We start from the raw sequence: 62,496 nt of genomic DNA on the forward strand, positions 1-62,496 counted from the left end.
AGTCTTAAACAATTTAAGTAGAGAAATATGTGAAATATTTAAGTGATTTAGGTGGCAAAAGGAGGATCACACAAAATTCTAGTAGAAGGTGGACAAAGGAGATTTTATGCAATTGAAGTCTTATCACCCCAAATGCGCTAGCACTTGTGCGGCACAGCACGTCCACCCTGCCTACTGCCCAACGCCCAGTTGCCTACCACGGTCCAAATAACCTTTAATGAGGATAATTTTGGGATTTTGACTAAATTGGAGTAGGGTAAGCTGATATTTTCATTATATAATGGTATTTTGGCTAAGTTTGACATTATTTATTGATATAACAAGTATTAATTGAGGAATTTCCATTGATATGGAGGAATTCTCAGGAAGATATTCTCAAGGTGATTTTAGTGGAAAAACTTGATTGCGGTGAGTGTTTACTTAGTTTTATGCGTTGATATATGGATAAATGCATATGTAAGTGCCAAATGCATGCTTATGATGTTGCCATGATATTGTTTGTGAAATTTCTATGGAAACTGAGATTATACCTGGACTACATAAGTTAGCATGCTTAATAAAAAGTGTTTGGCGGGAAAATATAGTCAACCTCAGTCGGCGAAAAAATAATAGTCAGTGACAACCGGCGGGAAATATAGTCAAGTTACCTAAGCATGGCTAGCGGGAAAAGAATTGTCGATGTACACATTGGCAGGAAAAGTGGAATATAGGAAAGTTTCCATAAAAAGTTGTTATGATTGATAATATGTCCATGATATAAACATGCCAAGTATAGCATGGAAATGGAGGATGATAATTGAATGAATGTACACATGATCATGCATAGATTACACTGGAATTGTGATTATGTGATTGATTTCCCAAAAATATGTTTTTCAAAGTGATTATTATTCTAAAAAGAACCACTCACTGGGCTTAGTAGCTCACACTCTTCCAAATGTTTTCTTATATTCCCCCTCCCCCCGCCTCCTCCCCCAGGTAGCAAAGCGGAGCGTTCAGGAAGGAGTCTACTAACCACCAACACACCAGGACTTGGTAAATTCTCAGGGCACAACTCGGATCATGTAATAAAGAATATAGGAAATTGAACTATGTGTATGAAAGTTAGATAGATTATTGTAAACATGTTAAAATCTTAATAGATATGGGGGGAAATGTAAATTGAAATACTGTCTTGAAATACTACTTGTGTACCCTCACACTCCCTTCCAGGTCTTAGGGACTAAGGCTAGGGAGGGGGTGTGACAATTTGTGTCTGTCCTTTAAAGAAGATTTGCACGTATTTTCCGCTCTAACCATAGCATTAAAAGGATACCAATAAGTTTTTGACGTTATTGTCGAGGAAGAACAAATCAACACGAGTTTTATTTAGAGAAATTTGTATAGATAGGAAAAATGTCAAACTATTTACAGAAATAATAATAATAATAAAAAAAAATACTGATAGACACTGATAGACTTCTATCAACCTCTATCAATAATAGACTTGTATCAGTTTCTATCAATAATATAAATAATAGATTTCTATCAGTTTCTATCACTGATAGACACAGATAAACTTCTATCAACGTCTATTAGTGATAGACCTGTATCAATTTCTATCACTAATAGACGCTAATAGACTTCTATTAGTGTCTATCTATGATAGACATTGATATCACAACTACAATTAATTTTTTTTGTTTGTGTAAATATTATCCCTTATTTTTTTATTTTTGAAAATCTCCCTTTTATTTACTTTCAATTTGTGATAGTATCTAATTTGAAAATAGACACTTTCAATTTATGGGGTTCGAGTAATAATAAATGATTCTTGAGTTTTTGTTTTCTTCACTATTAGATAACTGTTAGATGTAACAATAAATTTTATTTGATCCCATGCTGAAAAAATTGGTAAATTACCTTTTTAGTCCCAAAGTTTTGAAGAATAAGTGTGTTTGATCCTAAATTTCCAAAACATAGTTTTTTAGTTCCTGAATTTTTTAGAATAGATACATTTGGTTCTTGGATTTTTTAAAAGGTGTCTTCTTATATCTCAAGTTTTTAAGAATATGTTTAAAAGGTATCACCTATTTTTCTTTTTATTTTATATAATTATATGAACCTTTGAATTACAAAAATATGTTTAAAACTAGTCGAACATCACTAGCTCATTGTATGAACTTGTAAATTTAAATGACACACAAAAGTTCTCTGTCGGGATTGTGTAGCATCTTTACCAATATTTTTATACTTTTATACTGGACGGGATGTTAATTAATAATTAGTCATTGGGATAAATTTGGGCACAAAGCATTCAAAATTTGATGCTTCGAGGTCTCGTCATTTGGGCCCATAACAATTTTGTTTCCAATGTTTGTTTTTTCAAAATGTATATTTATTTCCTCTCCATTTCTCTGCTATGAAATTTATCTTTATTAAATAAACACTTAAATCAGCAGTCAAATTCTAAGAAAGAAATAAATAAATAAACAATCTTTTGAAATCTATTTGTTTTTTTTATAATTTTTAAAATTTGACTTGATTTGTAAAATTATAACTACAGAGTTGATATAATAAAATATAGAAAATTATGAGTAAAAAATATTACTTACAAGCTTAGGTTCCGTTTTGTAATAATTTAGTATTTTATTTTTTGTTTTTGAAAATTATGTCTAAAGACACAAATTCCGCCTTTAAATTTCTTTCTTTGTTATCTACTTTTATTTTGAAACTAAAAAAATTGTTTTAATTAAATTTTTTTTAAAAAAAAAGAAAATTTAGCTAAGAATTCTACTATTATACTTAAAAAATATGCAAATCATCGTAAAAAAACAAAGAGAAACCAAAAGTAAAAAACAAAGAGGGTCCTTAATTATTAGTTTTTTTTTTTAGCTTTAGTAGTTTAAAATAAAGTTTTGTTTCCTTGTGATTTCTATAAAATGGGTTTTTGTTTTAACCAATGAATGGTTTGAATCCAAAAACAAAAATAATCTCTTAAAACTTCTAATTAGTTTATAAATTTAACATTTCTCAAATATATTATACAAATCAACAAGAACCTGATGGACGGAAAGCTTAAATTTATCAAATATACAACCAGAAACCATATCTTATAAACCGGGCGAGAATTATTCACTCGTCTAAATTAATCATCTAGAATCTATCCCGTTAAAGAATAAAATAATTTGCAACTTTAAGGCAAGATCCAGTTTAGTAAAATATAGTTTGCACGCGTTTTCGACTCAGGATATTATGGAGAGTCAACCTCTAATTTAAGTAAATATTTGGTTGGTGGCCATTATTTTTAGGGGAATATGCAAGGCGAGAAAAAGTAAATTAGAGAAAAAGTAGCAGTTTGAATGGTTGGGAAGTTAACCCTGAACGTGTATATAAATGAAGGAATCGAAGGGTTAAGCATTGGGGAACGGGATAACAACCTATCTTCTTGAAATATAGGGGAGATTTTGAGGGTAAAAGCCTGCTCGAGAAAAAAGAGCAGTGACTTGACAAAAAGATCAAAAGAGAAGGGGGAGAGATACAGATGGCTAGGTTAAGGTTTAACTTGTTGCTATGCATCCTCTCAGTTGCAGCAATGTCAACCGTTCAGGGTGAAGATCCTTATTTCTTCTTCACGTGGAATGTCACTTATGGCACCATCTCTCCCTTGGGTGTTCCCCAACAAGGCATTCTTATCAACGGTCAATTTCCCGGACCTAATATCAACTCCACATCCAACAATAACCTAGTCATCAATGTCTTCAATAATCTCGATGAACCCTTCCTTCTACATTGGAGCGGTGTTCAACATAGAAAGAACTCGTGGCAGGATGGACTACTTGGAACCAATTGCCCAATCCCACCAGGGACAAACTTTACCTATCATTTTCAAGTTAAGGACCAAATTGGAAGCTTCTTCTACTACCCATCAACTGCCATGCACAGAGCTGGAGGAGCTTTTGGCGGCCTTCGAATAAATAGTCGTTTACTCATTCCTGTTCCTTATGCTGATCCTGAAGATGATTACACTGTACTTATTGGTGACTGGTACACCAAGAGCCATTCCACTCTTAAGAAGTTCTTGGACAGTGGTCGCTCCATTGCTAGACCTGATGGGGTCCTAATTAACGGAAAGGCTGCAAAGGGTGATGGAACTGATGAGCCACTCTTCACCATGAAACCTGGAAAGACTTACAAGTATCGAATTTGCAATGTTGGACTAAAAACATCTCTTAACTTTAGGATCCAAGGCCACACCATGAAGTTGGTAGAGATGGAAGGCTCTCATACTGTCCAAAATGTTTACCAATCACTTGATGTCCATGTGGGACAATGTTTTTCAGTGCTTGTCACAGCCGACCAAGACCCTAAAGACTATTATATGGTTGCATCTACTCGATTCACTAAGAACATTCTTGTCGGCAAAGGCATTGTTCGATACACCAATGGAAAGGGCCCTGCCTCTCATGAAATTCCTGAGGCACCGATCGGTTGGGCTTGGTCCCTTAATCAATTTCGTACTTTCCGTTGGAACCTTACTGCCAGCGCTGCTAGGCCTAATCCTCAAGGCTCGTATCACTATGGTTCCATCAACATTACTCGCACCATTAAGATAGTCAATTCTGCCACTACGCTTGATGGTAAGCTACGATATGCCATCAATGGAGTCTCTCATGTTGACCCTGAAACTCCATTGAAGCTTGCAGAATACTTCGAAATCACCGATAAGGTCTTCAAGTATGATACAATATCTGATGAAGGAGTGGCAAAAGATGCAAACACGGTAACTATTGCTCCTAATGTTGTTAATGCAACCTTCCGCAACTTCGTAGAGATTATATTTGAGAACCACGAGAAGAGCCTCCAGTCATGGCATTTGGATGGCTACTCCTTCTTTGCTGTTGCGTAAGTATCAATGACCATAATTAATTAAAACATATAAATGCATATGTTCTACACATGGCTAATGAATTCTTTATCGATGTTTCACAGGATTGAGCCTGGGAGATGGACTCCAGAGAAACGAAAGGATTATAATCTTCTAGACGCTGTGAGCAGGCATACAATTCAAGTTTTTCCTAAATCATGGGCAGCTATTCTTCTTACTTTAGATAATGCCGGAATGTGGAACTTGAGGTCTGAGTTGACAGAAAATCGCTACTTGGGACAACAGCTATACTTCAGTGTTCTTTCACCTGCTCGCTCCCTCAGAGATGAATACAACATCCCAGATAACACTTTGCTTTGCGGTTTGGTCAAAGACATGCCATTACCCAAGCCATATACCATCTGAGACCAGTATTCATCACCCCTCCCCATTCTAATTGTGAGACTATGATATTTATAAGGTTATCCTAAATGAGGAATAGGAATTATGTTATCCTATATTGCAACTAAGGAAAACTAATAACAAAAAGACTTTTTCTCCAAAGGAACAACTAGGGCAAGCTGCAAAAATTAAAAGTCTTTGAAGAACTCTTAAACCAAATTGCTTTCTGGCATATAAAGATCATTTTCTCCATGATATAGAAGGATAAATTTAAACAATTTAATCGCATGATTATTTTTTATAAGCTAATTCTAAAAGTGCTTTATTTGTTCCTAAGCTGAGTTGCAAGCTAATTAACTTCTTAAGCCTTTTCATATTCAACTTTTAAAGTACTTAGGTGACTTTACAATTATCAAGATTTCTAATTGATTATTGTAAGAAATTAAATATTCATAATGAAAAAAAGATAATAAATAATAATAATAATAATTTAGAAAGAAAAAAAAAACCCAAGGCAAACCAAACCAGCCCAGCCTTTTAACATACTATATAAAAATGGGAAAAAATCAAAATTTATCCTCTTAAACTTGACTAAGTTATAAAAATATTTACTCAAAATGTACAAATATTTACTTAAATGTTAATTTTCATCAATTCGAGGGACTTAATAATTATTTATTATGGCAATTTTTATCTTCTATTCAAATTTGCCGCTAAACCGACCAATTTTAGAAAATAGTGGTAAAAAAATCTCTAAATACTCACAATTTTTTTTTACATAATTCAACTTTTGTATTTAATTTAATTGACAGAAAATAGGTCTAATTTTAAAAAGCCAATAACATAGAATAAAATGGCTATAGCTTATATAAATTTGAGGTGCACAATGTGTTTCACGTAATTGTGTAATATATTTGTTTAATAAATTAATAGAATTTTTGTGTTTCACATAGTTGTCTATATATCTGTTTTATAAATTAATAGAATTTTCAAGTTTTTTTTTTTGTTTGACAATGATATAATTTAATTATACCAGAGTGAAACAACACTCTGAATGTAAGATTAATTACTAAAATAATCCTATGAAAATATAAAAAAGTGAGGAAAGTCTTACGAACTTTATAAAATGAAATAAATTGGAAATGTCCTTAATATGGCGTTGATGTGAGATTGCAATTCATTTTAGAGACCAAAAATTTGAAAATGAAAAGATGTCTGAGGATAACACGTGAACAGATGGAAATCAAAAGCATGAAATGTTCTCCTTTCTCTTATTCATCCTAACAAATAAGAATTATCATCTTGACTTGTTATGTTAGATAAAAAATTTTCATCTCAAAATTAATGGATAATATGAAAAGAATTGAAATGAAAATTCTTATTTGTTGGATAACCATGTTCCATCTGGAAGAGAAGGAGAAGATACCGTACTTTTTTCACATGTTATCGTTAAGAACTTCCATTGTTGCAATAAGTAGCTTCTTGTAGATTTGGCAAAATAAGTTTAAAAAATTGGATTCATAGTCCAAACTTATTACTTTTGAAAAAATAGCAACTCATGTGATACCCTTGAACACTAATTGATATTGATACCCTCGATACAAATAGATCTACACTATGCTACTACGGTTGAACCAAATTGTCAAAATGTTGGGTAATAACTAATATTGCTACAAACAAAAGATACAAAAAGTATACAAATCAATGGAAAACATACACAACTAATATATTTTAAATATGATATATTTGTTGACTGATATACCAAAAAATGTGGGTTTGTGTCACACCCCTACCCAGGCTACTCTCTGAACCTAGGAAAGGACATGATTGCAGTTATCAACCCTTTTGCTAACACTTACTTTGCCTAATAACTCTAGCGGAAATACCAACATGCAATCTCATATACAGTGGATGCCTCTATGGCTAACAACATTAAGTTTAAATACAACATTTACAGAGATTACATTACTAGTTTCATAAGTCCTGATACCCAAAACCTTAGTCCATATATGAATAACTATAACATGTGTACAATATTTACAGTAACCACCTAATAAACGGGTTACAATATTTTTTGTCCTTGAGTGGTAGAGCAGATATAGGGTTACCTCCTATGGATTTGACCACTACCTGGGGGAAAGAAAAACATTTGAAAACGGGGTGAGCTTGCTACTAACTTAAGAAAGAAAACTAATTCTCATGCATAAGTCTCAATAAATAGATCATACTGACACTATAAATTCTACATTAACCTTGTACTGCAATATAAACATTTTCCAAGTATAAAGCATATAAAGTTGTTTTCATCATAAAACGTTAACTATTCTTTACTTGAGAATAACCCTGTTGTGGTTAAATCCCAACGTCAACTACTTAGTCAAGAGAGAACCATTTTACTCAATCTCTGACTTTAACTACCTACGTGCACACGACTATAACTAAGTACCGTCATACTTTAGGTACTTATGCTCGGATACCTTCTCAAATGTCCCTCGGTATCGAGTTTCAAGTAAAACTAGTCATGTTATGATTTTCTCTTTAAAGCATGTAAATCATAATGCATAGAAAACGTGTCTTTAATATGTAAATCATAATGCATAGAAAACATGTCTTTAAAGATGCTAACTCATGTTTTGTGTAATCAAACACACATAAATAGTTTTTCAATAAACTTTCATACATGGCATGCATTTAAAACATAACTCGTGGTTTGCTTAGAAATTACTTTGTAAAACTAGCTAGCATGAGAATAATCTTTCTTTAAAACATGGTTTCTTTAAAACATTGTAAATATTTAGTCACTCACAACTTTTAGAACTACTCCTCAAGGACCGATATGCTTCTATCACTGGTGTCAAACCTTGTTGTATGTTTTAACACTTAGGATTTCTTTGAGACTGACTCATGCACAGCTTCCAACTGCTCTTCATAAATGTATCACCACTTATGCAGCACATGGTCATCCTCAAGGCTGCTTATGCATGCAAGACTTCACTGCAAGCTTTCCTCGGCCTACACAGTGGGTCTAACGCACAGAATAGCTTAGCCCTTGGTCTTTCCAAGCGTTTCACCTCGAGCTGTCAGCTTACTCAACTCAAGCAGCTACCTGCTTGTTCATGAAATTTTAAATTTAACTTTCAAAATTAATAACTCGAATTCTAGAGCACATCTCAAGAAATTTTCTTCTACAAACTTGTTAAGAATTTTCGTAGGAATCTTAGGTTCAAATTTCAGCTTCAAACTCTTTGTGATTTGTCCTGGAGACTCAATTCTTTAACGATGGCCCGAATTCACCTAAGAACAGAACCTCTGGTCTTTTTTCCTTCTCTGACCTTATTCCGATGATAACTTCTTCCGGTAGTGTCACCTCTATAAGTAGACTCTTAGAGCTTTCCAAAAACACCGAGATCTCTCAATTTTCATGGAGGAAATGATCAAACTAATCATTTGAAGTTCGGGCTCCCCCTTTTTATACTACTTTCCACCGCTTCTCATTAAAGCATAGCACGACACATTCAGCTTTCATGGAGTTAAACCCGATGCTTAAGACAGCTTGTGCTTTTAATCAGTGATTAATAATGATCAACATAAGTTCAATCGTTTAGCTCACTGTCCCATCGTTTAGCTCATCGTTCAGTGACCTCACGCTAATGCTTGTCACCCAACGATCTCGCTCTCGCCCATCACGCAGCATACAGCCTATCTCACAGCTCTCGCGCATCGTGTAGATCTAGCCGATGCTCATCGTGTAGTGCTAACGCCCATTATCTAACGCGTCATGGATATCGTCTAGTGCCACGCCCATCACGTAGCGCCATCGTCCAGCGTCATAGCCTAGCACTGATGCCGATTGTGTAGTGCCAACGCCCGATCGTTTTAACACTTAGGTAAAGTGGTCCAGTGGCCAGCATAGGCTGTCGCCAACAGCCTTGTCACGCGTTTCTACCAACCCAGTGCGCGCACTCTACGGGATGCACGCTGCATCGACCACGCGGTCAGCAAGACACGCCCCCAGGCGCCCACTGCTGTCTATGTAGGAACGATCGCCCAGTGTGTCCCTCTGCCCATCTATCTGCACTAATGCATTCCTCTGCTTCCCAACGCCTCCCAAAAGTGTCAAAATAACCTTTAAGAAGCTATTTTGGAATAACTCAGCCTATCCTTGGGTTACTTTAAGTGGATAAGCTAGTTGTTAAGATTTTTTATGTTATTTGTGAATAATTTGAGATTATTGAATAAATAATGGATTAATTTGAAATTCTGGGAAAAAGGAGGAATCTAAGGAGCAAGACAAGGAGTTGCCTCAAAAAATATTTACAGAAGAACTGTGAGTGGTTACTCTGTTTTTGTATGATTGATTTCTATATATATATATACATATGAATGATATATATATAGTTTATATTTAAAATGTTGGCATGATCAGGAAATGTATTTTGTCTGGATTTGTTATTGTTGTGTTGTTATAATGCATGAGTAGTTATATTGGGAACTAGACTTGTACCCGGGATATTGTTAGCATGCTTTATGGTTGCTTGGCTGGGATTACCAGGGTATCTGGATAAGATTATCAGCGTACTTAAACATGTCTAGCAGGAAATGTCGACATGTGCACATTCGGCGAGTTATCGGGTGTTGAGACTGTTTCCACATCGGTCATTGCGGGTTATTCCTAGAAAATACCCAGGGATTGGAAGTACATGATTATGCCAGAAATATCCAGCTGGCAGGCTAGGGAAGTTACATCTATTATTATGTGATCTGTATTCGTTTCTGGAATTGTATTCCCCAATAATGAATTTCTAAAGTTAAGTTTGATTTCTTACAAAGGAAACACTCACTGGCTTATAGCTCACATTTTCCATGTTTTGTTTTATTTCCCTTCCCCAGGTTGCGGAAGCGAATCGATTGGGAGAACCACCAGAGGTCTGAATTAATTTTATCTCACAAGGCGGGACTTGGATCATGTTAATTGGAAGTCATTAGTTAAAAACATATAAAACAACAAGTTTAGTTATTTATATTCATTGTTGAGTTATAGCAACCTAGCTTTCAAGCTGTCGGGGTCGGGCAGTTGATGCCACAAAAGGGTGATGTTGGTTGTCTTCACATCCTTTTCCAGTCTGGTTGATAAGGCTCAGGAGGGGGTAATGACAGTTTGTTAAAAGGGTAAAATTGGAATATGAAATAAACAAAATTTTAAATTTGAGAATTTTGCCATATCTACAATTTTTGATATATTGAAAGCATGTCCCTAATCATACATTTTGGAATTACTACCCATTGAAAATTCCCTATTATTTATTAGTATTTAAAAAAAAAAAAAAAACTGATTATTTATTAGGCTAAAATATTATTTTTGGTGCTTTGAGCCTTGTTCAATTTTAGCTTCTATATTTTCAAATGTCTAATTTTAGTTCTTGTAAGTTTGATATGAGACTTGTTCAATTTTATTGTTCCTAGTTTATTTTAGTAACATATTTACATATTCTATATTCTTACATGATATTTAATGTTACTATTTAACTAATTTCTATAAATAATAATAATAGTAATAATAATAACAATAATATTATTATTTCGAGGGACTATATTCAAAATTTATTGAAAGTATATGGACTGAAATTGAACAAACTCTTAAATATAAAGATGAAGATGGTATTTTAACTTATTTCTTATTAGGCATATTTTTCAAACATTACAATTTGAATATAATTCCCTCTTGTTGACCCATGAGTTTAATAGAGCTTATTTGCTCGTCAAAATAAAGAAAAACAAAACAAAAATGGTGCTTTATTTGATCTTGGACTCAATTTTCTATATGCCCAATTTAACAAGATATTACTTTTTTCGAGTACTACAGTTTGAACCGTTGGATCCTGCTGAAATTTGATCAGTCTGTTCAGAACATATAGGGTCTCATTTTGAACGGTTGGATCGTTGTTTAGAGCACTAATTTGTTTGTAATCGCTACTGAATATAATCTGTGAAATTGGGTGATTTTTCATTCTTTTTATCTCTCAAGTGTTGATCTCTTATGTACGAAACTATTGGTGGGTAATGATTCTTTGTATAACTGATTTGGGTTTTTTTTCCTCAATTTTATCATAATAAGATAAGTTGGCAAGGGTGGACTCCTCACAAGTCTCGTAGTTTTTACTCTTTAATCGATGGGGTTTTCTCGTGTGTGCTCGTTGGTTTTAGTCTTCCAAAATTGTATAGTTTATTGTTATTCATTATTGGTTTATTGCTTGGTAATTATTTGATAATTGATTTGTGGTGTTTTAGAATATAATTGTTTGGTTGATTGTCTTGGAGAAGATCTTAATGGCCTGTTGATATATTATTTGGGTTCTATCATTTGGTATCAGAGCGGATTTTAATTTAATCATCGTTATAGAATCTACTAGTAATGGTGAAGGTAGTTCAATGATTAAATTGACATCAACCAATTATTTCATCTAGAGACTGATGGTAAAGGATTTTTTGTGTTGCAAAGAATTGTTTGATCCAATTGAAACAAAAGTTGATGGCACAATTTCTAAACCGGCAAAACGAGAGAAAATGGAAAAAAAGTGTTGGGGAAAGTTAAAGAGCAAAACTTTGGAGACTATTCAGCAATGAATTGATATTAGTATTTTCAACCATATTTCTAAGGAGTCCGACCCATATGAGTTTTGGAAAGACTTGGAAGGTCTTTATGAAAGGAAGATAGCACATAACAAAGCTTCATTAATCAAGCGACTTGTTAATTTAAAATTGAAGGGTGGGAAGTCTATTTCTGAGCATTTGAGTGACTTTCAAGATATTGTTAATAACTTTACTGCTATGAAAATTGATATTAATGATGAATTATGGGCTTTGTTCTTGTTGAGTTCTTTGCTAAATACTTAGGAAACCTTGGTGATGACTATTAGTAACTCTATTCCAAAAGGTGTTTTGCCTTTGGATGTTATCAAACAAAGCATGTTCAATGAAGGGATAAGAATGAATGAGATGGGAGTATATGATTCACATGCTCTTGTTCTTGGGAATCGTGGAAGAAACAAGAATAGAGGACCCAAAGGTCATGGTAACTTTAAGGGAAGATCCAAGTCTAGAGATAAAAGACTAAGATATGTCATTATTGAAACAAGCATTGTCATATCAAAAAGTTTTGCTATCATTGAAAGAAAGAACAAGATAAGAAGCAAGACTCACAAAAAGATGAAAATGATAAAAATACTGCAGCAATTATTTCTCAGAGTGATAATGTTGTCACCTTGGTTTGTGTAAACTAGTGAGTTTCATCATGCAGAGAGTTCAAACACAGAGTGGCTGGTAGATTCAGGTGCTTCATACCATTGTGTTCCCAAAAAGGAGTATTTCATGAACTATCAATCTGATGATTTTGGTAGTGTGGAGATAGAAAATAAGAGCTCAGCTAGCATAGTTGGGTTAAGTGATATTCGTATGAAGTTAAGTGTTGGGTGCATGCTTACATTAAAGAATGTGCGCCATATTCCAGATTTACGCCTTAACTTATTGTCTGCAAATGTATTTGATCAAGAAGGATTTCGACATACTATCAGTGATGATAAGTGAAAATTGTCTAATGGTTCAATAATAGTTGCTCGAGGTGAGGTGTGTTGCTCTTTGTATAAAACAAACTTAGGTATATTTCTTTTGAGTTGAATGCAATCGAACAAAATAATTCTCCAAATCTGTGGCATTGAAGGCTAAGGCATAAGAGTTATAAAGAGATTAAATTATTGGTAGGTAAATCTCTCATCCCAATTGATAAAATAGTTTCTCTTGACCCTTGTGATCATTGTTTGACAGGTAAGCAGCGTAGAGTTTCCTTTTTTGGGAAGTCCACTAGAAGGCAAGGAAAACTGGAGTTAATACATTATGATATTTGTCGTTTTATTGAGGTGGAGTCTCTTGGTGGTGATAAATAGTTTTCACTTTTATTGATAATGCTACTTGATAAACTTGGGCATATATGTTGAAGATAAAAAGCCAAGTGTTCGAGATTTTCATAAAGTTTCATGTCATGGTAGAAAGGGAGGCAGAAAGAAAATGGAAGTGTCTTCAATCTGACAATGGTGGTGAGTATACTTTGAATGAGTTCAAGTATTAATGTCCAAAACATGGCATTAGACATGACAAGACAAAGTCCAAAATATAACACATTGGACAAGATGCAGATACAATTAAAAATTTGAAGAAAGATTTGTCTAAGTCTTTCGACATGAAAGATTTGGGTCCTACAAAAAATTATATTAGGTATGGAAATTTCACGTGATAGGAAAGTTGGGAAATTTTGTTTATCCCAGGAGAAATAGATTTAACGAGTGCTGGAAAGGTTCAATATGAAGCATGCTAAACCTACTAGTACACTGCTAGCAACTCACTTCAAGCTAAGTAAGAGAGCTTATCTTACAATCAAGAAAGAGAAAGAAGTTATCATCCATTTTTTAGTCTTTTGTTGTTGGTTCTTTGATGTATGTTATGGTGTATACTAACGCTGATATTACACATGCAGTTAGTCTGGTGAGTCATTTTCTATCCAATACATGCAAGACTCACTAGGAAGCAGTGAAGTGGATCTTCAGATACTTCCGGGGCACCTCTAAATTGAGTGTGTGTTACAGAGGTGGCAAACCTATACTTGAAGGCTATACTGATGCAGACATGGCAGTTGATCTTGATAACAAAAATTCTACCTCTGGTTATATGTTTACATTTTCAGGGGGAGCCATCTCATGGCAATCCAAGCTACAAAAATGTGTAGCATTATCCACAACTAAGGCAGTATATATTGCAATAGTGGAAGCAAGCAAGGAGATGTTATGGCTTAAAAGGTTCCATCAAGAGTTAAGTTTGAAGCAAGGTGAATATGTAATATTCTATATGAAGGAACTCGTTTTGAGGGAGATCCTTGAGCGGAAGCGGATCGTCCAAATTCCATTAAATATTGAAAACTAAACATACAGTAAACATACAAGATGTACATTCAAAATAAATTATAGCATGCCGGATACAAGAAAAGGGATCAAGATACATTACCTTTGAAGACCTTTTCTCTTCACGTATCCCTCGAAAAATCACGAGCCTTAAACACAACAACCTCTTGAAGACTTTCTTCAAGAACTTCTCGAGCCAAATGGATCGGACACTACCATAGTGAGCCTTTGGTATTCTCAAGATGAGAACCCAGGAATAGTGGGATTTGACTATTTTGGTTTGGAGGGATAGTTTAAGTTTGGAGGAAGAAGAAGATTGAATCACAAATAAATTTTCTGTAAAAACTCAATCATATTGCCAATCCTTCAATCGTATTGTGCTCAAGTGTAGAGGGAAAGAGAAAACAATGTTCTTTTATTCCTTTTTCAACAAAAAACAATAACCACCCACTAAGGTGGTTAAAGAGAAATGAGAGAAGTTATTATTCAAATATAATAAAATAATATAAATAAATATGATAACTATTTTATCATATTATATTTATATTAAACTATATATTATATCAAATATAATATATAACTTATAGTTTTAATATTGTATCATATATAATATAAACTATAGTTTCTTTTCTCTATTTTATGACATTTAATATAAATCATATTTAGATTAAATTTAACAACTATGAATCACATTCACAGAAAATACATTTAAGTCTCATTCAAATATTTATTTACTCCATTAAACTATAATGTATCAAATATATTATAACAATTATATCATATATAATTGAAACAATTTAATTATATCATATATAATTAAATCTCTCTTATTAATTTGAACAATTCAAATTATTCAAATTAACCCAAAAACTGATTCTCAACTAAATCCTTTTGAGTTACCAAGGGGACCTAATGGACCTGTAGTTTGAAGCTCCAACGGTATGTGAATAATTAATTAAACTCTTTAATTACATTATACACCATCGTTAACTGTCGAGCACTCCATTAAAGACCGACAATTACACTCTTCGCACTACAGATATATTTCTGTGTCATTAGATATAACCAATCAACAGTACGGTGACCCTTCACAAATTTCTCGTAAGTACAACTAGGCCGAATTACTATTTTACCCCTATAGTTATATCTAACTTCTTAAGTATCACTGGTCCATCTAATGAACAATAGATCATAGTCCCACTATGACTAAACCCTTCTCAGGCCAGGAAAGGGTATGGTGCCATATTGTTCAAGGCCTGGAATCAGCCGTTAAGGAAGCAATTTATTAACTTACTCCTGCTTCGAGGAAGGAGTGAGTTCCATCTTGTGTAGCTGTATTACGAGCTCCCCAATCAGAAGAATCCCCAAAATGGTAAGCTTGTTGAGTCGGCAATCTGGCCACTCTCACCCATACAAATCAAAAGACCACCCTCATAGGCAGGAGTTCACAGCTCAAGCAAGATTCAGGTCATGTTACCTATGGTCATCATGGTGAAATAAAAGTCTCTATTATGAACGATGTTATATAATGAGACTAAACATTTCATGGTCCAGTTTTATACAAACTCCTTTGTATAGAATATTCCCGCTCGCATGTTCAATACATGAATGATCAGGATCAGATCATTTATAGTACTTTACAACAATTGTAACACTTACAAAGCGGACCATACTTGTAGTGTCACCAAAATAAGGTATCTAACCTTATCCATATACTACAGACCATTTAGGTTATCACTTAAACATGATCTACCTGTATGTCTCCACATACATGTTTAACTTACAATGATAAACTTGGATGTTAGTTTATTGGTTTGTGGTTAATGCAACTAAAATATCGCATATTTTATAGACAAAGTGAATAAAATATTCATATATTATTAATCACATAAGAGTTTGTTCATACAAAGTTTATAAACTATAGGACCCTATAAGATTTAGGGCATCAACCCCAACAATCTCCCACCTGTCTTAAAGCTAGTGAGGTGTGCAATATAAACAAATACAAAATACATAAAACAATAAACTAGGGCATAAGACGCCTAGTACAATATCTCCCACTTGCCCAGTGCAGCCGTGGTCTGTCCCATAGATCCATACTTTGCAAAAATCACTTAAAAAAACTCCAATTTCACTGAACAACACCTTAATAACTTCACAAACTTGAATCTAAAGTTGAAACACAATGGGGATCAACTGATTGATGCCAAAAGTAAATGGGTATTCAAGAATCAACCGAAAATAAACCCAAATGGCAGAAATCTTACCCAAATTGATAGATCTGATAACGGCAAAAGCGAACGATGCTTGAGTAGTGGCGGACGGAGGTCATGAAGAAAAAAATGACGTGATGGCTTTGAGCAGCATTGGACAGGCTCGTAAATGGCAGACGCGGACAACTGGGCGAGATCGGCACGTGAAGGGGCGCACGATGGAAGAGATCTGAGTGAGCGAAGCTGGCGCGACGTCGCGACTGGGAGGCTGGCTGGGTGCGGTGGACGAAGAGGCAAGGCGACAATGCCTTCGTGCATGAGGAAGAAAAAAATGAGGGGGGGAGGGGTGGGGGATCGCATGAAAGGGAGAAGGAAGGGGTTTTTTTCTTTCTTTCTTTCTTTTCTTTTTAAATGTTAAGCCCAACTCATATAAATATAAATATATATCCATATAATATTTTTCTTTTAATCTTCCACCACACAAAAATAGACAATATATATATATATATATATATATATATATTATTTCCTTTTATTTTCTTAAATTCCAAAACCCATATATATATATATATTTCTTTTTCTTTTTCCTTCCCTTAACAAATATAACCATCAAACTCAAATCTTTCATCTCTTCTCCAATTAATTAAATAAACCTCAAAAATAAATTCACCAACTATAAATCACTTCTTTCCAAAAATCCTAGATCCCAAAATTAAATTTCAACTTCCCAAATTAACTTCAATCCAAATTTATAAATCTTTTTAGATACTTGATTTAATTCATTCCAAATGAACCAATTATCTTCTTCTAATTTTTTACTAAAATTTTGGATCCAAATTCCAAAATTAAAGAGGGTAAAGATCTTAAAACCACAATTCTCCCTTTTCCCTTTCAAATTTCACTAAAACTCAAAATTCTTGTCCAAATAATTCAATTATCCCTTCCAATTAATTTAAAACTCTACTCAACGAATCCACATTAACCAATAAAGCTTCTTCAACTATAACAATTTGATTCTAAATTCCAAAGATTAAGAAACTAAAACTCAACAATTTGAGATACTCAACGAATCCACATTAACCAATAAAGCTTCTTCAACTGTAACAATTTGATTCTAAATTCCAAAGATTAAGGAAACTAAAACTCAACAATTTAAGAGAATTAACTTAAATTTTCCTAAAAACTCAAGATGTTACATCTTCCTACCCTTAGAACTTTCGTGTCGAAAGTTCAAATCTCGAAAAGCTTTTGATACTTAATCCTCATCTCATCATCTCTCTTTCAAATTGCTTCATCGATCCAAGTGAACAGTACTTCAAACTTCAATTGACCATAAGGGTCTATACCTCCTTTCATAAAACATCTCCAAATTTTCGAGGGAAAACCAATTTAAGTCAATCTCAAATGCTCGCAACCATCCAACTCTTAACATAGGACGCCAAACCAAACTTAGCCTTTGACATTAAAATATTAATTTCCTTTATCCTATCAAAATAATAAAACCTTCATTTAACATTTTGATTTTCCACCCACTTATCTTCATGAAGACCAATAAGTGAAAGGTTGCTCTTTCTCACTTTCCAAGTGAAACATAATCTCTATACCAAAATATGTGACCATTTCCAAACCTTTTCATAACCTACAATTAATTTTCGACCTTCATACTTTTAGTAGGGTACTTTCCACAAGTTGACATTGCTTTTAAACTCCAAATTCTCATCCTCCATCTTAGTATAGCTAATTAAACTTAAGTCTCTTCATCGCAATAAAGACTTAGACAAAATCAAAGTACCTTGGGAACAACAATTCAATCCAACCACTTATTTTCTCCCATTTTAAACAAATTATAATTTCAACCACCTCACCTTCCTTCACCAATTATCTTACCTAAGTCTCGTAACAAGTTCCTCATACTATCACTTTATGCTCCAACTAATAATTCTTCTTCCTTTTAGATACGTATATAAAGGACCCAAAAGATCATACCTTACTCAATCCACCAACTCTGACACCATGAAATTGATTATGACCTATTAATTCTTTCAAAATTTCTCTTAAAACATTTTGACCCCAATATCTTGTAATCTTTAATAGAACCACAGTCTCTTCCTCACCTCTTGCTTATCTTATAAAGCAACTTAAATCTCGTACTTAGGAACGCGTGCTTTGTGACAAAATTTCTAGTAGCATCACCAATTTTTATTCCCTCAATGCAACACATAATACTATTCCTCAGTGAAATACTTCATTCGATGGTTTAGACGAATACATCATTTTCTTTCTTTCTCATCATAAGTTTATAACACTTCATAGTTCTAGCAAGTTTCAATATTTATGAATAAAAGTAATGTCCATTTCTATCAGTCCTTCCATGAATTAACTAACGTCAAATAGCCTTATTGTGATTCTTCTTTCTTCCATAATACAAAACCAATAGTTATCTCATATTAACTTTTTTCAAGTCATTAAACTAAAAATGACAATCATTCAGTACATAAAGCTTAGACATGAAGGCTTTCAGACACATTTTTCATAAAACATTTCTTGGAAAGAGCATACCTGGCGAGGACGAGGAATCCGTTCATGAGCCATAAGGACAATCTGGACTTACATAGTAAGTCAGTCTACAGAACCCAAAACAGTGGCTCTGATACCAACTGTAACGACTCGACTCCCTAGGACTCAAGCTAGGCCGTTACTAACACATGCATGCATGGAAATTAAAACGACACCTTTTTATAGTGAAATAGATGCTAAATAAATAAGGTAAATTTAAAAGACATCCATTAAATTCAAATATTAAAAATCAAATGATAGGGTACCCATAAAACATAAATGAAAATAAAAGGTTTTAAAACAAATCTTAATAGTAAGTTCCAGATAAAAGACCAAAAGTTAAAGACATAAAAGAATTCTTAAAACATGAGCGGAAGCATTAAAACTGGTCCAAGTGGCTCGATCATGGATTCCACTTGCTATTTGTTGGAGCGTCCTTGCTCTTACCTGAAACATTAACATGAAAAAGGATGAGTATGAAATACTCAGTAAGTAACCCCACTACCAGGGTCAGACTAAGCATTTATATCCAATAAATACAACATGAACTGAAAATCTCTACTAGTGGGACCTGAAGATTTCCCTTACATGGCTCACTCTTTTTTCCTTTCCCCTAGAGTGCACCTCTTACATACACCCCAGGTCCTCTCTATAAATGTAGGGACGTGTACTCTTTCATACACATGTTTATGCATACACCTCTTTCGTATACACATAACCCACTGAATGTGTATCTCTTACGTACACATGGTTATGCATACACCTCTTTTGTATACACATAACCCACTGAATGTGTACCTCTTACGTACACATGGTTATGCATACATCTCTTTCATATACACATAACTCACTGAATATGTACCTCTTTCAAACACATGTATACACCTCTTTCGTATACACATAACCCACTGAGTGTGTACCTCTTTCGTACACATGGTTATGTATACACCTCTTTCGTATACACATAACTCATTGAGTGTGTACCTTTTTCGTATACTCCAGATCCTCTCTATGAATGTAGGGATGCATACCTCTTTTGTACACATGGTTATGTATACACCTCTTCCGTATACACATAACCCACTGAGCGTACACCTCTTACATACACCCTAGTACCCTCTAGGTATGTATCACTTTCGTACACACCAACCCTAGTACATCTATTTCATGTACTAGCACCCTTGGACATGCATCACTTTTATGAAGTCACATAGTCTTGAAAGGAAAAGAGGTTGCATCTAACTTCATATTACATATAACATTCACATAATCATGAGTCCTCTAAAATCTCCTCATCAATGTAATGTTAATTAACCTCAACGTACGAGTTTAATCTAGTTTTAATGGATCAACTCTAGTACATCACTTTCATGCACTAACTCATGTAAACATTCAAACATTCGAAATTTCATAATACATCATATAGCTTATAATCTTTCATAATAAACCACATAAATATGTACATCAACAAATACTCCAACTTTCACCTAGCTTTAAGACATTTCAGTATTAGTGTCGCTTAACTCATAATTTAGGGTCATGCTCAATCGTCTTTTTAATATGTCTCATAAAATATAAATCATATTTATATTAAATTTAACAACTATAAATCACATTAATAGAAAATACATTTAAATCTCATTAAAATATTTATTCCATCCATTAAACTCTAATGTATCAAATACATTATAACAATTATATCATATATAATTGAAACAATTTAATTATATCATATATAATTAAATTCCTCTTATTAATTTGAACAATTCAAATTAACCCAAAACTGATTCTCAACTAAATCCTTTTTAGCTACCAAAGGGACCTTATGAATATTGTAGCTTGAAGCTCCAACGGTACGTGAATAATTAATTAAACTCTTTAATTACATTATCCACCATCCGTTAACTGTCAGGCACTTCACTAAAGACCACAAGTACACTCTTCACACTATAGATATATGTTTGTGTCCATTGGATATAACCAATCAACAATACGATGACCCTTCATAAATTTCTCGTAAGTATAGTTGTGCCAAATTACTGTTTTGTCCCTATAGTTACATCTAACTCCTTAAGTACCATTGATCCCTTTAATGAACAATAGATCATAGTCCCACTATGATTAAACCCCTCTTGGGCTAGGAAAGGGTGTGGCGCCACATTGTTCAAGACCTGGAATCAGCCCTTAAGGGAGCAATTTATCTACTTACCCCTACTTCGGAGAAGGAGTGAATTCTATCTTATGTAACTATGTTCCCAACTCCCCATTCATACGAATCTCCAAAATGGTAGGCTTGTTGAGTTGGTTATCTGGCCACTCTCACCTATACAAATCAAAGGACCGCCCTCATAGGCAGGAGTTCACAACTCACTCAGGATTCAGGTCATGTTACCTATGGTCATCCTGGTGAAATGAAAGTCTCTATTATGAACGGTGTTATATAATGAGATTAAACATTTCATGGTCCGGCCTTATACAAACTTTTTTGTATAGAATATCTCCCTCGCATGTCTAATACATGAATGATCAGGATCAGATCATTTGTAGCACTTTATAACAATTGTAACACCTACAAAGCGGACCATATTCGTTGTGTCACCAGGATAAGGTATCCATATACTATAGACCATTTAGGTTATCACTTAAACATGATCCACCTGTATATCTCCACATACATGTTTAAGTTACAACGATAACCTTGGATATTAATTTATTAGTTTGTGGTTAATGTAACTAAAATATCACATATTTTATAGACAACGTGAAATATCATATATTATTAATCACATAAGAGTTTGTTCATGCAAAGTTTACAAACTATAGGACCCAAAGAGATTTAGGGTATCAACCCCAACACTATGATAGTCAAAGTGTTATGGATTTGAGCAAGAATCCAATGTATCATACCCGTAACAAATACATTGACATTAAATATCATTGTCTACAAGATGTAATTAAAGATAAGAGATAGAATCTGAAGAAAGTCCACACTGACAAGAATGGTGTAGATACATTGACTAATGTAGTTTCTGAAGCAAGATTGAGCTTTGTAGTAACCTTGACGGGATGGAGCTCAAGTGATCGTGGATGTGATTGTGTCTTCCCTGTATTGGACTGGAGGAGGAGATTGTTGTGGGTGTCCAGCTCACTTGTTACAGAAGCAAGACTTTATGTTTAAACATGTGTTTTGTGAGCCCAAAATGTTGGGCAATATGTTTGGCCCAATTGGGGATAATTTTTAGGCTGGCCCATCTTGAAAGCCCTAGATTTTCTTTTATATGATATAGGTATGACCCAAGGAGGAAGAGAGTGAAAAAAAGAGGCAGGAAATCGGAGAGAAAGACATAGAGTTGTGCAATTCGATTTTTCAGCTGCAGCTTCCACAAATGTGTCGATTGTCGGAGTTTGAACCGCTGGATCGTACTGAAATTTGGTCAGTTTATTCGGAATACACAGAGTCTCATTTTAAATGATTGGATTGTTGTTTAGAGCTCTGGTTTGTCCATAATCACTATTGAACATAATCTGTAAAACTGAATGATTTTTCATTTTTTTTATCTCTCAATTGTTGATCTCTTATGTATGAAAGTGTTGGTGGGTTATGATTGATTTGAATTTTTTTTCCCTCAATTTTATCATAATAAGAGAAGTTGACAAGGGTACACTCTTCCAAGTCCCGTAGTTTTTACTCTTCACATCAAAGGGATTTTCCACATATAATTCGTGTGTGTTCTTTGCTTTTAGTCTTCAAAAATTTTATGGTTTATTGTTGTCTATAATTGGTCGATTGCTTGGTAATTATTCGGTAATTAATTTTTGATGTTTTGAAGTTCAATTATTTAATTGATTGTCTTGGAGAAGGTCCTATCATTTATTTGTGTGTATTTGATCTTGGACACAATTGATATATATCCAATTTAACTTAAGTCTTACTTGATCCAATTTCATATGTGTCATTATTTGACATTTTTAATTTGGACCTCCTCACATTTAATTTAAGACACATGTAAATTTGTAAATGGTTCCAAATGCTAATTCATATTTAAACATTAAGGACTAAAATATGTGTTGTTGAACTAAAGAAAAAAAATAGTACAAATTGAGGGTGGGAAAATTTGAAGAGACTTTTTTTATCCTTAACACATGCAGACATCAAATGAGCTAAGGTAAACGAAAAAAATAATGCTAGGGAAAGAACCACAATCGATTAATTGTAGTTTGGTAGAATAACGGAAATTAAGCAGATTTTCAGTGGTGGGATTGACATTAATAATTTTGGATGAGTCCCTCTCGTATTTCAATATATATTATTCTCAACCATTAATATATTGCCAAACACAGTTGCCCTACTTAATGTCAAAAACAAGCTAATAATTTTACATATCCGTGTGAGATACCTTGGTCCGTACTCCGTAAGTAGGTTAGAGAACAACTCTCATACCGCCCATCATATATTCTACTTTGCTTGGCTTCAGTTTGTGTCATTAGAAGATGAGGTGGTGGGTTTCTTGGCTGTCGCTGCCGCACCAGTGCCCGTGAGATCCCTTAATTGCCAGTGCATGCTGTTTATGAATGCCATTGATTTTAACTGAGATTCCTCCATTGCTTCTTTCAGCTTGCTTAATGCAAAGCAATAGGTTTCCTGCACATATACTCATGTTCTGTAAGTTATTATGTCCCAACGTAGGAAGAAAGGAGAGGAGATATAACACAGAACATTACCTTCCTCATTCCGCCTATACTAAATCTGTAGGCACACACTCGACCAATTAACTTGACCCCAAAATTTTAAATTTTTTTTACTGAACTGTAACTACAAATTAGGACATGTACCACAAACCTCAATCACTAAATAGTTCAATTCACAATCAGCTCATTAAGTTTTATTATCTTTCAGCTAATTTAACTAAATAAAAGATGTCACTGAATAATGCATATAATTAATGTAGGGCGTTAAATATATTAAAATTGCAAAAATGTTCTTCATAAATAATTCTAACTAGCTTGAACAACCATAACTTCAACGCATCAGAATTGGCATATGCACTCAAGTGTACGCGTGTGATAAGACTTCATGTCATTATATATCCCATAAGTAGTTACTACATATTATTAGTATGATGGATGTGCATATACCATGAAGCGATCTAGCTCTGATTGGTTAAGCGGATTGAAGCACCTGATCTTGTTATCCTGCTGTTTGATCAAATCCGTTGCATCTATACCTCCAACCTGAATATATCATATATGAAGTTTTAATTTTCATCTGTGTAGCCTTCGGATTCACGCACACGTACATACTCACCTCCTACGATATGCTTGAGCCTCCCCTCAATTTTTTATGTTTAAGATATAATTAATACTATTTAAAAAACGATGAAAAAATCATAATTTTCTATATCGCATCAATGGTTTTGAGTATCCCAAGCCCTCCTAGAATCAAGTTCGAGCTCAAGCTCATGCGCCTTCTTCCCATTTTGGTTTATTTAAGGCCTCTAACTTCATGAAAGAGGTCAATTCTTGCTCCACACACACACACATATATATATATATATATTTGGCAAGAACACAAAAACAACAAACATCACACCCAACTACTTCCAAGACTCCTCATCGAGAAGGAGAAGAAGAAATACTATTTAGAAAGATAATTTTCTAGATCAAATAATAATCTTTAGATGATGCAAAAGTTGCAATGGCATGGACAGATTTGTTCTCTTAAGAAATGTGACAAAAATGTGCAAAATTAGCAGTGTTCCCAACAAAAAAAAATCCTTAATGAGGATCCTAATTTCAAAAAGGAAAACCTCATTGATAACTCTCGTTTAGATGAGTTTTTTAACCTTAACAGCTTAAGTGATTGAGTGAAAAGTTGTATAAGTAATTTTATGTAAAAACAATTCTAACATGTAGATCTTAGCCATGATTAGTTGCACCCAAGATACGGTTGCAACCCATTAGATGGTAGATTACAATGCAGCTGGAAAGAGTTAATATTGCCCAAGGTGCGAATGCAACTTGACCTCACAAAAACTATGTAGATATTTCGAGATTTGCATAATCTTCTCCAAAATCAAATCAAATCTCCATTATTTTCATCAAGGCTAATAAGAAAAGATCTACAAGCCGATTTTGAGGAAACCCTAGCTCTTTGAGGTCTATAAAAGGTGGTAATCTCTTTTCCAAATCATCAAGTCTCACCTTCTTGGAGAAACGTTCTCTTGAAATTTTCCAATACTTTCTTCCTCTTCTTTCTGAGACCTCCTCGGAGAACTGTTACTTCGATCCTCTCCACAGTTTGTGAAATTTTGGAAAGTAGTTCCGTACACTATACAGGTGTAACACATAACGTCCTAATAAAGTCAGAGACAACAGGAAAGCAACATAGAGTAAATCAAGAATAAACGCACGGGAATTGATAACCTAGTTCTATGATACACCACCTATGTTCGAGTGCAGAGTGCTCAGGAAAGATAGTCCATTAATATATAAAAGTCAAGTGATTACAACGTTGTACTTCTCTGTAAATAGAGAATATTACGGTGACACATATAGAGCTCAACTAACTTAGCTAATCATCTAGGCTCCCCTAGATGTGAGACTCCCTCTCATTTGAACTTAGGCTCCCCTTAAGTATGTGTATATTAGTGTTGGATCACTTAAGCTCCTCCTAAGTGTATGAGATTCCCTCTCACTTGAAGATATCTTTTCTTTTTATTGTGAATTCCCTTCACGTGAGGACTAATTAGGCTTTCCTCTTGAGAACTCCTTTATCAAAGAACAAAACCTTAAGCTCCTCCTAAGGTGTGAGAAATCCTTCTCGATCAACAATGTCTCAGACTCCCCCTAAGGCTAAGCAATCTTTGTTCTTATGAAATGCTCACTATAAGAGCAAGTAAAAAACACACCACCACAAATAACATAAGACTTTCTTCTTGAAATTAATGTAATGTTATAAGTATTCTATAAAATTCACACAACGATCTCACAGATAATAGATGTGGCAACCCTAGTACAAGAATTTCTTGAGCTTAAATAGCACAGCGAAATGATGGAAATAATCCTCATATAATATCAACAATTCACCAAAAAGAAAAACATCTCAAAGAAAATATTCTGTAGAATAATTTAAATAAGAAAAGAAATATTCTACCGAGATTGCACCTTGAAGAAAGAAATATTCTACCGAGATTGCACCTTGAAGAACAACCTCTATGATAAGTAACAGTCGAAGAACACTGAGGATTTAAACAAATATATTTAGCCAGAATCACATTTCTAACCGTTTGCATAACCCTTTTTTAGGCATGTATCGAAAGAACAAGCGCAAGGGCTTTGTTCATATCGAAAATGATTGAACTTTGCTAGATTAATGAGCAACTTGGAGAGTCGTTACTTTTTTTATTCTTCATCTTCATCTTCATTGTATTTTTCTTTTCGTAGGAGTTTAATTTATGTTATTTTACTTACTACTTTACTTTCATTTATCTTGAAACACTTTTTGTATTTCTTTTCAATTTTGCATTAATATGAGCTCTTTCATTCTTTATACTATGGGTGAAAATGGGTCTTATTTCATTTTTGGGTAAACCTGACCCCGACTCGATCAAATTAGGTTCCAAAGGGTGGGTACATTCGACCCGACCCAAAATACTTCGGGTCGAGTTTTTTTTTTTTTTTTTTCCCTTTCTTTCTTTTCTTCTTCTTTTCTAGACGACCATTTGTGATCATACCAAAGTTTATTCTAGTGATCTTCGAGGGTGGTATGGTTGGGACGATTTGAAAAAAAAAATGGTTGATGTTGATTATCTCTCTCTTTGTACAGTATCGTTTTTGGTGAACCATTCTTTGACTACCTCCATTGACGATAAGACGATGACTAAACAGGAGCCAAATCAAAGAGGACCAAGCTTTTGCGAGAGTTCGTAAGGTTTTATGGATAAAGGGGTTACAAAAAGACAGATAGAGAGAGGATGAATTTAGTTTAGGGTTGAGTGTTTGTAAGACATGGAGAGTAAAGAGATTAAAAAAGGAAAGAGAGACTGAGAGGGCGAGTGAAAGTTGAGAGAGGAAATATGAGAGGCAGGTAAGAGGAAAGAAAGAATAAAACTAGGGTCTTATAAGTAAAAGTGCATGGACTAAGGACCATTTAGATTTACTTGTGAAAAAATGTTATTCAAAAAACTAAATTTATTTAAATATTCTTGATAAAAAAGGGATTAAAATACACTTAAAAAACTATTTTAAGTGGTTATCAAATACTTCGATTTCTTCCAAAATGATTTAGTTTTTAAATTAACCATTTGAAAATGTATTCTAAACAAACCCTAAAACTCATTTTCTCCGAAACTGAACCTAACTGATTTGATTTGATTCGGGTCGGTTCATATAGAAATAAGATCAAATTGGCTCAACTGGATTCTATTCCTTACACCTCTACTTTATACCTTGTGTTCTTTATTTTCTATTATGAGATAAACCTTTTCTTTGGATTCAAATGTGTGGATATCCTAAGGATGAAAGAAAAGTGTTCCACTTGTGATCCTTTACTTTTTTTCTCAACATTTAGAATATTCATTTGGAGTTTATTGCTTATTGTTAAACTAACTTGATCACCTAGATTAGCATGCCATAACGAGTCTAATATCGAAAGAGTTGAGATAATATATGGTGGTCATAAAAGTAATATAGGAAAAAGTGCTAGACCTTTCTTTTGACCCCTAGAAATAGGATAATGCCTCTAGAATCATTAGAATTGCATGCTCATTTATCTAAGTTCTAAGTTAGTCATTGCCTACTCATATCTAAGTCTCCTAAAGTTAATTCTCAAAAAGAGTTGAATTTGATTCATGTTACTAAGTATAGGTTAGGATAGATTGCAGGTGCAATTTGATCATCGCACACAACTTAACCTCACTCGCTTAAAAAAGAAAGATGTAGACACATCTGGGTCGCAAGCCAAATTGTGTGTTTAGGTCTAGTTGAGTAAAGTAAATGCGGATGCTATTCCTCCTCAAGGTTGAAGCGGACAAATCTCATTGTTATCGGATTATCTTTTTACATCATTTTTTTCTTACTGTTTTCCTTTATTTTTCGGCACTCTACTTTTTTATCTCTCCTTATTTCAAAGCATACGACATAAACTATACTTATTTTCATGGCTACAATTGGTTGCAAACTTTAAGGGAGGTTATCATTTGCTTAATTGAACTATAATACTTTGTTGGCTTCGAATTCTATAATTAGACTCCATATATTTTTCATTAATATACAACATGAAATAGTATGGTGCGAAAACAAATGTTTTTTTCTTTTTTCTACGAAAGATAGTAATGCTCTTTTATGTGATTTAATTTATAGAAAGAGAAAGTCGGTTGAGATATAGGACCAATTGTCCTATTCAAGCGAACACACGAAAAAGATGGAAAGTCAGGTTGTCGAGGATGCACATATAAGTTTCTAGATGTCATTTCATTCACGTATTTGTTACATAATTTTGCATATGTCAATGACTCAACTATATACTTGCAGGCTCGAATGGTAGAGTTGCGAGAGAGTTCTATTCAATAAGGATCCAAACCACTTTTGGGAGAGATTATATGTGGGACATCGTTAGGTAGGCGAGTAAGCCACATTAAAGGCGTTGGTTGGAGGCCAAAAGTGCCTAAATCACGAAGGTAGCTATTCATCATGTAGATCCTCCTCACAAAGAGAACTTGAACAAGCGATGGAGATAAGTGTTCTAAAAGCACAACTTGCAAAAGCAGACAAGAAGATGAAAGAGGTAGAATCAAAAGTTGAAGAAATAATCCATTCTTTAATAGAAGAAACAAAAGCAGAGATGGAGGCAAGTATTAATGCTTCAAAAGAATAATCAAGAGTGGAAATGCAAGCAATGTTTGAAAACTTCTTGAAACCACGAGGAGGAGGAACTTCGGAATAGGTGTGAACTAATCTGTTGTGTTATAACAAACTTATGAGATTAAATCTATGTGTTAGTCTGTAGTGTTAGAGGTGAAGATTGGCCTCAATTGTTTAAGGTGTTAAACTGATGTTGCTATTGACAGTTGTCTCCGTGGTTGTTCTTATGATTCGCAGTAACATCTGTTGAAAGCGTTGACGAGCCCACTCTAAATTTACTCTAAATCTCACAAACTTTTAAGAGAAGAAACTGTTCTCTTACAAGACTTAAGAACGCACAAGAGAAGAATATTGTTCTCTTGAAACTCAGTTTCCTTTTAAACTTCAATTTGCTTCTATTGATTTTGATTCTTTTTCTTTTGCATACAAATGAGGGAAATGAACTCTTTTTATAGTACTCAAGCGACACTTCCTAAAAGACACAAAATAAATGAACTACAAGTATACATACCATTCATGTACTTGAACAATTACATGTATCTAAAAATGCATGTATCTTGAAATTAGAAATGTATCTAGGAATGTGTTATTCATAATATATTTAGCTTATTAATTTCTAACATGCCCCTTTAAGCTAGACTTCCCTGACTCCAAGCTTCTCTTTCATGAAAAACTGGATTCTTCGAAAGTGAAATAGATGATTTATTGTTACAGAACATGACGGTCCCTTTCTCTTGAGGACACTTCAATTCATGTAGTACCTTTCTAAGTCAAAATGCTTGTCAACTAGCTGCAAACAAGAAATGTATTCAACTTCTGTTTTTGACAATGCTACAACATCCTGCTTCTTTGATGCCCACAAAACTGCTTCAGAACCAATATTAAATACATATCTAGAAGTACTTTTGAAATCATCAATATTTCCTCCCCAATCACTATCACTATAGCCAACAAGAACATTATCCACATTCCTTTTATAGTGGATTCCATGATCAACAGTTCCAAGAATATATCTAAGAACTCTCTTTCCAGCTTCCCAATGACTTCTCTTTGTTGATGCCATAAATCTACTCAATAAACTTACTGAGAACATAAGATCAGGTCTAGTTGTAGTTAAATACATTAAACTTCCAACAAGAATTCTATAGATGGTGGCATCAAAAGCTTTACTATCATCATGCTTGCTTAACTTTAAACCCAATTCCATAGGAGAACTAGCAGGATAAGCATTCTCCATTTTGAACTTTATCAAAAAATCTTTTGCATACTTCTTTGGGGAAATTTCAATCTCATTATCACCTTGTTTAACTTCAATACCAAGAAAGTAATGAAGTAAACGCATATCAGTCATCTCAAATTCTTTCTTCATGCTCTCTTTGAACTCGTCAATCATCATGTTTGAATTTTTCGTAAAGATTAAATCATCAACATATAGACAAATCATCAAGAAATTACCATTTTCGTCTTCTTTGGTGTAGAGAGCATGTTCATATGGACATATTCTGAAACCATCCTTCAAGAAAAAATCATCGATATGTTTGTACTAGGCTCTTGGTGCTTGCTTTAGCCCATACAATACTTTCTTCAATCGACACACCTTATTTTTTTCTCCAATTTTGGCATAACCAGGGGTCTACTCAACATAAATTTCGTCCTCTAAATACCCATTTAGAAATGTTGATTTGACATCCATTTGATGAATTTTCCAGTTATTTTGTGCTGCAAGGGCTAACATCAAACGAACAGTCTCCAAGTAAGTTGCTAGTGCAAAAACTTCTTCATAATCCACACCAAACTTTTGTTTGTAACCTTTTACTACAAGTCTGGCCTTGTATTTTTGCACTTCTCCATTTTGCTTCAGTTTGGTTCTATAGATCCATTTAACTTCAAGAGTTTTTCTATTCTTTGGTAATTTGACTAACTCCCATGTCTCGTTTCTTCTAATTGCATCAATCTCTTGATCCATTGAATCTTTCCATTTTTCATCTTGAATTGCTTCTTCAAAGTATATAGGATCAACATCTGCAAATAAAGCAAAATCAGCATGTTCATCATCTTGTATTCTTCTTGAAATATTATAGATCTCTTGAATATTTCTTATCTTCCTTGGAATAGTTTCTTCATCACTTGTGGAGAGTGATGAAGAAGGTGAAGTTAATGGTTGAGTCTCTTCAAGCTACAAGTCTCGAGCATCTTCTTTTCCATTGATGTCAACAAGTAATGGATTCTGATCTTTATTTGGTGCATCCCATTGCCAAAATTTTGCTTCATCGAACTTGACATCTTCACTAATAATAACTTTCTTACTTACAGGGTTGTATAATCTATAAGCCTTGGAGTTCTCACTGTACCAAACAAAAATGCATTTTCCTGATTTATCATCTAGTTTATTGATGACATGCAGATATGCATGTCATCTTAGGCCTTTTACTTAGAATTATGAAGGTTGTTAGGCAGAATATGCGTCGATCATGCTAGGAATTCATGAGAAAAATAGTTTGCGTCGATCAACATGTTGAATCTCAGCTGACCCATTACTTTGCGTTAATTATGCATTCAATGTTCTATTTGTGTAGCCAATGTAGGAAATGAATGCAAACACGAAAATCGGACCATCGCATAGACGACCGCATGCGGAGAAACACTCCATCGCAAGGCAAACGCATCGATCAATGCATGGATGTTGCGATAATTAGTCGTATACGTCCATCGCATGGGAATTGCGCTCGTCAAACGATTTCGGTCATCATGTAAAGTTGCGGTGTTAAGTGAATGCGGCCATTGAATGACTGCGGCTACGCGACAACGCATTCTAATGGGATCAACGCAAATTTGGTGGAATGAATGCATCAACGCATCTACCTCGAGAAAATCAAAAGCTGATGCTGACATTTCACCTACCACGCTGTTGGTGGCAGAGGTTCAGAAAGGACTAACGCGCCGAACGTCAGACTCAGAGCAGTCCAATTAATGTTGTCGGAGATCCAAACTCTATAAACAGAAGCCGATGAGCAGAAATTCAGATCATCCGAATAGGATCTTTGGATCCGGAGATTGTCCCTCAACCGGGGATTTTCCCCGCGATCTAGACAAAATGTGTGAGAAGACGCCTGAGAGTTCTTCACCTCCTTCATCCATTCCGAGTGACGACCGGAGCCTTCGACCGAAGTTAGATCTCGAGAGAGTTAGCTCATCCACTCATCCATGTCACCACCGGCAGCCTTGACGCACATCTGCTGAAAGAAAATCTTTGCTTCCAACCGATCATTTCTTTTCCTTTCTTTTCTCATATTTTATTGTATAACATTTTGGAATTAAGAAATTAATACAATGTGTTTTCAATGCATTTCTCTTTTTCTTCGACTTTATCTCCATCTTCTTACTTAGCATATTTACTTTCATTGCAACACTTAGTGGGATTGCTTGGGTATTGCATACTTAGTCATGTGGATTAGAGATATCAAGCATGTAGCAAACTACCGAGAGGTATGCGTTGCACGAGTATGTGAGTAACCTTATTTGCTTAGTGTGAAGCTGCTGCAATGCCTGTCTATAGGCTAACGCATTGCTTGTCTATGAGTTAAGTCAGCAACGATCAACTGCCCGAGAGGGTAAGTGGTTGGTCACATTAAGTAATGTATGCGTTGTTCACTAGGGATAGTAACAACCTTGCGTCAACCAAGTTCATGTGTTTGTCTTGTCTTATGTTGTGCCGAACACCACTTTAGAGCTACTCGAGAGAGAGTCTAAAGAAAGAACCTAATGACTCGAGAGAGCTAGGTTAGAATCTAGACTCGAGAGAGCGAGATTAGATCGACATAAGCAAGAGATAGGGACTTAGAGATAAGCTCTGTTTGTCAACACTGCATCGCATGCACTGTAAGAATAGGAATGATGATATGTGGTCGCCTTGTTTGTGTATCATCGCATAGACAAGAATTAGAGGCTTATGTGTAGGCCCTATAGACACCTCTGCACATACATCGCATGCGTTCTAGCATTAGAAGCCATAGCATTTGCACCGAGAGGTGGTTTACTATTGTATGAGTGTTGCATGATCGCATTAGTTTGCGTTGACTAAGGTTGCCCTTGCGATCACTCTTAAGTTTTGAAATGAAAACATCTTCGCATTTTATCCATTTTCCCACACATTTATTTCATGCCGAGGTTTGTCGCATCTCTACCTTTCATGCATATTCTCATTGCGTTGTCTGTTAGATAGAAGTAGGAGTAGGATTAACGTAGCAATATCCCCTCCATTCTTTTATTCAACCGTCGCATGCACAATCACCGCAAACATATAGTTACAAGTCCCTGTGTTCGACCTCGAATTACCCGAGAAACTTGCGTTCATGTTATACTTGGTATGAACACAAGAAAACTTATGGCAGAACGCATGGTCATCGCATACATTCGTTAACGTAATTTTCATTCCAACGCATGACCATCGACGCATGACTATCAACGTATATCTTAGGAACATGCATCGCATAATGCATCCACGGGATTTGGTTGTCGAGTAAAATTGACTTCCAATTTCCACGCATCATTTACCTCTTTTCTCATCTGAAATATGGGAGTCAGTGATAACGGGCAGAAATGCATGTTATCATAGTACTAAGTTCTTAAACAATGTTAGATTACGTTGATGAAATATGTTAAATTGCATCCATTAAGTATAAATTCTATAATATTGCGGTTGTATGCGTTTAACGCATTAGAATATTTGATTTTTACATTGTGTAGAACATGCGTTAATGCAATGCAGAGATTGTGATCATAGGAATACATTGGTCAAGCGCAACTTCACCGCAAGACTTTGCGTTGATCGTGCTCGCAAACATTCGTCCAAGAAGAATCACTGTAACTTGGTCAACGCAATATGGTGGGCACATCTAGGTGAAAGGATAATTAAGAGGGATGGGACAGAAAGCTGACGGCAGTCGGATCCAAATTAAGTTGACAGCCGATAACGGTCACGAAGTACATTCAGCTTTATCGGTGACAATTATCCAGCGCATCAGTCAGGAATTAAAGTTGTCCCATTTGTACAACCGAGAGAGAGAAGTCGTCTTTCACCATTGATGCCCTATAAATACCAAGGGTATTCTTCAGAGAAGGGGTTAAAGAGTCGATTACTTCATCACTTTACAAGTTCATGCCTCTGTTCATAGTTTCTTTCATTTTAAGGCGTACGTGAGGAAGAAAGTGTGCCGGTAGATCGTTCTGGTAAGCTTGGGAGAGCACCGGAAGCTTCAAAGATAGAGAGCCTGCGGAAGCAGGAATATCTTTAGGCCAGAATAGAGATTCCAATGTAAAAAAGCCTTGGTGAGCAAGGAATTGTTACCAGACTCTCTACCCTAAACTTTCATTGCCATTTTGTACTTAACATATTTATAAGAATGGAATTTCTTTCTCTATATCTGTCCACTCTCTATGATTCACGCATGAGTAGCTAAATTACTTGAATGGGTTGAGAAGCATTTAGCTAGCACAACTAGGGAGTCTTCATTCTTTGCGATTTTCTTGTTTATGTATGCTTCATTCGTTCTTTAGGGATACTCGGGAGGGTAGTCTAAGGACAGGAACTAGACTTGAAAAGGTCAGGTCAGAATCTAGGTTTGGAAGAACTAGATTAGAACGCATAAACGAGAGATAGGCGCTTAGGAATGAACACTATTTGTTATTAACGCATCACATGCATCTTAGCGATAAGATATGATTATATGTGGTTACCTTGCTTCATGCATTCTACATCAATGCATAGGATAAGAGTAGAGACTTTGGGATAAGCTCTATGGACATTTTACATTCAACACATGTGTCCTAGACATAGGAGCACTGAATTTACATTGGAAAATGACTTGTTGTGCATGGTAGTAACATGATCGCATGGTCTGACACATTCTCAAGTAACGCTAGCTAAAGATCTTCTCAACCCGTTCATCGCATACTCATAGAATCTATCAACGCATCTTTCGTTTCTCAAATCTGCCGCATTTATTCATTCCTTTTTAATCAACGCAATCAAAAACCAAACACTTTATTTAATTTTTCCGGTTATCGCAAAGTTTTCATAAAAAAAAAATCGTCAACGCAATCTATTTTCACAAGTCTCTGTGTTCGACCCTGGACTTGCCAGGAAACTCAGAGGAATTTACACTTGGATTCTGCTAGGGAAACTTGAGTGCACAACGCAATCCATCAACGCATATCATCCATATTTCCACTTAATAATGCATCAGTCAACAATACACCCAAACACTTAGGTGAGTAACAATTGGTTTCCATCCGTTCCATGCTTCTTGAGGAGTAATACCTTGCACACTTTTAGTTGAAGCTCGATTTAGGAGATAAATAGCACAAATTACTGCATCTCCCCAAAATTGATCTAAAAGCTTCTTGGCCTTCAACATACTTTGAGTTCCATTATTATTCTGTTTTTCCTCTCTGCAACTCCGTTTTGCTGAGGAGCTCTTCGAATAGTCTTCTGATGCTTGATTCCATTTTCTTTCAAGAAATCTGCAAAGACTATATATTCTTCTCCATGATCGGAACGCAATGCTTTCAATTTCAAGTTACTTTCATTTTCCATCATTGCTTTGAATGTCTTGAAACATTCAAAAGTATAGATCTTTTCTTTTAGCAGATAAATCCATGTTTTCCAACTGTAGTCATCAATAAATGTGAGAAAACAATGGTTACCCCATGTGTAGTGGTTCTCATAGGTCCACATAAGTCTGTATGGACAAGCTCGAGAGGTTTTGATGCTCTTCAAGAACCTCCAGTCGGAAATGAATTTCGATGATGCTTTCCAAAAACACATGCTTCACAAAGTTGATCTTCCTTTTTAATATTTGGCATTCTTCTCACCATATGTTGTTGACACATGTGAGACAAAGTGTCAAAACTTAGATTCCCAAATCGACAATGCCACAACCATGAAGAGTCATTTACTAAATTCTCAAAACAAACAAGCTTCTCATAGCATATTTTAATTGCAAAACATTTTGTTGTGAGTCATGCGTACCTTCGTTATGAGACCTCCATTCTTGGTTCTAATCTCACATATGTTATCTCTAAAGATAACATCATGTCCTCTTAGGAGAAGTTGCTCACACTTAAAAGATTGTTTTTGAGACCTGAAACATAATATACATCAGTAATTTTTTTTTGCTCCCTTTTTTGTCTTGACAAGAATATCTACTTTTCCTTTGACCTCAAGCTTCTTGTTGTCCCCAGTCTTCACTACATTTTGATGAGATTCATCTAAAGATATAAAAATATTTTTTCTTCATGTCATGTGGCTACTGCAACCACTATCAAGATACCATATTTCTTCAGTGCTTGTTTCTTGGACGTTGAATGTGAGGAAGAGAAGACCTTGATCACTATCTTGTTGCTCATGCATTAGATGGTTTCTACTTGATTAGAATTAGCCTTCTTAGACCAACAGTATGCTTGAAAATGTCTATAACGTCTACAATTGAAACATTGTATGTGAGAAAAATCTCCACGACCACCACTTCTGCCTCTTCCTCTATTTGAACTTCTTCTCCTTCCTCTATTTGAAGAAGATTGATTGTCTCTACTCTCTGACTCTGAATTTGTTACGACGTTGGATCGTCCATTGCCTCTACCGCCACGTCCACCTCTTCTTCCACTAGATCGCCCTCTAGAGGAGGATTGCATATGAAAAGTTTCTTCTGAAGGAGTAGAATCAAACAACTTCAATCTAAGCTCATGAGATTGAAGAGATCACATTAAGCTATTGATGGAGAGAGTTAAGAAATCTTTGGATTCTTCAATTGCTACAACAATATGCTCATATCTTCTAGTCATACTTCTGAGGATCTTTTCAGCCACCCTTTGATCTTCGATTGTTTCTCCATTCGATCTCAATTGATTAATAATTAAGAGAACACAATTGAAAAATCTTCAATAGTTTCAGCATCTTTCATTCAAATGTTATCAAATTCAGCTCGAAGTGTTTGCAATCGGACCAATTTTACCTTTTTGTCTCCTTCGTACAAATTCTGTAATGCATCCCATGCTGCTTTAACAATAGAGACTCCTGATATTCTTTCAAAAAATATTTTTATCCACAGCTTGGTAGATGAAAAATAATGCATTCTTATCTTTTTTTCTAGAATCTCTCAACGCATTGAGTTGTTGTGGTGAAAGTACATCTTCACTTTCTGGCTCCAAATATCCTCTGTCAACAATATCCGAAAGATCATGAGATCCATAAAGAACCTTCATTTGTTGGCTCCACTGTCTATAGTTTTTTCCTCAAAGCGAGGAAGTTGAGGCTGCAACATGTTAGATGACATCTTTCAATCCTTTTGCTCTAATACCATTTTGTTGAAAGCGTTGACAAGCTCACTCTAAATTCACTCTAAATCTCACAAACTTTTAAGAGAAGAAACTTGTTCTCCTACAAGACTCAAGAACGCATAAGAGAAGAATATTGTTCTCTTGAAACTCAGTTTCCTTTTAAACTTCAATTTGCTTCTATTGATTTTGATTCTTTTTATCTTGCATACAAATGAGGAAAATGAACTCTTTATATAGTACTCAAGAGACACTTCCTAAAAGACACAAAATAAATGAAGTACATATATACATACCATTCATGTACTTGAACAATTACATGTATCTAGAAATGCATGTATCTTGAAATTAGAAATGTACCTAGAAATGTGTTATCCATAATGTATCTAGCTTATTAATTTCTAACAACATCGACCTTCACGCATGATATATTTTTTTCTTTTTTATGCGACTGCATATATTTGTGACTTTTGATTGTGTTCTTTTTTTGGCCATGGGTTTTTTTAATGAATTTTTTTCCTTCTGCTGCTCTCCCATATAAAGGGTGTTTTATTTTACTCTAGGGTTGCCACTTTTGTGTTTTTACAATCCATAAGAGTGAAGTTTTGTAACACCACAAGTTTTGAAAATTTTAAATTAATTATCTCTAATTATTGAGTTTTATTTTTTTTTTAATTGTAGGAATTTGGGATCAAACAGAGATAATTGTAAAGGTTCTTTGGAGCTATTAGAGCAGGATCCACTTTTTGAGGAATATGGGTTGAAGCAATAACAAGAATCTTTCGATTGGAACAAGAATCTCAATAATATAAACAAAAATGCAGAAGATAGTACGAAAAAATACTAAACAGAGCACATCGCAGAAACATTCAAAATATGAGAAGTCTCTCTTGGATAAAAGAAGAATTGTTGGGTCGTCTTTCTTCGAGGAAGAGGCGAAACACAATCAACTTGAATTCGAGAATACTATTTGAAATCTTTGCCATACAAATACTACATCTGCCTTCCCTTTCGAGCGAAATTGATTCACTTTTTTTATATAAATATTTTATACAAAACTCCATAAATCTAAGTAGAATTTACCAATTCTTTTGTATTTCATTTGTAGTTGTTGCAAATTCCATTGGAAAATATAGGATTTTATTTGTTTTTAATTTAGGGATAATTAAATTATTTGGATTCGATTGGTTTTTTGAAAGAGTTTCTTTCCTTAAGCTACTCTCCTATATGAAGGGAGTTTTATTTTATTCTAGGGTTTCTACTTTTGTATTTTTACAATCCATAAGACTACAGTTTTGTAAAACCTTGAGTTTCTGGAAAACGTAAGCTAATTATCCCTAATTATTAAGTTTTGGTTTCCCTTTAATTTTAGGAATTTAGGATCAAATAGAGATAATTTTAAAGTCTCATTAGTGAATTTAAATTTACATAATTAAGGAGTTGAATTAATTATATTGGAAAATATTGGATTTTAATTCCTTTTAATTTTAGGGATAATTGAATTATTTGGAATCGATTGTTTTTTTTTTATTATTATGGATTTTCATTGACTAAAGATTCGTTAATTAAGAAGGAAAAGGAGAATAATTTGGAGTTTGGACATGATCTAAAATTGGAATTCGAATTCGAATTTAATAAGGAAAAGGAAAAGAGATTTTAAATATATATATACACGTGTGTATATGTGGTGCGCACACACGCCTAGGGTTTGAGAAAAGGAAAAAAAACCATATAAGTTAATACTCCTCATTAAGCGTGCAATTAAAAAAAAAAAAAAAGAAAGGGAAATTCTACATCCCCTTCATGAGAACCCAGCCGCCAGTCCACCTGTTCGCCTACCCTTTTCCTTGCACAAGTCGGTTGCTTACCGTTAGCCGTCAACCACCACGATCGTCGTCGCTATTGGATTTTAAGCTCTAAAACTCGTGGTTTGTAAACAATAAACTTATTCTATTAATCAATATAAATATTATTGAAGTTTGATTCAATAAAGTTGTTATTGAATATTTGGATTGTTCATTTCGTTTTAGAAATAATCTAAATCCAATAAACTAAGATCCATGGCTATTACATGAGTACTTGAACTTTACGTGGAAACATAAGAGAAGATCAAATTCAAGTAAATAGTCAAAATGGTCTATAGTATACGAATAAGGTTGAATACCTTATCTTGGGGACATTATCGGATGCAACCCACTTTATAGATTTTATAATTGTTGTAAAGTGCTACAAGCGAAGGGATCCTGATTCGTTCATGTAGAGACATGTGAGTGAGGGGCATTCTATACAAAGAGTTTGTATAAGATCGGACCAAGAAATAAGTCACTCTTACTTTATAACGTTGTTTACTGTTTAAGACTGACTATTTCAAAGCGATGACCTAGGTAAGTTGACCTTAATCCTGAGCTAACTATGAACTCCTATTTATTCGGGATTATCCTTAGATTTTCATAGGTGGGGGTTGGCTGAATAACACCAACTCAATAAGCCTCCCATCAGGGGTAAGACCAGGTAGATAGCTTGAGACATAGGGTGCAAGATAGAATTCTTTCCTACCCGCTTTTAGGGATAATAGAGAGGTTGTTCCCTTAATTGTTGATTCCGGGTCTTGAACAAAAGGCCCCACCTTCTCATTGGCTCAAGAGAAACTCGGTTTAGTGATTAGATCACAAACCAATTGTTCATTACAGGATTAATGGGACTTAAAGAACAAGATGTAATCTCGAGGGTAAAACAGCTTTTTAGCCAGCCTTTATTACGAACAACCTGTAAAAGGTTGACTTACTAATTATGCTTATATTGGGTAGACACAATTATATTTACAGTGACGGGAGTGCAACTATTGGGCTTTAGTTGAGTGATTCGGTAGTTAATGAATATTGGTTAATTGGTTAAAGAGTTTAGTCAGTAAATCTCGGATCGTTGGAGCCCATGATCTATAGGTCTATTAGGTCCCCTACCAGCTCACAAACAGATTAAACCTTAGAATAGCATGATGAGAGAATTTGAAATGTTCAAATTCAAATTAAGGGAATTAGTAATTATATACGATATAATTACACGTTTAATTATCGAATTAAACGAAATTGGAGAATTGGATAATATTTAAATATTAAAATTACATGATTGGGGATTCATGTTTTGTAGAATTGGTGGTTAAATAACTTAATATTAAATATTAAATTATATCAATTAATTAAATTGTTTAATTGATTAATTGGAAAATTTAATTTTGTGAAAATTCAAATAACAAAATCAATTTTGATTTAATTTAAATTAAATTTTGAAAATTTATTTTAAATGAAAATTGATTTTTCTAAACTAATTTTGAAAATGAGTTTCAAAATTAAAAGAAAAATTGAATTTTAACTTGAAAATTCAATTTTTGGAAAATCCCACTAAGTGGAATCATCCCACTTTCAAACACCCAAATTCCAACTCACAAATCCAATTTAAATTTGAAGTAGGTGTTATCATCTTCATAGAAATTGGGATTTCATGAAGAAGGTGATTAAAATCAGCTTTATTTTGCTGAGAAAATTAACATGCTAATTGATTTGGTTGCTGGTTTTTTAGGAAGAAAGTTCTCCAACTCAACCGAAAAATTCAATCTTTCTCTCTCCAAAATTTTCTAAATTCAAGCTCATTTTGAATCCCACAATTCAATCTAAGGTCCTAGAGAATAGTAGGGAAGATCAAGTAATGGTCTACTACACTTTTGGAGTCAAGATTGAAGCTGAATTCATGGATTGAAGAAGGTCTTCAAAAGTATATAAAAAAAAACCCTCTTTTTATCTTGTGAGTATGTTGTCTTAAATGCTAAAATTGATGAATTAGAGTGCTTAATGATTCTGCTTGCTTTATTAATTGCATGCTAACTCCGGCAGTCGCGTCGTCTCTCTTTCTCGCAGTCGAACACCGCCAGCCGTCTTCATCGCTGACCATCGCTTTCAATCTGTTGTCGTGCCCCACATATTGTTGCTTATTATTGTTGTCGCGCCGCCACTGTTGTGACTCACTCGCTACCATTAGCAATGACTGCTGGTCACCAAATCTCGTTACCACACGCCACCATGTTCGTCAGAATCCTAGATATTATGGGTAAGGGTTTCGTTCGCAAGATTTAATAGGTTTTCTTTGGGTGCTTGACTAAGTTTTGGAATGCCCATTGAGTTTGATTTTAGTTTTGGCTTAATATTTAGTTGACCCATAATATTTGGAGGCTAGTTTGAAGTTTAAAGGACTTTTGGGTGCTTTTCAATGGGATTAAAGATGTTTTGATCGGTTTTTGGTAAGTTAAGGTTTCAAAGCCCCTTTTGTTTAGGTAAATTATGTTTGGAATTGAGCCTAATGATTGAATTTTAAATTCGATTTATATTTTAGGATTTTAGTTCAAGTAAGTTGTTAGAGTTTGACTGTCATGATAAATTTTTCTGGACTTAATTTTAGGTATGTGATACTATTATTGGTGTCGTGCCATTCACCTTAGTTCAGAATTATCATGTTATTTCTTTGATTTTGGTAGTATGAATTAGAATACATGTTACCCTTTTTTATGCATGGAAATTATGAGGATTATGAACATGTTAAATCTATATTGTTATGCTATAATTTGTGTTGTGGGACCATTTACGAGATTTATCTATGTGATGCATGTTAGACCAGTAAGGGCGGTCTACCATTTTGCCTTGACGTATGTTTTATTCTAGTGCACCAACGGTCTAATTTCATGTTTCACGATACGCCATCAGGCCACTATACATGTATGAACCGACGGGTTTATTTGCATGTTACGATTCTGTAAATCGACAAGTTCAATTTCATATTTTTTTTTTATTATTTGACGATGTGTCATCAGGCCACTAGATATGTGAGTTAAGGCGAGATAGGTTATCCTTTTAGTTAGTCATCTAGGAACAGCTACAATATGTATGTCCCACTAGCCCCAAAAATTCACTACATGTGATTGCTTAGCCTTATCGCGGTAATGGGGTCACTTACTGAGTATTTCATACTCATCCTTTATGTGTATATGTTTTTCAAGTAAGGGCAAGGATACACCGGCGACTAACAAGAGGAATCTGTTAGAGTGCCAATGGGACCAGACAAATGCTTTCGCATATGAGTTTGGTATCATTTTCATCTTTTACTATTTTCTTTTCATGAACTTGATTTTGATAGAATTAAGGTGTTAGAGATTTTTTTTCAATTAAATTTTTTTGATTTTAAAATTTATGTTTTAAAAGTACCCCAAATCAAAATGTTACAAAATTTTGAGTCGGAATTTTATTTGAATTCTTTATTAAATTAAACAGTCCAACTATTTTATTTTAACCAAATGTTTTATTTTAAATGTAAATGTTCATACTCAAGTGTATGCTTGGATGAGATAACAGTCTTATCAGATATCTTAGAAAGTTGGGTCATTACGGTTCGTCTTATCAGGTATCTTAGAAAGTCAGGATTTTATCATATTGCCCTTTTTGGCCATTAATGGTTTCTTCGTCATCGGTGGGTATGTCCCTTAAGAAAAGTCTCTAGAATAATATGCACGAGATTATGTTTGATTTATGATCGTATTTGTCATGTTTTCTTGATGAAGAATTTATTAAAGATTTGTTACATATAATTGTTAGGAAATGGTACGAGTTAGAGGAAAAGGCAGTCATAAGATTCATTAAAGGCGAAATCTTGAAGGATGAAACCTGAAAATTCAGGATCCACATTATCAAGACCCACAAGTTCAGGACCCCCTTGTGTCGGAGAATCTCCTGCCACCTAGGGATCCTTCTAGTTTAGGGCAGTAGAGAACTCAGACACAATGTCACACCCGAGACATGACTATGCCTTCGCTGACACCGATTCCCCCAACCGTCCCAATTGAGTTTACTGATTTGGCAGCAATAATAGGGAAAGCAGTCATGACAATGGTGCTGAATAAGGTGAAGGACATGATGAACAAGCAAATGGCCCACTTTGCACAACTTCAACAAAGACCACCCCTGTAGATTCAGGCGCTGCAAGTTTAGACCCAGAACCAAGCATAGAACAAGAATATGTCAGACCTCTCAGTGGAGGCCAAAACTTATAGAATTTCAAGAAGTACAAACCTTGGGTCACTAAAGGACCCTACTAATGCAGAGTTATGGTTTTCGGCAATTTGAGACAATATTTCGTCACATGAGATTCTCTCAAGACCAGAAAGTGCAGTGTGTTGCCTTCATGCTCACCAATAAAGCACAAATTTGGTGGCAGTCAGCTAAGAGGATGATAGGTATATGTGGTGAACTAGTAATGTAAGAGCAGTTGAAGGAGCGCTTCTACGCAAAGTACTTCTCTGCTAACTTTAGGTATAATGAGCAAAGTGAGTTCTTAGACCTAAAATAGGGGCACGTGACAGTTGAAAAATATGATCAGGTTTTTGACACACTGTCCCATTTTCGCTTCAGAATTGTTACTACAGAGGTTGTAAAGGCAGAAAGATTCGTCCAAGGTTTAAAGGACTGAATACGGGATTTTGTGCAAGTCTTTAAACTGACCACTCATGCATAAACTACATTTGGCAGCCGAGATGGACTTTTAGTTTGGGAGCAAGGACTTAAGGACATTTGGCATAGGACCTTCCTCGGGTCAGAAGAGGAAGGAAGATCAAAAGGCTTCTGGGCCTCAGGTCCAGTAGAAGAGCCAAAACTCAAATAGGCTATTTCGACACTTCAAGCAACAAGCTGCCGAGTCAGGAATGGTAGAGAGAAGTCGACCAATGTGTAACTCTTGTGGAAGACATTACTAGAAGAGAGAAGTTGGCTAGATAGGCCATTTCAACACTTCATAGCAAGTAGGAGGGACACACGGTTGATAAATGTCCTAATAGAAACACACCAGGTTATGGAAGCCAGTCTATAGGTCATGGATAGAGGGATTCAAGGAGACACTAGCAACAGCAAGGTCGTGTTTACTCAACCACTCAACAGGAGGTCGAGAAGTCGAGCATTTGGTGGCAGGTATGCTCCCAATATTAGGACACTATGTGTTGGTGTTGTTTGATCTTGGATCATCCCATTCATTTATATCATTAGTATTTGTAAAGCATGTCATGTTAGAGTTAGAGCCTTTGCACTACATTTTATCAATTTCTATTTCGTTTGGAGAAATTATGTTAGCAAGGGAAAAGATAAAAGAATGTCATATTGAAATAGCAAAACATACACTAGATGTGATCTTAATAGTGTTGAACATACATGATTTTGATGTAATACTAGGCATGGATTGGTTGGTTGTTCATCATGCCAGTATAGACTGCTCCCTCAATGAGGTGATTTTTAACCTTTCTACAGGAGCTAGCTTTAAGTTTAAAAGGTTCGAGACCGTGGTCTTATCCAAAATAATTTCAGCTATGAAAGCCAGTAAATTGCTTAACCAGGGTACTAGCAGTATCTTAGCTAGGGTGATTGACACCAAAGAAGCTGAGGTCTCCTTGACTTAAAACCAATGGTAAGAAATTATCCATATGTTTTTCTAGAGGATCTCCCAGGGTTGCCACCATATCGAGAGATAGATTTTACAATCGAGTTGGAGTCGGGCACAACTTCTATCTCGAAGGCTCCATATAGAATGGCCCCGGCAGAGTTGAAGGAGCTCAAGATTCAGTTGCAGGAATTGCTTGATAAGGGTTTCAAACGACCAAGGTGTCACCATGGCATGTGGTTGTTTATGAAGAAGAAGGATGGATCGTTGCACCTTGGCATTGACTACATGGAGTTGAATAAAGTAACCATTAAAAATAAGTATCCACTTCCCAGAATTGATGATATGTTCGACCAATTGCAAGGACCTACAATCTTCTCCAAGATTGACCTTCGTTCAGAATACCATCAGTTGAGGATAAAGGACAGTGATATTCCTAAGACTGTATTCCATTCTAGATATGGACATTACGAGTTCATTGTAATGTCAATTGGCCTGAAAAATGCCCTTGCAGTATTTATGGATCTAATGAATAGGATATTCAAAGAATTCTTTGACACTTTTATCATAGTTTTTATTGATGATATCTTGGTTTACTCTTAGACAAAGGCATGAGAAGCATCCATGAAAGGTTTTGGAGACTTTAAGGTCGAATAAATTGTATGCCAAGTTCTCCAAGTGTGAATTTTGGCTATGCCAAATCTCCTTTCTAGAACACATCGTGTCAAAGGAAGGATATCTATACATCCAGCAAAGATAGAAGCAGTTACAAGTTGGCCTCGTCCTACCACAATTAGTGAAATGTACAGTTTCTTGGGGTTAGCAAGCTATTATCGTCGATTTGTGAAAAACTTTTCTCACATAGCCACTCCGTTGACTCAATTGACAAGAAAATGAGCTTCCTTTGTTTGGAATAAGGCTTGTGAAGAAATTTTTCAGGATCTTAAACATAAGTTGGTTTTTGCACTAGCTTTTACATACTAGATGGATCAGGAAGTTTCATTATTTATAGTGATGGCTCCAAGAAATGATTGGGGTGCTTGCTGATGCAGCAGGGTAAAGTAGTTGCTTATGCCTCTCGACAGTGAAAGAATCATGAACAAAACTATCCGACACATGATTTGGAGTTGGCAGCAGTGATTTTCACTTTAAAGATCTGGAGACATTACTTATATGGAGAGAAAATACATATTTTCATAGATCACAATAGCTTAAAATACTGCAGGTGGCTAGAGTTAGTGAAAGATTATGACAATGAGATTTTGTACCATCCTAGTAAAGCAAACAGAGTGGCAGATGCTCTCAGCAGAAAGTCGGCTCATTCAGTAGCTTTAATTACCATATAAACTTATTTATGTAATGATTTTGAACAAGCTGAGATTGCATTAGCAGTGGGAGAAGTCGTTGCACAATTGGCACAATTAACAGTATAATCGATCTTAAGACGAAGCATTATTGATGCTCAACAGGGTGATTCTTACCTTGTTAAGAAATTTTTTCAAGTAGAGTTAGGTCGACACACTGAATTTTCAATATCCTTAGATCACGACCTCATTTACCATGGGTGTTTATGCATACATGCAGACAGTGACCTTATGAATGAATTGTTGGCACAAACTCACTGTTTTCCATTTTTTATTCATCCTAGCAGCACCAAGATGTATCAGAATTTAAAACAGTTTTACTAATGGTATGATATGCAAATAAAGATCGATAAGTTTGTTAATAAGTGTTTGGTGTGATAGTAGGTGAAGGCCTCAAGACAAAAGCTAGTAGGGTTATTGCAGCCCTTGAGTGTACCATAATGGAAGTGAGAAGATGTATCTATAGATTTCATAGTAGGGTTGCCAAGAACAACAAATGGTTTTACGATGATTTAGGTTATAGTAGACAAACTCACCAAGTTAGCACATTTCATTCTAGGGAAGTCTACATATTCAATGAATGAGTGGGCCCAGATATACATGAAAGAGGTAGTGAGATTACATGGAGTGTCGGTATCTATCGTGTCTAACAGAGACCCTTGGTTCATATATAGTTTTTAGAAAAGTCTCCAAACAACATTGTGTTAGAGTTAATGTCCTAAATTGAGTATAACTTGTAGTTTGTAAAGACAAATTCTATATTTAACAAAATAAGAGGTTTTTATTAATGTTTAGACTGCATTAAGTCAATCCAATAAACTAAGATCCAAGGTTATTTTATGAAACTTAAGCATGTATGTGGAGACATACAGGTGGATCACTTTTAAGTGATAACCTAAACGGTCTGTAGTAGATGGATAAGGTTACGTACCTTATCCTAGTGACACTACAAATACGGCCTGCTTTGTAGATGTTAGAATTGTTGTAAAATGCTACAAATGATCATATCATGATCGTTTATATGGAGACATGTGAGCGAGAGTATTCTATACAAAGAGTTTGTATAAGACCGAACTACAAAATGAATAATCTCTCTATATTATACCGTTGTTGGAAGAGACTTACATTTCACTAAGATGACCATAGGTGACTTAACCTTAATCCTGAATGAGCTGTGAACTCCTGTCTATATAGGCAATCCTTTGATTTGTATGGGTGAGAGTGACCTTGTTAGCCACTCAACAAGCCTACCATTTTGGGGATTTGTTCGAGTAGGGAGCTGGGAACACAACTACATAAGATGGAGTTCACTCCTTTCCCGACCTTAGGGAAAGTAGATAAATTTCTCCCTTAATAGTTGATTCCGGGTCTTGAACATTGAGGCCTCCACCTCTCACTGGCCCAAAGAGGTGTCAGTTTATAGTTGGACTATAAATTGTTTGTTCATTAGAGGGATCAATGGTATTTAAGTAGTTAGATATAACTACAGGGGTAAAATGTATTTTAACCCAGCTATAGTTATGAGCAATTTGTGAAGGGTCGACTCACTGTTGATTGGTTATATCTATGGAAACATCAATGCGAAGAGTGCAGCTATCTGTCTTCAATGGAGTGACTGGTAGTTAATGAAAATTGATTAATTTATTTAAAGAGTTTAACTAATTAATCTTATATCATCGGAGCTTCTAATCTGTAGGTCCACCAGGCCCTCTTGTTAGCTCACTAAAGGGTATATAAGATGAATGGTTTGAATTGTTCAAATCAATTGCATATTAATGAAATTAACATAATATGGTTAATTATATAGAAGAGAGAAAAATTTTTGAATAAAATTGAAATATTAAAGAGATGTATAAATATAAATATGTGATAGTTATATGTTGATTAGTTCTATATTAAATATGATTTATTATAGTCGCTTAATTGATTAATTAATGGTTAATTATTTAATGTTTTAGAAGTAGAGTTAAATAAACATGTGATGTTTATTTATTTATTTATTTATTTATTATATTAAATTGAATTTAATATATATGGTTATTTAATTATTTGACTAATTAATTAAATAAAAGTCATTTAATTAAATTAGAACTAGGGTAGGGATAGAAAAGACTAGGAGAAGGGGGTCATCCCTCCTCTCTATAAATAAGTCTTCATGTCTCATGTTTGTGACATGGTTGAATTGGAATTTTTGAATCTTAGTCTTCTACTACTTCTCTCAAAATCTCTCTTCTTTTCTCTTCTACTTCTTCTTCTTCTTCCAAGTCTTGGGGACCACACATCCAATTCTTGGGATCCTAGATAATAACAAAGTTTCACTTACGGTGGTGTCCCTTAATCATTGAAGAGACGTTCCGGAGAAGACGCGGAGGGAATTTTGAAGAATTTGGGAATCTACAAAGGTAAGGTTTAGCTCTTCCCTCTTTTCTTCTCTTAAATGCATGTTAAACTTGATTGTTTATCCATTATGTTATTACTTTTATACCGTATTTTGTTTATGTAAAATCGAAAACAAAAAATCAAGGCGATCACACACTTCTGCTTGAGATTTGATCCCTTCACATTGGGTACTAAGTTGGATTTTAGCAAAAATTTTCACCCACAAACATATGGGTAAACAAAGCCTTTAAACCAAAAATTGGAGGATATATTATGCACTTGTGCGTTGGAGTTTTCAGGGAGTTGGGACTCTCACTTGCATCTGATAAATTTTGCTTATAATAAAAGTTACCAGGCTACTGTCGACATGTCACCATTTGAAACACTGTATGGAAGGGTTGCAGATCTCCTATCTACTGGGATGCTTTAGGACCTGAGTTAGTGCAGACTACAAATGAAGCGATGTAGAAGATTAGAGCATGTATCAAATAGCTTAGAGTAGACAAAAAAGTTACGTTGTGTCAGTCATAAAGACCTGGAATTCGAGGTAGGTGATAAGGTGTTTTTTAAAGTAGCACCTATGAATGGTGTTTTGAGGTTTGGTAGAAAGGGGAAGCTAAGTCCTCGTTTCATTGGACCTTTCGAGGTCTTGAAGCGAATTGGCCCTATGACATAACGGTTAACATTGCCATCATCTTTCTCTACCATTCATAATGTTTTTCATGTCTTCATGTTAAGGATGTATGTAGCAGACCGTCTCATGTGGTAGATTATGAGCCATTACAGTTGCATGAGTACTTAAGTTATAAGGAGAAACATACCCAAACTCTTGCAAGGGAGGTGACGACATTGCACAACAGGGAGATAGCATTAATGAAAGTTTTATGGCAGAATCATCAGTTCGAAGGAGCGACATGGGAATGGGACGATGAGATGAGAACACAGTATCCAGAGCTCTTTCAGGATTAGAACACTCAAGGATAAAAGTTTCTTAGGGAGGGAGGACTATAATACCCTGAGTTTCAGAAAAATTTAAGCTAATTATGTTTAATTATTGAGTTTTAGTTTCTCTTTAATTTTAGGAATTTGGGATCAAATAAAAATAATTTTAAAGTCTCATTGCTTAATTTAAATTTAATTGATTAAGAAGTTGAATTAATTATATTGAAAAATATTAGGTTCTATCTTCTTTTAATTTTAGGGATAATTGAATTATTTGGAGTCGATATTTTTTCTTTTATAATATATATATATATATATATATATATATATAGTGTGTGTGTGTGCGCGCGCGCGCGCGCGCGCGCGCCTAGGGTTTGAGAAAAGGGAAAAAAAAATATGTAAGTTAATTACTCCTCATTAAGCTTGCAATTAAAAAAAGAAAAAAGAAAGGGAAATTCTTCATCCCCTTCATGAGAACCCATCCACCAGCCCCTTGATAGCTATCAAAAAAAGTTATAATTCCTAGCGTAATTTAGGTTTGTTAATGGATTTTACATTTTCATTATCCTATTTTGTAGGTATCAAGCAACCAAGAGGTAGAACCGAATGTTTGGTGCAAAACGAGGATAATTTGAAGCAATTTGAGCATTCAAAGGAGATGAAAATGATCATAATGCCCCTGAGATGAGCGTCGCAATGCTCATCAATCCTTCAGCCCAACGCTTGTCCAACGTTGAAAGGAAAATTGCTAATGTGTGGGGTAGTGTTGTAACACTACGGGTTTTTACGAAGATTCCAGTGTTCGTACGCATGCCTCTTACGCAACCAAGAATCAGGCCAATATCGCATCCCTCGCCCAACGCTCGAAGGCCATCTACATAATAGCGTTGTAATGTTGTCCCTAGTGTTGCAACGCTCCAACGATTTCTATATATACTCTCTTCAATTTTAAGTCATATTTTATGGAGTCCAAGGAGAGGCCTAGTTTTCTTCCTTCCTCTTTATCTTTTCAACATCAATAGGTTAGATTTTTATTTTTATTTTGGATTGTAAGCATGGATTGGATTGTATCTCTTGATTTGTCTATGGATTATTGAGGTAATTTCTTCTCTAGTTTCGTGTTTATTACAATCTTGCATGAATAACTTGTTAAATTTATTTTTGCATAAGAATGTCTAGCTAAGTTCACCTAAGTAGCAATAGTTAATTAGGCATTTGATGAAGATTCCTAGAATGTACTAATTGTAGGTTCAAAGATAAAATTGATTAATTGAATATGGTTTTCCTGACAATTTATCAACACAAATGAATCCTAAGTCATAATGCATGTATGTTTAGTTCTAGATGGTCACCATCGAACCCAATAGAATTTAGAAGCATGTATATTAGTTAGGGTATGGCCATTTCGACCTTAATTAATAATTAGGACGCTTTCTTGGTTAGATTCTTGCTAGTTATCCACCATTGTAGAGGCTAGTTCGGTCAAATTAAGCAAGTAGTTATGCATGCATAATTCGATTGCATAATTAATTGGTAGAAAACAATGATAGAAATTGCAATGAATGTCTATCTTGATCTGAGAACTAGATAAACCGATCCCAGTTTATATTAATCCCTTGCAATTTAATTTCTTGCATGTTTTCATTTTATCCAAACCAAAACCCTGTTTTTACTGCCTTCCACAGTGGAATTTAGCTTAAGAGAATATTAAATCTTAGCCTCCATGTAGTTCGACCCCATACTTGCCACTTATGCTACTTGTTAGTATAAGAAGTAGGTTTTTGTGATTTATAAATATTATTGTTTCGGTCTGGAGTTGAATTAACAACATCGATTTTTTATTTCAAACAAAATGGCACTGTTGTCGGGGAAGCCAAGCCATTTAATCTCTTTTTTAATTGAATTTGACTTGTTAACTTTAAAAACCTCAAAAATATATTTCTTTTTATTGTGTCTACTTGTATTATCATGGTAGATGATTTGAACATTTACTATACGCTTCGTGCAAAGCAAGTAGCTCAGTGAAGAGAACAAGAGGTAAGAGAATTTAATGAGCTTAAAAATCAAATATCCGAGCTAACTTCTCTTGTTTAAGATTTGGTCGTTAGGCAATTACAGGTTTCACATGGTCCTGAATGCGACTATTATCCCCTTAGAAGATGCCTAGCCAAACCTGTTATCGATGCATGCCTCTTCCTCCAATTTAAGTATTTTTTTAGAAGAATTGGTTAAGGAGCTTTCTAACAAATTGATAGCTTTTAGAAATAAAAGCTATTGCAGCCTTTTGCTTAGAATTATAAGGGTTAACGAGCAGAAGATGCGTTAATCTTGCTAAGAATTCATGTGAAATAATAAGCTTGCGTCGATCAACACTGAAAATCTCCGCTAACCCTACATCATGCGTTATTTTGCGTCAAAATGTCTATTTTGTAGTTGTCGCGGGAATTGATCGCATGCGTTGATCTTAAACCATCGCAAAGTTGATCACATGCGTTGATCTTAATGAAGACACATTGGTCACATGGAATGCTGCAACTACAGTGATAACCATGATAGGAGGATGATCGCAGAGTGGGTGGAATGTGTTGATACTTCAGAAGAAACAATCATGAACGCATACCTTGGGAGTATCAAAGAGATAAGATCATGATGACATTTCACCTATCGTGTCAGTAGTGGCAGTGATTCAGAGCAAGTTATTAAAACTGTCAGGGTTTGAGGCCTATAAATAGAGCTTTGGAGCCCAAATTCAAAGCATCTGGGACTTCTGCCTTGGGCAGATTCTTGTGATCACAGACGAGAGCATGAGCAAAAAGTCTTTGAGAATTTTTCATTTCCACAACTTCCACTGATTGACAACCAGAGCTTTGTCGAAGATAGAGCTCGAGAGAGACTACTCCACCGCCCATCCATTCCACTACCGGCAGCCTTGATACATATTTGATGGAAGCAAGAGATTGCCCACATCTAACCATCCATCTTTATTTTCACCTCTGTATTGTATTACATTTTGACTTAAGACATTAATACATTTTGTAATCAATGCATCTCTTTAATTCCTTCAACATCATTTTCATCATCTTCTTCTACTTTATCATCTTTTTCTTTCACCGCAATGAGTTAAGTGCAGATTGCAAGAGTTATCGCATACTCAATCATGCGACATAGAGATATGACGCATGTAGCAAACTACTAAGAGGTGCGCATTGCGCGAATATAGTGAGCCAATCCTATTTACTTAATGTGAGGCTATCGCAATGCTTGTCTATGGGCAGAGTAGCTATAACCAATTACCCAAGAGGGTAAGTAGTGAAACCCACGAAGCAAAGTAAGCAATGTTCCCAAAGATAGGAATAACCTTATGCTCAATGCAACCATGCATTATAGAGATATAAGCATGTGGCTGGCCGCCGAGAGGTGTGTGATGCATTAGTGTGGCGAGTTAGGATTATCCTTGCAACCAAACTTAAGGATTTGGTGATAACTCCCCCACAACTCTACTTCTCCATGCATCTCATTACAGGTTAACAGTTGTCGCATCTTTACCGATTCTCATAGTCAAATTTCAATTGTTCAGTCTGTTTAGCTAGGAGTAGAAGTAGCGCATAGTTAACCAACTTCTTTCTTTTTATTTTTATTCCCCACCTCTAACGCATTACTTTTCAAATATCACTTAGTTGCAAGTCCCCGTGTTCGACCTCAGATCATCCCGAGAAACTTACGATCTTGTTATACTTTGTGAGATAGTAAAAAAACTTGTGACAGGATGCATGACTGTCACATACACGATTAACACATAATTCATATTCTTCATATCAAGGCATGATCATTGCATGACCATCAACACATGAAAATTAACGCATATCAGCAAAATGATTTATCCTCAACACAAATCTTGTGAGATTGTGTAGGAATCCTCCTTTAGTCATCAAGAATTCTCGACTTTCCAGCAGGATAACTTCCATTCCATATTCGAAGCTAGAACTGAATTTCAGAATCCAAGTGATCTCGTTGCTCAGATTACTAAATCAGTTGAGAGAATTGAAGAGTATTAGATGGAACAATCTTCTGATAATATCGAATTGAGCAGTGAAATGACTAGCATCGATCGTCAAGTTGAGCAGGTAGTTCCTCAGAGCACGATCAAGGTAAGACTTTGGGTTTTATAATGCATGAACTTGTTGATAGTTCTTCTCAGTATGTCCAGAATTCTATTGAGTCTTACCAGGAGACTCAAGTCCCGATGCCTGTTGAGGTTGGTCATGTTCCTCAGCTAGCAAATGTCATGCTTACACTGGAGAACCGTTCAGAGCTTCCCACCGTTAATACTACTAAGGCTGTTTGTTGAGGAATTTTACCCTTTGACAATGATGACAATGTCTATCTCATGCCATGTTAGGAACAATTCAGTAAGGTAAAGTGTGAGTCCGTACTTCATCTCGAGAAGTCTCAGGTAAAAGAGTTGAGGCTACAAATCCTCAATTTATTTTTTTTTTCTCCTGGCATTACTTATATTTTTTATTATTGCTCATTTTTTCTCTACGAGTAGGAGTTAGTCGAGTCAGATTATGTTGAGTCTTTTCTTTATTTCGACTCTTTAGGTCATTGAAGTCTTTTGATTCTTTATTTTTACCTTTTTTGTCTAAAATTAAAAATCACAAATACGACCTGTCTGGTTCTTTTCAAAAGATGGGAACCCTTATAGTCTTACCACACTATATCGACTCATCCAAGAAATGACAAGAGAAATACGAGAATTTCTTTATGCTTTGATAGGGGACAAGTCACGTTGAGCAACCGACGTTAAAAATTTGTGCTTCCTAGAGGCAGCTAGGTGACAAACTTTAATCACTTTCTAGGAATAAAATTTAAACTAACTTCTTTCTGTGTATAGTTTTCTTTTCTTTTTTTTTTTATCTTTCTTTTGTTTCTCCAAAGACTAAAAGAAAAGAAAACTAAATTGAAGAGAGCGGTAACCCAACCATCACCCCATATGCGAGAACGTTTTCAGGGGAGGTTTTCTATTCCCTTGTACCTTATTTTATAGCTTCACTTATGACACATTGGACAATGTATCATTTTAAGTGATTTAGTTTTGATCTTATCTGGAGTCCTTGAGCGTTATGCTCAGACAATATTTCTTGATTGATATGTGTGCTTTGAATGTTTGTCTTCTATATTGCTTAGGTTGTTATGATGATAGTTTATGATGCACTCTTACTATGATAAAATTTGCATGAAATAATGTTAAGAGAGCATGATCATGAATTTTAGCCTAATTTAAAAAAAAATCTTATCTCTTATGCATCTTTAAGTTATTGTTATTGTGAAATTAAAGTCTTGCATGCTTAGAATTATATTATCTAGTTTGTATTTCTGTTGTCACCCCAAAAGGCTCACCTTTGACTTAGGAATAATCCTACTTGTTTTAGAGCAAAACTCGACAAAGTGGATAAAATAGAGCCTAGTGTGAATAAAAAAAAAAAAGAAGCAAAAGCAAATTAATTTTTTAAAAAAATGAGGCAAAAGCTAGCTTGCCTGCAAAAAATAATAGTGTGTTCGTGGATAGAGGTGAAAAGAGTTACCTCCGTGGTGTATAGTTAGGACCCCGCGAGAAAAGAATGGACAGGTTCCTAACGGTTGAGTATGAAAGCTAGTCGTCTAGGTAAAACAAATGCCAATTAAGATTTGTGTGCATAAGTTTAGGCACCCTTGTCTTAATATTGCCTTTTGTTTGCAAGTTTGGTATGTCCAAGGTTAATAAATGAGTTAGATAGGGGGAAAATGGATTGAAGACTTTATAAATACTTTCTGGATCGTGCAAGCTTAACTAGCAAGACTCTAGGCTCACTCATGCATGAATAGATTTTGAATCATTCTTAAAAATACGTTTCATTGATTGATTGCAATCGAAATTCATTGTTGATTGCAAATTTCATCTTTTTTTACTGATGAGACTAAAGTAACAACTAAGTGTAAATTTAGAGCATGCATGATATTTTTTAATAAACTTTTGTCTGAATGTGTTGTTTCTACCTTGCTTGGGGCGAGCAAGAATTAAGTTGGGGTGTTTGATAGCTCTCAAAAATAGTTATAATTCCTAGCTTAATATAGGCTTTTTAATGGAATTTACATGTTAATTAACCTATTTTTAGATATCGAGCAATCAAGAGATAGAATCGAGCATTTGATGTCAAACAGGATAATTTGAAGTAATTTGGAGTCAATTTCAGCAACGGGGTTTTAATAAAGATGAAATGACCATAATGCTGCTGAGATGTTTAGCCCAACGCATGTCCAACACTGAAAGGCAAATTGCTGATGTGCAAAGCAGTGTTGCAATGCCACAATTTTTTATGGAGATTCTACGTCCGCATACGTCCCTCTTGCGCAACCAAGCATCAGGCTAGCTTCGCATCCCTCGCCCAGCACTCGAAGCCCATCCACGTAACAACATTGCAACATTGTCCCTAGCATGGCAACGCTCCAATGATTTCTATATATACTCTCTTCGATTTTAGGTCAAATTTTATGTTGGATTTTATGGAGGCTGAGGAGAGGCCTAGTTTTCTTCCTTCCTCTTTATCTTTTCAGTATCAATAGGTTAGATTTTTATTTTTCTTTTGGATTGTAAGCATGGATTGGATTGTATCTCTTAATTTGTCTATGGATTATTGAGGTAATTTCTTATCTAGTTTCTTAGATTATGTATTATTCATATCAGTTTGAGAGTTGAATTGTTTGGTGTCACTGTATTTGTTATACTCTTACTGATAAGTAGTTGTAATAAGCGTAACTTCATATTAGTAAAAGAATCTTTCCATGGGCACACTGTCCCCCAAACGTAGGTGATTTTGCACCGAGCTGGGTTTACAAACTTTGTGTTTATCTTCTTAAGTCTATTTATTTCATTTTTTGGTTGTTACTATGTGTGCAGGTACTTTGTGTGTGACATCTTTCAGTGAGTGGTGGGCTTTCGTATTTTTCATATAGTTATAGTAGTTATAGTATTTTAGGTTTATTTGTAAGTAAGAGAATGTGTTGTATGATATACTACAGCTATGGTTGCAACATAAATAGTTATGTATTTGTATTATTAATAGGTTTATTTGTAAGTGCATGAGAATGTTGATTTTACTATCATGCAGATATGGTAGATATATTTATTTTATTTATATATTTATTTGTAGGTGTATGAGAATGTTGTATGTTGTTATCTTGTAGTTACAGTAGCGACATAATAGCTATATTTGTATTTTAATAGATTTATTTGCTAGTATACGAGAAATGTTCTATGCTACTACCATAAAGTTATGGTAGCAATTCTTTAAATAATAATAATAATAAGAAGTTATGGTACCAGTTCAGATTGTTTTCAGTATATGTGGGTGTCCGATTAGGGATTGTTGGTATATGTGGGTGTGTAGGTACTATTTTGTTCATTTGTAGTTCTAAATGTTGCTTAGTTTTAATGTTATTGTTACATTTAAGTGATAGTTAACATTTTGCCCATTTTATATCTAAATGTTATTTAGTTTTAGTTTTAGTGTTAATTTATTTTTTCATTTTTGTTCTAAATATTATTTAATTAGAACGGTGGATAAAAGATTGTTTGATCAAAGTAGTGTTAAGCTTAAGTTTTAGGTAAATATTTTGTTCATTTATAATTCCAAGTGTGATTAATTAGTTTTGATTTTCATTCTAAGTTTTAAATGATAATAGATAATGTTAGAGATTTGAAATTGGTTATATATTAGTTTAAGGTTGTTTGAGTTTGTTTCTTAAAATGTCTTGATATTGTCTTAGAAGTTGTCTCATATTTCTCAAAATACTAATCCTACATACTTTATTTTTTCCTTATCTGAAAAATTCTGTAGATTTTTTTTTTTTATTTATTCTTTTCTTGTTTATTCTCTGTAGATTTCGAATTGTGATGTTTTTCTATTTTAGCTATACTTATTTAAAAAATGTAAGATGTTTTCTTGTTAGGGTTGCCACTTTTGGATAGTTTTTGTTGAAGCCTTTCGTTTTTCATGGTGGCCAAATGTTGCAACTCCGATTCTGAGTTATTATTAATCTTGAAGTTGTTGCTCTAAATCATCATTGAAGTTTTTTTCAAAAGAACGTTATCTAAGTCATAGGGGAAGCCTAAGATATCGATATTTGAGAAGGGTTCTCTATCTTAGGAGGAACCTAAGACATCATTATTGAGAAGGATTTCTCTAACTTAGGGGAGTTTAAGTTCCTCAAGTGAAGGTGCATTCCTACTAAGTTGGAAAAACTACATTTGAGAAAGACTCTCACACTTAGGGGAGCCTAAGTAATTCTTTACTAATATACTCATACTTAGGGGAGTCTAAGTTTCATTATGAGAGATTATCACACTTAGGGGGAGCGTAAGCGATCATTCACCGAGTCAAGCATTTCGTGTGTCACTGTATTTGTCGTAGATTTACAGATAAGTACAATGTTATAATTGTTTGACTTCATATTAGTAACAGTATCTTCTCACAGGTACACTGCCCCCAGATGTAGGTCATATATCGTCGAACTGGGTTAACAAATTTTGTGTTATCATTTTGAGTTTTTTTTTTTTTTTTCAATCTTAATGTTGTTTAGTTTACAATTTTAGTGTGAATTTAGTTTTTAGTACGTGTGCATGGGTGAATAGGTTCTTTAATACAAGTGTTATAATTAAGTTTTTATTTTTGAGTACAAATTGGAGTTGTATGGGTGAGAAATTTGAACCACAAACCTCTTGATCCTCAGTAAAGATGCCAGTAGAGCAAAGCTTGGCATTACAATTAAGTTTTTAATTACTATTTTATTTATTTTTAGATTTAAATGGGTGAACTAGTCATTGAAACTAGTTAATTTTTGTTTATTTAATTAGATGGTTCGATATCAAAGTACAAAACGATTTGCCAATGACGTTTAGAATATAAGGGTTGTAGATGTGATTTTCCAAAGATTAATTAACCTTTCATATTTTTTAAAGTTTATTGTAATGTTTTCTACAACTTTATATCAACCAAAAAGAATGTTTGGTTGATCATACTTTCAATGAAAAATGAAAAATACTTTTATTTTGTGCATAATCACAAGTTATAAAAATTTGATATTTATTAAAATAATTACATGCTGCATTTAGAAATTAATTTCTAAGTATCTATAAAATACTTCGTATATAAATAGATTTTGCCGACGCTATAATTAAGTGTCGTCACAATCATAAACTATCTTTATCGACGCCACATAATAAATGGCACCAGATGTTTGGTTCAAAAGATGACAACACAAGTAGAATGTGTGTCACCAGAAGCTATCTTTGCAATCACAAAGATGGGTTTTCGACATCTTCTTTCACCTTTGTGCAGATGCACTATCATGGCACAAGTACCGTTTCCTATCACAAGTTCACATGTAACTACGAGGTCAAAATTTTATCGACGCATTTCCAATATGCATTGACCGAAAGAGCAATGGGCTACACCTAACCCTTATACTCCTCACTTATTAGTCACACAAAAATAGAATTAGAAAAAGATTATCTTTTAAAAAAATAAAAATGGCAAGTGACAAAATTTTATTGGACAATATTTAGTATAAAAATAAAAATAATAATTAAAAAAAATTTTAAAAATAGAAAAAATTAAAAAAATAAAATAAAAAATAAAAAAAAAAGGTGCATCCTCACCCAAATTTTGTTCCGGGCAGAAGTGTTTGTTATTTGACATGTTAGCAACTGTTTCTCTTGACAGAGTTTTGCAATGGTTTTCTCGATGCTAGAAAAAGTGTCCTATTTTAGACTTATGCGGACACTTTTTCGTGTAAAAAAAACTCAATTTATTGTAGTGTTTCACTCAGGGACTACTGTTCCAAAGCCCATCACTCTACCTATTAAGAAGTTTTATGACCTTCAAAGTATCGAATTTTCTACAAGAGGTGTATTGTTATCGGACTACTCAGGCTCAACTGCTTTTCCTCCTAGTAGATGATAACTGTGATGTATGAAACCGATAGTCTAGTCTATTTATGAATTTTTGGAGTTACTTACTTGTAATAACAAAAATTTTGGATCACCACTATAGACATACATATATCATGTGATGCTGTCGGCCCACATATAAAACGACCGAAAAGCAACCATGAAAAAGGTGAACCCCAAAATAATATAATTAAGCTGTCTTTATTAATAATAAACCCTTTCTACTTGTTGAAATGTTGTATGTTCGACCTACTTACTGCCTGTCCAGGAATAACCAAAAAGGAAAGCGGTTTGTTTTCTAAAAGACGCCTTTTAAGGAAAGCTCTAGGTAGTATGACACGTGTATAGTTGCCCTGCACATATACATTTATACGTAATTAGATGAAGCACATAATTAAAACTCACCTTCAAACAGTTGAGGTGAGTCTCAACTAACAGGCTGTACAAGGGGTGGTTGGAAATTTTCGTGCGCAGCATTTCTCCTTCCCAGCCCCCTTCTTCTTCATTTTCATCTTCTAGGCCTTTTAGTTCTGGTTCTTGTCGTTCTTCTGTACAACCATTCTCAGACTCCATTGGATAGGCTTCTTAATACACGCCAAATTCAGCTTCTTTCGACGTAGTTTCAGAAAATATCAGGGGTTGCCGCATCTGCACAGGTTGAGAGTCGAGTGTTATAAAGTAGACAATAGTGAGCAGTAGGTGAAATAGTGAAAGACTTACACATATTTGGGAGGGAGGGAAAACCAAAATAAGTGACCCATGCAGCCCAAATATGCATATATTTTAGAATGAACAGTGCGAGTCAGAACGGTATAGTAATGGACGGTAGTGGGTGTGGCCTTTCTGCTCCCTCTTCTCCTCCCTCTTCCACTCCTACATGTCTTTTTACACATCGTGAAAGTAACACTTCGAAAGGGTTTCTCGAATAATGGGTAGCTTTTGTTAGTACAAAATTTCATATACATCAGAGGCCCTTTCCATCTTTATCTTTTCTATACCTTTTTTTCTAATTATACTAATCGTTTCCTCACTTTTGATACCAAAAAACTCCAAATTCTCAATTGTTCATGATGCTGATTCCTTTTATCAATGCTTAACTCCCATTTGAGGATGAGAATGTTTCGATTACTGTTCATGTACCCTCATAGAAATGACACTTCGACGCATATATTGGATTACGACGCATATATTGGATTACGTGCTTATATCTCTGGTGGGGGCACATTTATTCTGTCCAGTTGCTGAATGTATGCATATGAGAGTATATATATTCAGTTACACTTTTGGCTCTATCCTTTTTACATTATATTTTCTTACTAAGAATACCTTCATTATATTTTTCTCTCTCATTTGCTTCACCTATCTTTTTCCAATTCACCTCAATCACTTCTTAAAAGAAGAAAAATACTTTAATTTTGTGATTTCAGGTTGCATCCATATTTATTCAGCTCACCTAGTTGAACAATTAACATTTGTCACAGGGCAAACAAATTTTAATTTTTTTAAATGAATTTTTATTTCTTAAAAAAAGAGGATTTTTTTAATTTTTCACTATGTAAAATATAACGATTGCATGATGCTCAACCCAATCATTGCCCATAGAAGAAACTAAAAATAATAAAAAGAAAGAAGAGTTTGCACATTACAAACAGTTGTTGGACAATTAGGTGAACTACTTACGGAAAAAGATAGGTAAAATCAATTATCTTTCAGTCTTATTTTATATATTTAGCATTTGGTTTTAGGGAAGCTAGGGGTGTAGAAATGTAATTCAAGCTTCATATTTGTTGAAAATTAAACATGTTTTAATTTGTTGAAAATTAAGTATAGAATTTTAATTGTTCCATGTATGTTTAATTAGGGTGTGAGTTATGTATGTTTAATTATGTATTTATGAAGCTTCTTTGGCTTCTGTTGGTAAGTCTGGCTCTTTGTGGGTGGCGTGGATGAATGAGTATGTTTTGACGGGGCGATCTTTGTGGTGATTCAGTGTGAGGTTGGGAGATCCTGGTGTTTGAGGGCTATCTTTCATTGTCAGGATAAATTCAAGTAGTTGGTTCGTTTGAAGGTGCGTGATGGGAGGAGGTGTTTTATGTGGTGGGATCTGTGGTTGTCGGGGGTGCGATTTTGGAGACATATGGTCCTAGGGTGGTGTTTGATGTGGCGAGTAGTAGGGAGGCGTGGTTATCGGAATTTCTGGATGGAGAGGGGAGCTGGAGGTGCCTTTCTGTTTCGCGTGAGTTGCGTGAGATTTGGGGTTTGATTCAGGCAGTGATGTCTAGGGTAAGTGGTGAGGATTATTGTGTGTGGGTGTCGAGTGCTAATGGTCGGTTTTCTATTACGAGTATGTGGGAGAGTTTGCGTCATCATCGTCCTCGAGTGTCTTGGGCGTGGCTTCTGTGGTCTGGGGGGTGGTATTCCTTGGCACTTTTTTTCTGCCTGATTGGTTGTGCGGGATAGGTTGGGTACTCAGGATTGGGTTAGGAGGTGGAATGTCTCGTCTGAGGGTGTGTCTCTTGTGTGTATGTGTTTGGGGGGGGGGGGGGGGGGGGGAGTCTTGGGTGTTGGCTTTTTGGCCTTTAATCTCAAATTAATTAATTAATCAATATTTTGATGATAACAAACTCAATTTTTAATTACTAAAAATCTTAGTGTTTTAATATGTCCATAGCGTAGAGCTCGGAACAACGATTCCAACACCTCTTGAATCACTCAAATCGGAGCTAAAATGAAAATGATATGACGGAAACAATTCTATAGAGAAAATATCGTGGTGGATGACGTGGCATAACCAGACCATTTGCATGTAGACATATGACAGCATATTGGTTGATGGTGGATCATTAAGAAATTAACCTATGATGGACTTTTGATTTTTGGATTGATTTAAAATTAAAAAAAAATTGAAACTAAAAAGAAATTTAAAAGGAAAATAAATTTAATATGATTTTATGTTTGTGTCTAACGGCTAGTTTTTTACATATGGTATATTTTTTAGTTTTGGATTGACTTTAAAAATAATGAATTTAAAAAGAAAATGAATTAAAAGGAAAATGAATTTAATATTATTTTAACGGCTAATTTTTTTACACGTGGTATGTTTTTTTATTATTTGGATTAATTTTAAAAAGAAAATGAATTTCAAAAGAAAAGGAATTTAATATTATATTTTGTTTGTATCTAACTACTAGTTTAGTTT

At 34.7% G+C, this 62,496-nt stretch overlaps 2 protein-coding genes across 2 annotated transcripts; one reads left to right on the plus strand and one right to left on the minus strand.

The window, feature by feature from the left end:
- Positions 1-3,407: 3,407 nt before the first annotated feature.
- LOC120083573 (L-ascorbate oxidase homolog) lies at positions 3,408-5,410 on the plus strand. Its single transcript, XM_039039394.2, has 2 exons — positions 3,408-4,884; positions 4,972-5,410. The coding sequence occupies exons 1-2, from the start codon at positions 3,524-3,526 to the stop codon at positions 5,270-5,272; spliced, it is 1,662 nt and encodes a 553-aa protein (XP_038895322.2). The 5' UTR covers positions 3,408-3,523; the 3' UTR covers positions 5,273-5,410.
- A 17,813-nt stretch (positions 5,411-23,223) lies between these two features.
- KNATM (KNOX meinox protein) lies at positions 23,224-59,947 on the minus strand. The gene is made up of 3 exons (XM_039040089.2): positions 59,703-59,947; positions 24,102-24,197; positions 23,224-23,607 (listed from the first exon to the last, which is right to left on the minus strand). Exons 1-3 carry the CDS (start codon positions 59,868-59,870, stop codon positions 23,437-23,439), a joined length of 435 nt encoding a protein of 144 aa, XP_038896017.1. The 5' UTR covers positions 59,871-59,947; the 3' UTR covers positions 23,224-23,436.
- Positions 59,948-62,496: the final 2,549 nt, after the last annotated feature.

This window comes from Benincasa hispida, chromosome 8, assembly GCF_027475165.1.
Source record: "Benincasa hispida cultivar pf3 chromosome 8, pf3_genome.v1.1, whole genome shotgun sequence".
NCBI lineage: Eukaryota > Viridiplantae > Streptophyta > Magnoliopsida > Cucurbitales > Cucurbitaceae > Benincasa > Benincasa hispida.

What these genes read in the sequence shown, in the direction of transcription:
- LOC120083573 (XM_039039394.2), top strand. Translation starts at nt 3,524, where the DNA reads ATGGCTAGGTTAAGGTTTAACTTGTTGCTATGCATCCTCTCAGTTGCA. An exon ending in TACTCCTTCTTTGCTGTTGC is followed by an intron (nt 4,885 to 4,971) that starts GTAAGTATCAAT and finishes GATGTTTCACAG; the next exon opens with GATTGAGCCTGGGAGATGGA.
- KNATM (XM_039040089.2), bottom strand. Translation starts at nt 59,870, where the DNA reads ATGGAGTCTGAGAATGGTTGTACAGAAGAACGACAAGAACCAGAACTA. An exon ending in CTCACCTCAACTGTTTGAAG is followed by an intron (nt 24,198 to 59,702) that starts GTGAGTTTTAAT and finishes TGATATATTCAG; the next exon opens with GTTGGAGGTATAGATGCAAC. An exon ending in CAGAGCTAGATCGCTTCATG is followed by an intron (nt 23,608 to 24,101) that starts GTATATGCACAT and finishes GTATATGTGCAG; the next exon opens with GAAACCTATTGCTTTGCATT.